This window comes from Nothobranchius furzeri, chromosome 1 (assembly GCF_043380555.1).
Source record: "Nothobranchius furzeri strain GRZ-AD chromosome 1, NfurGRZ-RIMD1, whole genome shotgun sequence".
Taxonomy (NCBI): domain Eukaryota; kingdom Metazoa; phylum Chordata; class Actinopteri; order Cyprinodontiformes; family Nothobranchiidae; genus Nothobranchius; species Nothobranchius furzeri.
This window is the reverse complement of record NC_091741.1, coordinates 5,237,176-5,309,264: the sequence shown is the minus strand read 5'-3', so window position 1 is coordinate 5,309,264 and position 72,089 is coordinate 5,237,176. Positions and strand designations below refer to the sequence as shown.

The following is a 72,089-nucleotide window of genomic DNA, read 5'->3' as shown; positions in this document are numbered from 1 at the left end:
TTGATTGCAGTACACTAAAACAAATCTAACCTCTCTAGGAAATTCAGAAGCCAAGTTATAAGCCCACAAAGGTGTAACTGGACTACTTCTTTAAAGTGACTCCAGGCCCGGTGACCTTTGGGAAATGGTTTTACCCCCTATAGGAATGTGCGATCATCATGAAACGTTCAGATCACTTACAACTCACTAGATTCTACCTTCTTGTAGCGTTTCAGCCTGATTGGACCTTGTTTTCACACAAATGGACCCAGAATGATGTGAAATTGTGCTTCGTGCAACATAATTCTGGGTGCCATTTACAAACCATAAGTGCTAATGACTCCATTCCTTTTTGTGGTTGTAGGGGCTGTTGATTGGAGTACACTAAAACAAACCTAACCTCTCTAGGACATTCAGAAGCCAAGTTATAAGCCCATAAATGTGTAACTGGACTACTTCTCTAAATTGACACCAGATCCTGTGACCTTTGGGACATGGTTTTACCCCCTATAGGAAAGTGCTATCATCATGAAACGTTCAGATCACTTACAACTCAATAGATTCTACCTTCCTGTAACGTTTCAGCCTGATTGGACCTTGTTTTCACACAAATGAACCCAGAATGATGTGAAATTGTGCTTCGTGCAACATAATTCTGGGTGCCATTTAAAAACCATAAGTGCTAATGACTCCATTCCTTTTTTTGGTTTTAGGGGCTGTTGATTGGAGTACACTAAAACAAACCTAACCTCTCTAGGACATTCAGAAGCCAAGTTATAAGCCCACAAAGGTGTAACTGGACTACTTCTTTAAAGTGACACCAGGCCCGGTGACCTTTGGGACATGGTTTTACCCCCTATAGGAATGAGCGATCATCTTGAAACGTTCAGATCACTTACAACTCAATAGATTCTACCTTCTTGTAGCGTTTCAGCCTGATTGGACCTTGTTTTCACACAAATGGACCCAGAATGATGTGAAATTGTGCTTCGTGCAAAATAATTCTGGGTGCCATTTACAAACCATAAGTGCTAATGACTCCATTCCTTTTTGTGGTTGTAGGGGCTGTTGATTGGAGTACACTAAAACAAACCTGACCTCTCTAGGACATTCAGAAGCCAAGTTATAAGCCCACAAATGTGTAACTGGACTACTTCTTTAAAGTGACACCAGATCCGGTGACCTTTGGGACATGGTTTGACCCCCTTAGGAAAGTGCTATCATCATGAAACGTTCAGATCACTTACAACTCAAAAGATTCTACCTTCCTGTAACGTTTCAGCCTGATTGGACCTTGTTTTCACACAAATGAACCCAGAATGATGTGAAATTGTGCTTCGTGCAACATAATTCTGGGTACCATTTACAAACCATAAGTGCTAATGACTCCAGTCCTTTTTGTGGTTGTAGGGGCTGTTGATTGGAGTACATTAAAACAAACCTGATCTCTCTAGGACATTCAGAAGCCAAGTTATAAGCCCACAAATGTGTAACTGGACTGCTTCTTTGACACCAGATCCGGTGACCTTTGGGACATGGTTTGACCCCCTTAGGAAAGTGCTATCATCATGAAACGTTCAGATCACTTACAACTCAATAGATTCTACCTTTCTGTAAAGTTTCAGCCTGATTGGACCTTGTTTTCACACAAATGAACCCAGAATGATGTGAAATTGTGCTTCGTGCAACATAATTCTGGGTGCCATTTAAAAACCATAAGTGCTAATGACTCCATTCCTTTTTGTGGTTGTAGGGGCTGTTGATTGGAGTACATTAAAACAAACCTGAACTCTCTTGGACATTCAGAAGCCAAGTTATAAGCCCACAAATGTGTAACTGGACTACTTCTTTAAATTGACACCAGATCCAGTGACCTTTGGGACATGGTTTGACCCCCTTAGGAAAGTGCTATCATCATGAAACGTTCAGATCACTTACAACTCAATAGATTCTACCTTCCTGTAACGTTTCAGCCTGATTGGACCTTGTTGTCACACAAATGAACCCAGAATGATGTGAAATTGTGCTTCGTGCAACATAATTCTGGGTGCCATTTACAAACCATAAGTGCTAATGACTCCATTCCTTTTTGTGGTTGTAGGGGCTTTTGATTGCAGTACACTAAAACAAATCTAACCTCTCTAGGAATTTCAGAAGCCAAGTTATAAGCCCACAAAGGTGTAACTGGACTACTTCTTTAAAGTGACTCCAGGCCCGGTGACCTTTGGGAAATGGTTTTACCCCCTATAGGAATGTGCGATCATCTTGAAACGTTCAGATCACTTACAACTCAATAGATTCTACATTCTTGTAGCGTTTCAGCATGATTGGACCTTGTTTTCACACAAATGGACCCAGAATGATGTGAAATTGTGCTTCGTGCAACATAATTCTGGGTGCCATTTACAAACCATAAGTGCTAATGACTCCATTCCTTTTTGTGGTTGTAGGGGCTGTTGATTGGAGTACACTAAAACAAACCTAACCTCTCTAGGACATTCAGAAGCCAAGTTATAAGCCCACAAATGTGTAACTGGACTACTTCTCTAAATTGACACCAGATCCTGTGACCTTTGGGACATGGTTTGACCCCCTTAGGAAAGTGCTATCATCATGAAACGTTCAGATCACTTACAACTCAATAGATTCTACCTTCCTGTAACGTTTCAGCCTGATTGGACCTTGTTTTCACACAAATGAACCCAGAATGATGTGAAATTGTGCTTCGTGCAACATAATTCTGGGTGCCATTTAAAAACCATAAGTGTTAATGACTCCATTCCTTTTTTTGGTTTTAGGGGCTGTTGATTGGAGTACACTAAAACAAACCTAACCTCTCTAGGACATTCAGAAGCCAAGTTATAAGCCCACAAAGGTGTAACTGGACTACTTCTTTAAAGTGACACCAGGCCCGGTGACCTTTGGGACATGGTTTTACCCCCTATAGGAATGAGCGATCATCTTGAAACGTTCAGATCACTTACAACTCAATAGATTCTACCTTCTTGTAGCGTTTCAGCCTGATTGGACCTTGTTTTCACACAAATGGACCCAGAATGATGTGAAATTGTGCTTCGTGCAAAATAATTCTGGGTGCCATTTACAAACCATAAGTGCTAATGACTCCAGTCCTTTTTGTGGTTGTAGGGGCTGTTGATTGGAGTACATTAAAACAAACCTGATCTCTCTAGGCCATTCAGAAGCCAAGTTATAAGCCCACAAATGTGTAACTGGACTGCTTCTTTAAATTGACACCAGATCCGGTGACCTTTGGGACATGGTTTGACCCCCTTAGGAAAGTGCTATCATCATGAAACGTTCAGATCACTTACACCTCAATAGATTCTACCTTTCTGTAAAGTTTCAGCCTGATTGGACCTTGTTTTCACACAAATGAACCCAGAATGATGTGAAATTGTGCTTCGTGCAACATAATTCTGGGTGCCATTTAAAAACAATAAGTGCTAATGACTCCATTCCTTTTTGTGGTTGTAGGGGCTGTTGATTGGAGTACATTAAAACAAACCTGAACTCTCTTGGACATTCAGAAGCCAAGTTATAAGCCCACAAATGTGTAACTGGACTACTTCTTTAAATTGACACCAGATCCAGTGACCTTTGGGACATGGTTTGACCCCCTTAGGAAAGTGCTATCATCATGAAACGTTCAGATCACTTACAACTCAATAGATTCTACCTTCCTGTAACGTTTCAGCCTGATTGGACCTTGTTTTCACACAAATGAACCCAGAATGATGTGAAATTGTGCTTCGTGCAACATAATTCTGGGTGCCATTTACAAACCATAAGTGCTAATGACTCCATTCCTTTTTGTGGTTGTAGGGGCTTTTGATTGCAGTACACTAAAACAAATCTAACCTCTCTAGGAAATTCAGAAGCCAAGTTATAAGCCCACAAAGGTGTAACAGGACTACTTCTTTAAAGTGACTCCAGGCCCGGTGACCTTTGGGAAATGGTTTTACCCCCTATAGGAATGTGCGATCATCTTGAAACGTTCAGATCACTTACAACTCAATAGATTCTACCTTCTTGTAGCGTTTCAGCCTGATTGGACCTTGTTTTCACACAAATGGACCCAGAATGATGTGAAATTGTGCTTCGTGCAACATAATTCTGGGTGCCATTTACAAACCATAAGTGCTAATGACTCCATTCCTTTTTGTGGTTGTAGGTGCTGTTGATTGGAGTACACTAAAACAAACCTAACCTCTCTAGGACATTCAGAAGCCAAGTTATAAGCCCACAAATGTGTAACTGGACTACTTCTCTAAATTGACACCAGATCCTGTGACCTTTGGGACATGGTTTGACCCCCTTAGGAAAGTGCTATCATCATGAAACGTTCAGATCACTTACAACTCAATAGATTCTACCTTCCTGTAACGTTTCAGCCTGATTGGACCTTGTTTTCACACAAATGAACCCAGAATGATGTGAAATTGTGCTTCGTGCAACATAATTCTGGGTGCCATTTAAAAACCATAAGTGCTAATGACTCCATTCATTTTTTTGGTTTTAGGGGCTGTTGATTGGAGTACACTAAAACAAACCTAACCTCTCTAGGACATTCAGAAGCCAAGTTATAAGCCCACAAAGGTGTAACTGGACTACTTCTTTAAAGTGACACCACGCCCGGTGACCTTTGGGACATGGTTTTACCCCCTATAGGAATGAGCGATCATCTTGAAACGTTCAGATCACTTACAACTCAATAGATTCTACCTTCCTGTAACGTTTCAGCCTGATTGGACCTTGTTTTCACACAAATGAACCCAGAATGATGTGAAATTGTGCTTCGTGCAACATAATTCTGGGTGCCATTTACAAACCATAAGTGCTAATGACTCCATTCCTTTTTGTGGTTGTAGGGGCTTTTGATTGCAGTACACTAAAACAAATCTAACCTCTCTAGGAAATTCAGAAGCCAAGTTATAAGCCCACAAAGGTGTAACTGGACTACTTCTTTAAAGTGACTCCAGGCCCGGTGACCTTTGGGAAATGGTTTTACCCCCTATAGGAATGTGCGATCATCTTGAAACGTTCAGATCACTTACAACTCAATAGATTCTACCTTCTTGTAGCGTTTCAGCCTGATTGGACCTTGTTTTCACACAAATGGACCCAGAATGATGTGAAATTGTGCTTCGTGCAACATAATTCTGGGTGCCATTTACAAACCATAAGTGCTAATGACTCCATTCCTTTTTGTGGTTGTAGGGGCTGTTGATTGGAGTACACTTAAACAAACCTAACCTCTCTAGGACATTCAGAAGCTGTTGAGGGTCTGACCTCATGAGGAAATTACTATGCAGTGATTTTCTCCAAAATGACTGTGCTTAAATTGCTCTGAAAAGCAAATAATCACATCAGCGCCAAGAAACTTCATTTCCCATGATGCTTTGCACACGGAAGCATTGTGATGACGTCACCGCCTAGTACCAGAAACACGTTCTGCGCATGTGCGGGAAGCCGTGGAGCTTTTCCCGCGAACTAAGACCATAAATCTTCAGCAGAGACAAAGAATCCTCGTTCTTTTGCCCAGGATACCTGGCGGTAAGGACACGCTTGTCAACGCTCCGACAAATTGAGCACGCGGAAGCTCTTAAGTGCCCAAGTTGAGCCCACGGAACTGCTGGAAACTAAACTGCAAGCCCATCAGATCTGCTCGTTTCTGCTCCCCTCCAGCTGATGTTTGAGGACACAGAACTGCGGAGGAAAGCAACAACTCCATCAAGCACGCTGTAAGTTGTCAAACTCAGCACAAAAGAAACTTCGTTCTCTTTGTGTCCAGCCCGTGGAGAAACACTCGTGGAGGTAAACAACGGAGAAAGCATCAAACCGACGGACGACGCCAAACTGCGGAGAAACACGGAGAACCGTCAAATCAAAACAGTGAGGGACGCTTCACTGTTCTGGTGATCAGAAACTCATCTCTTTCTCTCATTCTTTCCTTCTCCCGTTTCCTCTATAGTCTCGAATAAGCAATAAACCGCGTCTATTGCTTAAAAAGTAGCTTCGTGCTTTCCTCTTTCGTCCCAAACACGTCAGTCGGGTCATTTTGAAAGAATAAACTGCTTATTGATCATTGTTTGGTATCTTTAAATGTTTTCTGCTTGGCCACGTGGTTAAACTAAAAGATATTATTCGTGATTAATCTTTTGTGTTGTTTCATGATCTTTTGAAATGTTTTGAGTGATTTAAGGTTAAGTTACTACTGATTCTAAGTGCTTTGGAAGTTAAAGTGCAAGTTGCCACCCACACTTTAGCCAGACAAAGGGGTCAGCCATCTTGTATTCAAGACTCCATTTTGAATCCATACACACACACACACACACACACACACACACACACTACTCCTTTGTGAGAACAAAGGACCCCATTCATACATCCTCCATCACATGCAAACACATCCATCTTCAATCATATCACACGGTTATTATTCATCTATTCCACTGTTTATTCATTTGACAAATTGTTAATTAAATGTTATAAAATTCAGATTTTTGTGTCCAGTAGCTTTGTTGTGTCGAAGAGAAGTCTCTGCTCCGAGGATTCTACGAACTTCAAGAAAGACTGATAAGAGTTTTGGATTCATTTCCCTTTCTAATTAAAGGGTGGTGCCCCGAAGATATCTAAGAATATCTTAATTAATTAATAAATCAGTAAATAGTTCCATATTTACAGAATTTATTGAAGAATCCAAAAGTAAGTTAAAGCTTACGAATTGTTCGCTCCTAATAACCCCAACATTTTATTGGTGCGGCCGTGTGAGGCTTGGATACACAGAGATTTCTATCCGGCACAAACAAACAAATAAATCCAAAGAGCTTGAATTAAAAATAATCCGTTGTTCAGCCTTGAACCAGCAACAGAGTGGTGCTGATTTCGCTGAGCAGGAAGCTGCATCGAACTCTCACCAGTAACTCAGTGCTTCTTTAAAGGTGCAACGTGTAAATTAATTCTGGTTGACCTTTTAGGTTAAAAATTCAGTTTTTCCTTAAAGGTGCAACGTGTAATTAATTCTGGCTAACCTTTTAGGTTAAAATTCAGCTTTTCCTTAAAGGTGCAACGTGTAATTAATTCTGGCTAACCTTTTAGGTTAAAATTCAGTTCCTCATTAAAGGTGCAGCGTGTAAGTAATTCTGACTAACCCTTTTAGGCTAAAATTAACTGCTAATTTAGCGACTTTAACTCACAGTGGCTATTGTAACTAACTGAAACCTTCACTCAAAGACTGATAACACCTTGTTTGCTAATATTCTGAAGGAATAACTAGCATATTTAACACTGCAAGTGTTGTAAGACGTTGCTACGGCAACGCACCAGCTTTTGCTAAAATACTGAAAGGAATAGTATTTTAGGCGTTAGTCACGGCATTCCGTGCAATCTTAAAACGCTAAAACCTGTGCGCACAAAGGTTAATTTAGTGTTTTTCTGCTACAAAGCTAACAGTTGCTGCCCAAAAGGTGCAGTTTGAGCTATCTGCGGAAGCTCTACTAGGCTATTTTGGTTCGGTTGTTAAAATGGAGGGACAGAGTAGTGAACTGACCAACTCCCAGCAACCAGGTGGCGCTGCGGCCCACGACTATGAACCTGGCCTACTTTCTGGACAATTTTTGTCCAAACTGGTCGCGGTTGCTCGAGAACCCGACTACCCTTCTAGGGATGTCACTGAAGAACAGCTTGACGCTGTACTTGATCAAATAGAAAACCCGGATGGTACTAAACCAATCCAGGTTCACTTGGCTAAGTTAGCCCTGATCCTCTATCAGAGAGGACTCCAACATGATCGAGAGATCTTGAACCTCCAGAGTATGCTAGCTGAAAAACAGCGAAATGGAAGTCTGAAGGATGAGAAGGACGACGACACCCGCACCGATTCTGGGGAAGATGGGGAGAAGACCCCGCCCCCTTCTGCTAATGACAACAGACAGTGGGAAGGGGGGAAACACCTTGACTCTCTGGACGGACGCATGCCGCAGGGGAGAGACGAAGCTTATCTGTCCCAACCTTCGGCCCCGTTCCCTACACACACTCTAGGGCATTCAGGACCACCTAGGGGCCGAGAGCAGTTCGCCCTCGAATCCCAGGTTGGACCACCACCCTCATCTTCACGGCCTTCTCAATCAGTGAGAAGTCGACCAGCTGAGCGGCACCTCTATTTAGACCGCTCCCCCAGTCCACGAAGGGTGCAAGGTGCCGATTGGGGTTATGCACAAGCCCAAGCTGCACCTCAACCATCCACCCATCCTAGCTACTCCGGTATTCGGCATGCCGATAACCAGCTGCATGACCAAGCATCATACGCCAGTCCGTACCCGGACAGAGCGTATTACGCAGATGCCCCAGTTGAAAGACGCAGGCTGCACTACGCAGACGTGCTCCGGGAGGAGGACCTCCCAAGACACCCACGTGACGTGCCAGCAGCCCGCCACAGCATGCCGGACCCCGATTTGGGCCCCAGGAGTCAACATTGGGAGCCCAGAGCACACCAGCGATATCCAGCGCCCTCTGAGACAGACCGTGGGTCAGAGTCAGAGGATGACGCGCCGTACCGTGAGTCAGGGCTCCGTGTACGTCAAATTGAATCGCTAGCTAAAGACATAGAACGCTTTGATCCTAACACCAATGAATCCAATGTCGACGATTATCTCAGGGAGATAGAACGTTGTCTGCTTGATCTTCCAGCACCCTCTTCAAGGGAAAAGCTCAAGCTAATTTGGAAAACCACATCTAGAACGGTGCACGGTTTCATGGAAACTCTACCACCTGACATTCGAGATCGGTACTCCTCGCTCTGCCGAGCGTTGAGAGATGAATACGCCACGTATGCAGACTCTGTGTCAGCTACAATGGGGGCTTTCTCCATCAAACACGGGAGGAACGAACCCCCCAGAGAGTATTATCGCCGACTCAAAAGTGCTTACTTCCAAGGTCGAAATGGCCCTGGGCTCGAGGAAGACCCTGCCTTCAGATCCCTGTTCATTCACAACCTGCACGAGTGTGTTCGCTCCGAAGTCTCAATGTATTGTCGGATGAAAAAACTGACAACTCAGGAGGTTAGGAGATACGCCCAACAGGCTTGGGAAGCTGGCGGAAAGCCCCAAAAGCCTGACGCACATCACCGCGTCATGCACCTAACTCCCGACACCGAGCCGCGTTTGGAGCTTGAAGGCACAGAAGCTCCACCCACTAAGCCAAAATCTGCTAAACCTAGACCTGTTAAACCGCGAGAGCAGTCCCAATCTCCTCAACAGGGGAAGGGGGGTGCTGATTGGCCGCCTAGGTCTGGACAATCAGACAGGAAGTGGCCCAACCAAAACCAACGGCAGGCAGGTCGGAACAGTGGAAGGTTTAAGGAGCGCCGCTCACAGGTAGGTCCCGAACACAAGTCCGCAGGTGAGTACTTGACCAAAGCCGACCTCCAGGAGATGTTTCAGCAGTTCCTAGCTAAACAGAAGGAACAGCTGAGATCTGCAGATGAGACCCCTGCACCAAAGTCTGCTTCTAAGAAGCCAGACCCAGAGCCAACGTCCACATGACTAGGCGTGGCTCAACCTCCCAGCGTGGCCAGGACCTACCTGATCAGCTGGGGGAACACTACTGGTAGATCACAGGAGTCTCCTGAAATCTACCCCCCAGAGAAACCTGATACTAAATTTCTGAAGTTCCTTGGTGACTTAACAAACCATGATCATGCTCACCGTTTGTACTGTAGCACCAAGGTAGGTGGATGCATACAGGTTGATGCTCTGCTGGATACCGGCTCAGAAATCACCCTGATGTGCTCCACACTGTTCCATCGCGTGTCTGACACCATGCGGTCGCTCGGGAAACCAGTCCAGGTAGAACCCTGTGACCTGAAAATCACCAGCTACACCCAGACCCGGGAGTGTATCACTCACCGGGCGTGGCTGGACATCACCTTCCAAGACATGACTCTGGTTCACCCGTTTTATGTCTGCCAGCTAGACACTGAACCACTTCTCATTGGTCAGGACCTGCTTGAACGTCTAGCTCCCCTCATCGACTGCCAGAAGGGTCAACTGTGGGCCCAGGTGGAAACACCTAAGCCCTGGAACCCGGATAGCAGCCGACCATCCTCCATTCTTGAAGTCAGCCTAAGTGAGCCGCAAAACCCTTGTTCCAAGGTCATGCCCCTCCCTACGGCTCCCACAGACGATGTCCGCCTGCAAAGGCATGAAACCGCTCCTGGAACTCCGTTCTGCACACATTCATCTTTTCTCTGCTCGCTGAAGAACGTCAGCCTGCAGCCATATGCACCACACATAGTTGGTGGTCTTACCATCAACTGCACCCACATCTCAGATGCTCGCCTTGCTCTTTGGTCTGAAAAGTCAGCCATCAGCCAGCAGACGTTTGAACACCTGCGTCAGAAGGACCCCCTTTTGGTCAGCGTGACACGTAGCCATCGGCTCTTGTCACCTACTTGGCCGCAGAGGCTCCTGAAAGCGCCAGAGGTCTGCTCTCTGACTATCCAACTTGGAGCAAGACAGCTCACACATACATTCAGCATCATACCACAGCTTGATCCACCTGCACTCATCGGAGCAGATCTGCTGGTTCGACTCGGTGCCCAGCTGGACACTTGCAATCAAGTCCTTTGGGCCCGAGCCACACCATCCTCTGAGCCTCGCTCAGAAGGCCCTGAACACTTGCTGTCCGGTCAGACCATTCCACAGGCCTGCCGTGCAGTGGTTGAGGCCAGCACGGTTCTGCCCCCACAGGTCAAAGGAGTGCCTGTTCGTCTGACTCTGATGAAGCATCAGAAGCTGCCAGGCACACAGGCCTTCTTCCAGCCATCACCACACTTCTTGGAGCTCAACTTAGCCGTCTGTGGCACGCCACTCTTGGAGCTGAACAATCGTTCTGCCTACTTGTTGGTCGAAAATCCGACCCGGAGTCCTATCCACATGCCGGCAGGAAAGCCCTTGGGCATGCTGATAGATAGCTCATTCCATGACTTCGAACTGTCAGTCCCCGTGATCGGACAACTTCCGTTGTTCTTGAACGACAGACAGGTTGGTGCAGACACATTCAGTACTTTCCCTTCACAAATGATTACCATCAAGCGGCATGAAGCCCTTCCTGAGGAACCCATTTGCAGTGCAACCTTAGATACTGACGGCGGTCAGTGTCTAACGGTTTTTGCAATAAATACTCAACCCTCTGAGTCACCGGTTGAAAGCCCGGAACACCAGAGACCCTCCTCTTCTGAACCTTATGACGGCTTCGAGGCCGAAGTCAGCCAGCAGCTTGACAAAGCGGATGCGCTGGAGTCAGAGGAGCAGAGAGCAGAGCTTAGAAGCCTGTTCTATGAGTTTCAGTCCATCTTATCCAGGGACTCCCTGGACTGTGGACTCACAAACCTGCATACGGTTCGCATTCCAACGAACCCGAATGCCCCTCCTACTTTTGTACGTCAGTACAAGATTCCCCTCGCTGCTTATGAGTCGATCCAAGAGATCCTCGATCAGCTGAAGGAGAAAAACATCATCAGAGAGTGTAACTCCACTTACAACTCTCCCATCTGGCCGGTTCTGAAACCGACTGGGAAATGGCGTCTCACCATAGACTATCGTGCACTGAACAAACAAGTACCTCTCTCCAGGTGGCCTATGATCCATTTAGATCAGGAGCTAGCCAGAGTCAGAGATGCTCGTTTCTTCTCTACGGTTGACGTAGCCAACGGCTTCTGGACCATGAAGGTTGAGCCGGCGGACCAGTATAAGCTGGCTTTCTCCTTTGGAAATCGCCAATATACTTGGATTCGCTGCCCCTTTGGCTACTCTAACTCACCTGCCGAGTTCAACATCTTCCTCCACAAAGCCATGTCAGATGCTGCTTCCAGAGGGAACCTCATATATGTCGATGACATCTTGATGAGGAGTCGAACCTTCGAGGAGCACCTGGCCGAACTCCGTCACGTGCTGCGACAGCTCGCTGACGCCGGAGCTAAATTGGCGATTCTCAAGGGACAGTGGTGTCGAACCAAAGTGGAGTATGTTGGACTGCTGGTTGGCCCTAATGGAGTCGAGCCCCAAGCGGGATGCATTAGAGCCATTCAGGACATCAAAGCCCCAGCTAATCTGACTGAACTCAGGAGCTTCCTCGGAGTCTGCAACTACTCCAGACAGTTCATTGAGGAGTACGCTGAAACAGCGAGGCCCCTCACTGAGCTGCTTCGGAACGACACACCTTTCGTGTGGGACAGACCCCAAGAACTCTCCTTCCAGTTCCTAAAACAGAAGTTGGCGTCCACACCCTGTCTGGCTTACCCAGACAAGGATAAAGAGTTCTACATAGAGGCTACTTTCTCCTCTCACTGCCTGAGCGCTGCTTTGAAGCAGAAACACGATCAGGACATGAGAGTTGTGGCATACGCCAGCAAGCCTCTGAGCAAGGTGGAACTCCAGTTCTCAGACTGCGAGAGAGCTCTCCTCTCTACAGTCTGGGCTGTCGAACACTTTCGTAGTTACATCGGTGGACAGAAAGTGATCATTGAAACGTGTCATCAGCCTGTCACCTTCCTAAACAGCCAGCGTCTGCGCGAAGGAAGAGTGTCAAACAGCCGCATTGCGACGTGGATGATGGTGCTCCAAGGATACAACATTGAGGTCAAGTATGGTCAGAACACCAAGCTAGCGCTAGGACAAGGGCTAGCAGGCTGCCAGCACTGTGACTCTGACTCCGTCATGGGCCCCCTGGACACACCTGCCGCAGTCTACCCAACCGCATCCAATCATCGCTACTTTGATGAGAATGTTTGCCAAGGGCTTCCGAAAGTTTACACTGACGGATGCGCCTACCTTCACGAAGGCCAGCTCCGTGCCGGGGTTGGAGTCGTTTGGGTGGACTGTGACACTAAGCAACCAAATCACTACTGGTTGGGCCAAAAGTCTAGTCAGTACGCCGAAATTGCTGCAGTGTTGATAACCCTCCAACAGGCAGCAGCCTTGGACATCACTCAAATCGTCCTTTGCTCAGATTCAAACTACGCTAGACACAGCTTCATATCTCACTTCTCCATGTGGAAGGAGAACAACATGAAAAATGCCAGGAACAGAGACGTGAAACACTCTGAGTTATTCCTAGCGTGTGATCTGCTCACCACCGAGAAAGGCATAATGGTCTACTGGAAAAAGGTCAAAGGTCACTCCAGGACCCTAGGTCCAGAGAAAGATGGTAATGACGAAGCTGACCGCCTTGCTAAGCTCGGTGCTGACCAGGGAACCTGCTGGGAATTCAAAGACGAGTGGCTTCCACCCAAGGCCGTTCACAAGGTCTGCGCGATTACTCGTCGCCATGCTAAACAAGCAGACGAACCTCAGAACATTGGGGTACCCGTGTTTCTAGGCAGACAACCACATGACGCGGACCTAGTCACCATGCAGGAACAAGATCCTGACCTGAAATTCATCCGCGAGCTTCTCCAAAAGGGCCCGATGTCTAAACAACCGTCACCACCTACTGGCGCAAGCCGAGATTTGGTAACCCTGCATCGTCAACTCGCGCATCTGAAACTACAAAACGATTTGTTAGTTTACATACGTGACGATCACAGCCCGCCGCGCTGGGTTGTTCCACTCGACCACAGAGGAGTGATGCTTGCCTACGCCCACGACACTCCGGTTGGAGGTCACCGCGGAACAAAAGCTACCCTCGCGTCACTGACAGAAGTAGCATATTGGCCATCGATGTCCAAGGATGTACACAGCTATGTCCAAGGCTGCCTCATTTGTGCCCATTTTCAACCCTCCCAGCCGCTTGCTAGAGCACCACTGCAACGCAGGGGAATAACCTTCCCTTGGTCCCACCTGCAGATCGACTGGGTTGGACCGGTTCCCAAATCGGCAAGAGGAAACAAATATATGCTAACTGTAACTTGCAGTTTCACAAAGTGGGTGGAATGCCTTCCAGCGCCAAACGATACAGCCGTCACAACCGCTGTACTGCTGATTAACCACGTTTTCAGTCGATGGGGACTTCCACTCTGCATTGACTCTGACCGGGGAACTCATTTCACATCCAGTGTAATGACGTCCCTGTTTGAACTTCTGGGAGTGGAAGTGAGATTCCACCTCCCCTATCACCCACAGTCATCCGGACAGGTCGAACGGATGAACCGCACGGTCGTCTCCATGCTCAAAAAGTACGTCTGCTCCACTGGGAAGGACTGGGACGTCAAGCTCCCTCTGGTCCTGATGGCCATACGGTCCACTCCACAGCGATCCACGGGGGTTACGCCCTTTGAGATGATGACCGGCAGACTGATGACTCTACCACTGCACCTCCTGTATCACCCAGAGGATGTCAGTGTTGCCACTGCCTATACCGCTCATCAGTATGTGGCAGACTTGAAAACACACCTCAGAGCTACGTTCGCGCACGCTCAGAAGAAACTGGAGACCAACGTAGAAGGCGCTAAAGCCTACTACGACCAAAAGACAACCAGCCGCGAATACGAGGTGGGTGACAAAGTATTCTACTTTCGGTTCGCCCAACCGGCACACAAAGCTAAGAAGTTCCTGCCCTGCTGGTCAGGACCATTTGAGATCGTGGCAAAACTCTCTCCAGTTGCATACAGGTTACGCATCACCAAAGCAAGACAGGAGCCTGTCTACAAATGGGTGCATGCAAACCAAATCAAACCCTACGTCAAACCGTCCCCGCGGGTACAGAGACCAGACTCCCCGCAGGAGGTAGACGTAGTCTCTACATAGTTCTATGCATGGAAATGGAAAGGGGGGAAAGTGCACGTTTAACCCACTAACATGTACTAACCGACAAAGAACAAGCCCCCCCCCCCCCCGCCGTCCCTTTCACTAACCAAGAGAAACTTCTCCTAGACCTCTAACAGGAAGTACTTACTAAAACCTTACAGGGTACTCTTGTAACTGTCAACCTACATTCTGCTCTGATTAATGAATCTCCACGTGCAATCAAGACTTTGTCTGAAACCATACATCAGGATATTGTGTACACATGAGTGGTGAGAGATTTGATGCAGGACCTGCTCAGGGAAGTAAGTTCCACGCTGGACAGCTTGGTTGAAAGTCGTATTTCCCCGTACTTGGTACCACTGGACCTGCTCAAAGATAGCTTGACAGCTGCTACCCCTCTACTGTGCACCTGTCACAAATCCACCTAGCGTACAGCCTAGGCAGTGCAATTCCCATTCACGTTGAAAAAAATTAGAACTCGGTTTCCTGTTAAACGTTCCCATAATTGTGACACCTCACATCTATAAGTTAGGTCGATGCTGAACATTGGTATTTGAAAGGACGGTAGGCATTTCCACTTTGAACTAGAAACCTGACACTCCATCACCTCAACCTCGAACAGCATGACTCAGAGATTGAGATCATGGACGCTTTCCGGGGTTGTAACTTTGCCTTCGATTTAGAAATTGACCAACAATTACTGATTGAAGGAACCAAATTTGCTAAGTTCACACAAAACCCGCGTGAACTTACTTTGACGCCCAAGACGCTACATTGACACAGATTATACGACTTTAATCTGCACATTGGTCGCCCTGGGGATGGAATGGCTCATCACGGCCGTGATTGCTTATTCCGCCTACAAGCGTGTTAAGAAACTCCAAGATAAGATGCACTTGCTCACCTACGGTGTGCCTCGTAACTGCGTTCTGGGAGACTCCAAGCGTGAATGTACCACACCTGTCTAAAGGGGGTGAGCAACATTTTCTTTGTTATTCTGTAAACCTAAGAGTAGTTCTCATTTTAGTCTACCTCACATATTTATCTGAGTGTTGCAGTATGTCACATTCTTTATAAGCTACACACTGAATGTATGACCTAAGAATGTATTTTATGAGACCTCAAGGTTGCTATGAATTTTCTTGGATGTTATATGTTACATGTTTTTTTTTTTGGGTTTTCTGTATTTTTGTTTATTACTTGGTCACATATTAACTAGTGGTTATGTGCCGGCCCAGCTCAGTCTGTCAATGACTCTGTCTGACGCACCAGCACATTGTAGTACCTCTTAGTTTTATGGTCCTTGTTTTAGCCCAAAGACTGTCCTGATCCACCCTTTGGACCAAAAAGGGGGGAATCTTGGGACCACATAGGTCAATGCGCGTTTGCGAACTATGGACCTCGTACATCACCGCGTGCTCCATAAACTGAACTGTATGGCCGGCGGTGAGATGCCTTTGTGTCCACTCGTGGAGTTAACCGCCCACCGACCTTCCTCCTTCTACACTACTACCTCTCGCATGGACGACATCATCATTGCGTACCACCTGCGTGAGTGGCTTCTTCTCGTTATGCGCGTTGGGGACTATCCCGTTTCCTATCCTCTTTGTGCCTGACAAAGACAAAGACCAAAGGCGCCAGGATCCAAGACAAAGACCAAAGACAAAGGCGTCCAAGGAGACCAACGTCCTAAGGGACAAACCCACCTGTGCTTCCGACAATCAAGTCGACCTACGTTCATGAGGAACAAACCCATCTGTGCTTCCGACGATCGAGCTTTGGGCGCGATCCCCGAAACCAAAAGGGGGAAGGTTGAGGGTCTGACCTCATGAGGAAATTACTATGCAGTGATTTTCTCCAAAATGACTGTGCTTAAATTGCTCTGAAAAGCAAATAATCACATCAGCGCCAAGAAACTTCATTTCCCATGATGCTTTGCACACGGAAGCATTGTGATGACGTCACCGCCTAGTACCAGAAACACGTTCTGCGCATGTGCGGGAAGCCGTGGAGCTTTTCCCGCGAACTAAGACCATAAATCTTCAGCAGAGACAAAGAATCCTCGTTCTTTTGCCCAGGATACCTGGCGGTAAGGACACGCTTGTCAACGCTCCGACAAATTGAGCACGCGGAAGCTCTTAAGTGCCCAAGTTGAGCCCACGGAACTGCTGGAAACTAAACTGCAAGCCCATCAGATCTGCTCGTTTCTGCTCCCCTCCAGCTGATGTTTGAGGACACAGAACTGCGGAGGAAAGCAACAACTCCATCAAGCACGCTGTAAGTTGTCAAACTCAGCACAAAAGAAACTTCGTTCTCTTTGTGTCCAGCCCGTGGAGAAACACTCGTGGAGGTAAACAACGGAGAAAGCATCAAACCGACGGACGACGCCAAACTGCGGAGAAACACGGAGAACCGTCAAATCAAAACAGTGAGGGACGCTTCACTGTTCTGGTGATCAGAAACTCATCTCTTTCTCTCATTCTTTCCTTCTCCCGTTTCCTCTATAGTCTCGAATAAGCAATAAACCGCGTCTATTGCTTAAAAAGTAGCTTCGTGCTTTCCTCTTTCGTCCCAAACACGTCAGTCGGGTCATTTTGAAAGAATAAACTGCTTATTGATCATTGTTTGGTATCGTTAAATGTTTTCTGCTTGGCCACGTGGTTAAACTAAAAGATATTATTCGTGATCAATCTTTTGTGTTGTTTCATGATCTTTTGAAATGTTTTGAGTGATTTAAGGTTAAGTTACTACTGATTCTAAGTGCTTTGGAAGTTAAAGTGCAAGTTGCCACCCACACTTTAGCCAGACAAAGGGGTCAGCCATCTTGTATTCAAGACTCCATTTTGAATCCATACACACACACCCACACACACACACACACACACTACTCCTTTGTGAGAACAAAGGACCCCATTCATACATCCTCCATCACATGCAAACACATCCATCTTCAATCATATCACACGGTTATTATTCATCTATTCCACTGTTTATTCATTTGACAAATTGTTAATTAAATGTTATAAAATTCAGATTTTTGTGTCCAGTAGCTTTGTTGTGTCGAAGAGAAGTCTCTGCTCCGAGGATTCTACGAACTTCAAGAAAGACTGATAAGAGTTTTGGATTCGTTTCCCTTTCTAATTAAAGGGTGGTGCCCCGAAGATATCTAAGAATATCTTAATTAATTAATAAATCAGTAAATAGTTCCATATTTACAGAATTTATTGAAGAATCCAAAAGTAAGTTAAAGCTTACGAATTGTTCGCTCCTAATAACCCCAACAGAAGCCAAGTTATAAGCCCACAAATGTGTAACTGGACTACTTCTCTAAATTGACACCAGATCCTGTGACCTTTGGGACATGGTTTGACCCCCTTAGGAAAGTGCTATCATCATGAAACGTTCAGATCACTTACAACTCAATAGATTCTACCTTCCTGTAACGTTTCAGCCTGATTGGACCTTGTTTTCACACAAATGAACCCAGAATGATGTGAAATTGTGCTTCGTGCAACATAATTCTGGGTGCCATTTAAAAACCACAAGTGCTAATGACTCCATTCCTTTTTGTGGTTGTAGGGGCTGTTGATTGGAGTACCCTAAAACAAACCTGATCTCTCTAGGACATTCAGAAGCCAAGTTATAAGCCCACAAATGTGTAACTGGACTACTTCTTTAAATTGACACCAGATCCGGTGACCTTGGGGACATGGTTTGACCCCCTTAGGAAAGTGCTATCATCATGAAACGTTCAGATCACTTACAACTCAATAGATTCTACCTTCCTGTAACGTTTCAGCCTGATTGGACCTTGTTTTCACACAAATGGACCCAGAATGATGTGAAATAGTGCTTCGTGCAACGTAATACTGGGTACCATTTAATATCCATAAGTGCTAATGACTCCATTCCTTTTTGTGGTTGTAGGGGCTGTTGATTGGAGTACACTAAAACAAACCTGATCTCTCTAGGACATTCAGAAGCCAAGTTATAAGCCCACAAATGTGTAACTGGACTACTTCTTTAAATTGACACCAGATCCGGTGACCTTTGGGACATGGTTTGACCCCCTTAGGAAAGTGCTATCATCATGAAACGTTCAGATCACTTACAACTCAATAGATTCTACCTTCCTGTAACGTTTCAGCCTGATTGGACATTGTTTTCACACAAATGAACCCAGAATGATGTGAAATTGTGCTTCGTGCAACATAATTCTGGGTGCCATTTACAAACCATAAGTGCTAATGACTCCATTCCTGTTTGTGGTTGTAGGGGCTTTTGATTGGAGTACACTAAAACAAACCTAACCTCTCTAGGGCATTTAGAAGCCAAGTTATAAGCCCACAAAGGTGTAACTGGACTACATCTTTAAAGTGACACCAGGCCCGGTGACCTTTGGGACATTGTTTTACCCCCTATAGGAATGTGCGATCATCTTGAAACGTTCAGATCACTTACAACTCAATAGATTCTACCTTCCTGTAGCGTTTCAGCCTGATTGGACCTTGTTTTCACACAAATGGACCCAGAATGATGTGAAATTGTGCTTCGTGCAACATAATTCTGGGTGCCATTTACAAACCATAAGTGCTAATGACTCCATTCCTTTTTGTGGTTGTAGGGGCTGTTGATTGGAGTACACTAAAACAAACCTAACCTCTCTAGGACATTCAGAAGCCAAGTTATAAGCCCACAAATGTGTAACTGGACTACTTCTCTAAATTGACACCAGATCCTGTGACCTTTGGGACATGGTTTGACCCCCTTAGGAAAGTGCTATCATCATGAAACGTTCAGATCACTTACAACTCAATAGATTCTACCTTCCTGTAACGTTTCAGCCTGATTGGACCTTGTTTTCACACAAATGAACCCAGAATGATGTGAAATTGTGCTTCGTGCAACATAATTCTGGGTGCCATTTAAAAACCATAAGTGCTAATTACTCCATTCCTTTTTTTGGTTTTAGGGGCTGTTGATTGGAGTACACTAAAACAAACCTAACCTCTCTAGGACATTCAGAAGCCAAGTTATAAGCCCACAAAGGTGTAACTGGACTACTTCTTTAAAGTGACACCAGGCCCGGTGACCTTTGGGACATGGTTTTACCCCCTATAGGAATGAGCGATCATCTTGAAACGTTCAGATCACTTACAACTCAATAGATTCTACCTTCTTGTAGCGTTTCAGCCTGATTGGACCTTGTTTTCACACAAATGGACACAGAATGATGTGAAATTGTGCTTCGTGCAAAATAATTCTGGGTGCCATTTACAAACCATAAGTGCTAATGACTCCATTCCTTTTTGTGGTTGTAGGGGCTGTTGATTGGAGTACACTAAAACAAACCTGACCTCTCTAGGACATTCAGAAGCCAAGTTATAAGCCCACAAATGTGTAACTGGACAACTTCTTTAAAGTGACACCAGATCCGGTGACCTTTGGGACATGGTTTGACCCCCTTAGGAAAGTGCTATCATCATGAAACGTTCAGATCACTTACAACTCAAAAGATTCTACCTTCCTGTAACGTTTCAGCCTGATTGGACCTTGTTTTCACACAAATGAACCCAGAATGATGTGAAATTGTGCTTCGTGCAACATAATTCTGGGTACCATTTACAAACCATAAGTGCTAATGACTCCAGTCCTTTTTGTGGTTGTAGGGGCTGTTGATTGGAGTACATTAAAACAAACCTGATCTCTCTAGGACATTCAGAAGCCAAGTTATAAGCCCACAAATGTATAACTGGACTGCTTCTTTAAATTGACACCAGATCCTGTGACCTTTGGGACATGGTTTGACCCCCTTAGGAAAGTGCTATCATCATGAAACGTTCAGATCACTTACAACTCAATAGATTCTACCTTTCTGTAAAGTTTCAGCCTGATTGGACCTTGTTTTCACACAAATGAACCCAGAATGATGTGAAATTGTGCTTCGTGCAACATAATTCTGGGTGCCATTTAAAAACCATAAGTGCTAATGACTCCATTCCTTTTTGTGGTTGTAGGGGCTGTTGATTGGAGTACATTAAAACAAACCTGAACTCTCTTGGACATTCAGAAGCCAAGTTATAAGCCCTCAAATGTGTAACTGGACTACTTCTTTAAATTGACACCAGATCCAGTGACCTTTGGGACATGGTTTGACCCCCTTAGGGAAGTGCTATCATCATGAAACGTTCAGATCACTTACAACTCAATAGATTCTACCTTCCTGTAACGTTTCAGCCTGATTGGACCTTGTTTTCACACAAATGAACCCAGAATGATGTGAAATTGTGCTTCGTGCAACATAATTCTGGGTGCCATTTACAAACCATAAGTGCTAATGACTCCATTCCTTTTTGTGGTTGTAGGGGCTTTTGATTGCAGTACACTAAAACAAATCTAACCTCTCTAGGAAATTCAGAAGCCAAGTTATAAGCCCACAAAGGTGTAACTGGACTACTTCTTTAAAGTGACTCCAGGCCCGGTGACCTTTGGGAAATGGTTTTACCCCCTATAGGAATGTGAGATCATCTTGAAACGTTCAGATCACTTACAACTCAATAGATTCTACCTTCTTGTAGCGTTTCAGCCTGATTGGACCTTGTTTTCACACAAATGGACCCAGAATGATGTGAAATTGTGCTTCGTGCAACATAATTCTGGGTGCCATTTACAAACCATAAGTGCTAATGACTCCATTCCTTTTTGTGGTTGTAGGGGCTGTTGATTGGAGTACACTTAAACAAACCTAACCTCTCTACGACATTCAGAAGCCAAGTTATAAGCCCACAAATGTGTAACTGGACTACTTCTCTAAATTGACACCAGATCCTTTGACCTTTGGGACATAGTTTGACCCCCTTAGGAAAGTGCTATCATCATGAAACGTTCAGATCACTTACAACTCAATAGATTCTACCTTCCTGTAACGTTTCAGCCTGATTGGACCTTGTTTTCACACAAATGAACCCAGAATGATGTGAAATTGTGCTTCGTGCAACATAATTCTGGGTGCCATTTAAAAACCATAAGTGCTAATGACTCCATTCCGTTTTGTGGTTGTAGGGGCTGTTGATTGGAGTATACTAAAACAAACCTGATCTCTCTAGGACATTCAGAAGCAAAGTTATAAGCCCACAAATGTGTAACTGGACTACTTCTTTAAATTGACACCAGATCCGGTGACCTTTGGGACATGGTTTGACCCCCTTAGGAAAGTGCTATCATCATGAAACGTTCAGATCACTTACAACTCAATAGATTCTACCTTCCTGTAACGTTTCAGCCTGATTGGACCTTGTTTTCACACAAATGAACCCAGAATGATGTGAAATTGTGCTTCGTGCAACATAATTCTGGGTGCCATTTAAAAACCACAAGTGCTAATGACTCCATTCCTTTTTGTGGTTGTAGGGGCTGTTGATTGGAGTACCCTAAAACAAACCTGATCTCTCTAGGACATTCAGAAGCCAAGTTATAAGCCCACAAATGTGTAACTGGACTACTTCTTTAAATTGACACCAGATCCGGTGACCTTTGGGACATGGTTTGACCCCCTTAGGAAAGTGCTATCATCATGAAACGTTCAGATCACTTACAACTCAATAGATTCTACCTTCCTGTAACGTTTCAGCCTGATTGGACCTTGTTTTCACACAAATGAACCCAGAATGATGTGAAATTGTGCTTCGTGCAACATAATTCTGGGTGCCATTTACAAACCATAAGTGCTAATGACTCCATTCCTGTTTGTGGTTGTAGGGGCTTTTGATTGGAGTACACTAAAACAAATCTAACCTCTCTAGGGCATTTAGAAGCCAAGTTATAAGCCCACAAAGGTGTAACTGGACTACATCTTTAAAGTGACACCAGGCCCGGTGACCTTTGGGACATTGTTTTACCCCCTATAGGAATGTGCGATCATCTTGAAACGTTCAGATCACTTACAACTCAATAGATTCTACCTTCTTGTAGCGTTTCAGCCTGATTGGACCTTGTTTTCACACAAATGGACCCAGAATGATGTGAAATTGTGCTTCGTGCAACATAATTCTGGGTGCCATTTACAAACCATAAGTGCTAATGACTCTATTCCTTTTTGTGGTTGTAGGGGCTGTTGATTGGAGTACACTAAAACAAACCTGATCTCTCTAGGACATTCAGAAGCAAAGTTATAAGCCCACAAATGTGTAACTGGACTACTTCTTTAAATTGACACCAGATCCGGTGACTTTTGGGACATGGTTTGACCCCCTTAGGAAAGTGCTATCATCATGAAACGTTCAGATAACTTACAACTCAATAGATTCTACCTTCCTGTAACGTTTCAGCCTGATTGGACCTTGTTTTGACACAAATGAAGCCAGAATGATGTGAAATTGTGCTTCGTGCAACATAATTCTGGGTGCCATTTACAAACCATAAGTGCTAATGACTCCATTCCTTTTTGTGGTTGTAGGGGCTGCTGATTGGAGTACATTAAAACAAACCTGGTCTCTCTAAGACATTCAGAAGCCAAGTTATAAGCCCACAAATGTGTAACTGGACTACTTCTTTAAATTGACACCAGATCCGGTGACCTTTGGGACATGGTTTGACCCCCTTAGGAAAGTGCTATCATCATGAAACGTTCAGATCACTTACGACTCAATAGATTCTACCTTCCTGTAACGTTTCAGCCTGATTGGAGCTTGTTTTCACACAAATGAACCCAGAATGATGTGAAATTGTGCTTCGTGCAACATAATTCTGGGTGCCATTTAAAAACCATAAGTGCTAATGACTCCATTCCTTTTTGTGGTTGTAGGGGCTGTTGATTGGAGTATATTAAAACAAGCCTGATCTCTCTAGGTCATTCAGAAGCCACGTTATAAGCCCACAAATGTGTAACTGGACTACTTCTTTAAATTGACACCAGATCCGGTGACCTTTGGGACATGGTTTGACCCCCTTAGGAAAGTGCTATCATCATGAAACGTTCAGATCACTTACAACTCAATAGATTCTACCTTCCTGTAACGTTTCAGCCTGATTGGACCTTGTTTTCACACAAATGAACCCAGAATGATGTGAAATTGTGCTTCGTGCAACATAATTCTGGGTGCCATTTACAAACCATAAGTGCTAATGACTCCATTCCTGTTTGTGGTTGTAGGGGCTTTTGATTGGAGTACACTAAAACAAACCTAACCTCTCTAGGACATTTAGAAGCCAAGTTATAAGCCCACAAAGGTGTAACTGGACTACATCTTTAAAGTGACACCAGGCCCGGTGACCTTTGGGACATGGTTTTACCCCCTATAGGAATGTGCGATCATCTCGAAACGTTCAGATCTCTTACAACTCAATAGATTCTACCTTCTTGTAGCGTTTCAGCCTGATTGTACCTTGTTTTCACAGAAATGGACCCAGAATGTTGTGAAATTGTGCTTCGTGCAACATAATTCTGGGTGCCATTTACAAACCATAAGTGCTAATGACTCCATTCCTTTTTGTGGTTGTAGGGGCCGTTGATTGGAGTACATTAAAACAAACCTGGTCTCTCTAGGACATTCAGAAGCCAAGTTATAAGCCCACAAATGTGTAACTGGACTACTTCTTTAAATTGACACCAGATCCGGTGACCTTTGGGACATGGTTTGACCCCCTTAGGAAAGTGCTATCATCATGAAACGTTCAGATCACTTACAACTCAATAGATTCTACCTTCCTGTAACGTTTCAGCCTGATTGGACCTTGTTTTCACACAAATGAACCCAGAATGATGTGAAATTGTGCTTAGTGCAACATAATTCTGGGTGCCATTTAAAAACCATAAGTGCTAATGACTCCATTCCTTTTTGTGGTTGTAGGGGCTGTTGATTGGAGTATATTAAAACAAGCCTGATCTCTCTAGGTCATTCAGAAGCCACGTTATAAGCCCACAAATGTGTAACTGGACTACTTCTTTAAATTGACACCAGATCCGGTGACCTTTGGGACATGGTTTGACCCCCTTAGGAAAGTGCTATCATCATGAAACGTTCAGATCACTTACAACTCAATAGATTCTACCTTCCTGTAACGTTTCAGCCTGATTGGACCTTGTTTTCACACAAATGAACCCAGAATGATGTGAAATTGTGCTTCGTGCAACATAATTCTGGGTGCCATTTACAAACCATAAGTGCTAATGACTCCATTCCTGTTTGTGGTTGTAGGGGCTTTTGATTGGAGTACACTAAAACAAACCTAACCTCTCTAGGACATTTAGAAGCCAAGTTATAAGCCCACAAAGGTGTAACTGGACTACATCTTTAAAGTGACACCAGGCCCGGTGACCTTTGGGACATGGTTTTACCCCCTATAGGAATGTGCGATCATCTCGAAACGTTCAGATCACTTACAACTCAATAGATTCTACCTTCTTGTAGCGTTTCAGCCTGATTGGACCTTGTTTTCACAGAAATGGACCCAGAATGATGTGAAATTGTGCTTCGTGCAACATAATTCTGGGTGCCATTTACAAACCATAAGTGCTAATGACTCCATTCCTTTTTGTGGTTGTAGGGGCCGTTGATTGGAGTACATTAAAACAAACCTGATCTCTCTAGGACATTCAGAAGCCAAGTTATAAGCCCACAAATGTGTAACTGGACTACTTCTTTAAATTGACACCAGATCCGGTGACCTTTGGGACATGGTTTGACCCCCTTAGGAAAGTGCTATCATCATGAAACGTTCAGATCACTTACAACTCAATAGATTCTACCTTCCTGTAACGTTTCAGCCTGATTGGACCTTGTTTTCACACAAATGAACCCAGAATGATGTGAAATTGTGCTTCGTGCAACATAATTCTGGGTGCCATTTAAAAACCATAAGTGCTAATGACTCCATTCCTTTTTGTGGTTGTAGGTGCTGTTGATTGGAGTACACTAAAACAAACCTGATCTCTCTAGGACATTCAGAAGCCAAGTTATAAGCCCACAAATGTGTAACTGGACTACTTCTTTAAATTGACAACAGATCCAGTGACCTTTGGGAAATGGTTTTACCCCCTATAGGAATGTGCGATCATCTTGAAACGTTCAGATCACTTACAACTCAATAGATTCTACCTTCTTGTAGCGTTTCAGCCTGATTGGACCTTGTTTTCACACAAATGGACCCAGAATGATGTGAAATTGTGCTTCGTGCAACATAATTCTGGGTGCCATTTACAAACCATAAGTGCTAATGACTCCATTCCTTTTTGTGGTTGTAGGGGCTGTTGATTGGAGTACACTTAAACAAACCTAACCTCTCTAGGACATTCAGAAGCCAAGTTATAAGCCCACAAATGTGTAACTGCACTACTTCTCTAAATTGACACCAGATCCTGTGACCTTTGGGACATAGTTTGACCCCCTTAGGAAAGTGCTATCATCATGAAACGTTCAGATCACTTACAACTCAATAGATTCTACCTTCCTGTAACGTTTCAGCCTGATTGGACCTTGTTTTCACACAAATGAACCCAGAATGATGTGAAATTGTGCTTCGTGCAACATAATTCTGGGTGCCATTTAAAAACCATAAGTGCTAATGACTCCATTCCTTTTTGTGGTTGTAGGGGCTGTTGATTGGAGTATACTAAAACAAACCTGATCTCTCTAGGACATTCAGAAGCAAAGTTATAAGCCCACAAATGTGTAACTGGACTACTTCTTTAAATTGACACCAGATCCGGTGACCTTTGGGACATGGTTTGACCCCCTTAGGAAAGTGCTATCATCATGAAACGTTCAGATCACTTACAACTCAATAGATTCTACCTTCCTGTAACATTTCAGCCTGATTGGACCTTGTTTTCACACAAATGAACCCAGAATGATGTGAAATTGTGCTTCGTGCAACATAATTCTGGGTGCCATTTAAAAACCATAAGTGCTAATGACTCCATTCCTTTTTGTGGTTGTAGGGGCTGTTGATTGGAGTACCCTAAAACAAAACTGATCTCTCTAGGACATTCAGAAGCCAAGTTATAAGCCCACAAATGTGTAACTGGACTACTTCTTTAAATTGACACCAGATCCGGTGACCTTTGGGACATGGTTTGACCCCCTTAGGAAAGTGCTATCATCATGAAACGTTCAGATCACTTACAACTCAATAGATTCTACCTTCCTGTAACGTTTCAGCCTGATTGGACCTTGTTTTCACACAAATGAACCCAGAATGATGTGAAATTGTGCTTCGTGCAACATAATTCTGGGTGCCATTTACAAACCATAAGTGCTAATGACTCCATTCCTGTTTGTGGTTGTAGGGGCTTTTGATTGGAGTATATTAAAACAAGCCTGATCTCTCTAGGTCATTCAGAAGCCACGTTATAAGCCCACTAATGTGCAACTGGACTACTTCTTTAAATTGACACCAGATCCGGTGACCTTTGGGACATGGTTTGACCCCCTTAGGAAAGTGCTATCATCATGAAACGTTCAGATCACTTACAACTCAATAGATTCTACCTTCCTGTAACGTTTCAGCCTGATTGGACCTTGTTTTCACACAAATGAACCCAGAATGATGTGAAATTGTGCTTCGTGCAACATAATTCTGGGTGCCATTTACAAACCATAAGTGCTAATGACTCCATTCCTGTTTGTGGTTGTAGGGGCTTTCGATTGGAGTACACTAAAACAAACCTAACCTCTCTAGGACATTTAGAAGCCAAGTTATAAGCCCACAAAGGTGTAACTGGACTACATCTTTAAAGTGACACCAGGCCCGGTGACCTTTGGGACATGGTTTTACCCCCTATAGGAATGTGCGATCATCTCGAAACGTTCAGATCACTTACAACTCAATAGATTCTACCTTCTTGTAGCGTGTCAGCCTGATTGGACCTTGCTTTCACACAAATGGACCCAGAATGATGTGAAATTGTGCTTCGTGCAACATAATTCTGGGTGCCATTTACAAACCATAAGTGCTAATGACTCCATTCCTTTTTGTGGTTGTAGGGGCCGTTGATTGGAGTACATTAAAACAAACCTGATCTCTCTAGGACATTCAGAAGCCAAGTTATAAGCCCACAAATGTGTAACTGGACTACTTCTTTAAATTGACACCAGATCCGGTGACCTTTGGGACATGGTTTGACCCCCTTAGGAAAGTGCTATCATCATGAAACGTTCAGATCACTTACAACTCAATAGATTCTACCTTCCTGTAACGTTTCAGCCTGATTGGACCTTGTTTTCACACAAATGAACCCAGAATGATGTGAAATTGTGCTTCGTGCAACATAATTCTGGGTGCCATTTAAAAACCATAAGTGCTAATGACTCCATTCCTTTTTGTGGTTGTAGGTGCTGTTGATTGGAGTACACTAAAACAAACCTGATCTCTCTAGGACATTCAGAAGCCAAGTTATAAGCCCACAAATGTGTAACTGGACTACTTCTTTAAATTGACAACAGATCCGGTGACCTTTGGGACATGGTTTGACCCCCTTAGGAAAGTGCTATCATCATGAAACGTTCAGATCACTTACAACTCAATAGATTCTACCTTCCTGTAACGTTTCAGCCTGACTGGACCTTGTTTTCACACAAATGGACCCAGAATGAAGTGAAATTGTGCTTCGTGCAACATAATTCTGGGTGCCATTTACAAACCAAAAAAGCTAATGACTCCATTCCTTTTTGTGGTTGTAGGGGCTGTTGATTGGAGTACATTAAAACAAACCTAACCTCTCTAGGACATTCAGAAGCCAAGTTATAAGCCCACAAAGGTGTAACTGGACTACTTCTTTAAAGTCACACCAGGCCCGGTGACCTTTGGGACATGGTTTTACCCCCTATAGGAATGTGCGATCATCTTGAAACGTTCAGATCACTTACAGCTCAATAGATTCTACCTTCTTGTAGCGTTTCAGCCTGATTGGACCTTGTTTTCACACAAATGAACCCAGAATGATGTGAAATTGTGCTTCGTGCAACATAATTCTGGGTGCCATTTAAAAACCATAAGGGCTAATGACTCCATTCCTTTTTGTGGTTGTAGGGGCTGTTGATTGGAGTACACTAAAACAAACCTGATCTCTCTAGGACATTCAGAAGCCAAGTTATAAGCCCACAAATGTGTAACTGGACTACTTCTTTAAATTTACACCAGATCCGGTGACCTTTGGGACATGGTTTGACCCCCTTAGGAAAGTGCTATCATCATGAAACGTTCAGATCACTTACAACTCAGTAGATTCTACCTTCCTGTAACGTTTCAGCCTGATTGGACCTTGTTTTCACACAAATGAACCCAGAATGATGTGAAATTGTGCTTCGTGCAACATAATTCTGGGTGCCATTTACAAACCATAAGTGCTAATGTCTCCATTCCTTTTTGTGGTTGTAGGGGCTGTTGATTGGAGTACACTAAAACAAACCTGATCGCTCTAGGACATTCAGAAGCCAAGTTATAAGCCCACTAATGTGTAACTGGACTACTTCTTTAAATTGACACCAGATCCGGTGACCTTTGGGACATGGTTTGACCCCCTTAGGAAAGTGCTATCATCATGAAACGTTCAGATCACTTACAACTCAATAGATTCTACCTTCCTGTAACGTTTCAGCCTGATTGGACCTTGTTTTCACACAAATGAACCCAGAATGATGTGAAATTGTGCTTAGTGCAACATAATTCTGGGTGCCATTTACAAACCATAAGTGCTAATGTCTCCATTCCTTTTTGTGGTTGTAGGGGCTGTTGATTGGAGTACACTAAAACAAACCTGACCTCTCCAGGACATTCAGAAGCCAAGTTATAAGCCCACAAATGTGTAACTGGACTACTTCTTTAAAGTGACACCAGATCCGGTGAACTTTGGGACATGGTTTGACCTCCTATAGGAAAGTTCTATCATCATGAAACGTTCAGATCACTTACAACTCAATAGATTCTACCTTCCTGTAACGTTTCAGCCTGATTGGACCTTGTTTTCACACAAATGGACCCAGAATGTTGTGAAATTGTGCTTCGTGCAGCATAATTCTGGGTGCCATTTACAAACCATAAGTGCTAATGACTCCATTCCTTTTTGTGGTTGTAGGGGCTGTTGATTGGAGTACACTAAAACAAACCTGATCTCTCTAGGACATTCAGAAACCAAGTTATAAGCCCACAAATGTGTAACTGGACTACTTCTTTAAATTGACACCAGATCCGGTGACCTTTGGGACATGGTTTGATCCCCTTAGGAAAGTGCTATCATCATGAAACGTTCAGATCACTTACAACTCAATAGATTCTACCTTCCTGTAACGTTTCAGCCTGACTGGACCTTGTTTTCACACAAATGGACCCAGAATGAAGTGAAATTGTGCTTCGTGCAACATAATTCTGGGTGCCATTTACAAACCAAAAAAGCTAATGACTCCATTCCTTTTTGTGGTTGTAGGGGCTGTTGATTGGAGTACACTAAAACAAACCTAACCTCTCTAGGACATTCAGAAGCCAAGTTATAAGCCCACAAAGGTGTAACTGGACTACTTCTTTAAAGTCACACCAGGCCCGGTGACCTTTGGGACATGGTTTTACCCCCTATAGGAATGTGCGATCATCTTGAAACGTTCAGATCACTTACAGCTCAATAGATTCTACCTTCTTGTAGCGTTTCAGCCTGATTGGACCTTGTTTTCACACAAATGAACCCAGAATGATGTGAAATTGTGCTTCGTGCAACATAATTCTGGGTGCCATTTAAAAACCATAAGGGCTAATGACTCCATTCCTTTTTGTGGTTGTAGGGGCTGTTGATTGGAGTACACTAAAACAAACCTGATCTCTCTAGGACATTCAGAAGCCAAGTTATAAGCCCACAAATGTGTAACTGGACTACTTCTTTAAATTTACACCAGATCCGGTGACCTTTGGGACATGGTTTGACCCCCTTAGGAAAGTGCTATCATCATGAAACGTTCAGATCACTTACAACTCAGTAGATTCTACCTTCCTGTAACGTTTCAGCCTGATTGGACCTTGTTTTCACACAAATGAACCCAGAATGATGTGAAATTGTGCTTCGTGCAACATAATTCTGGGTGCCATTTACAAACCATAAGTGCTAATGTCTCCATTCCTTTTTGTGGTTGTAGGGGCTGTTGATTGGAGTACACTAAAACAAACCTGATCGCTCTAGGACATTCAGAAGCCAAGTTATAAGCCCACTAATGTGTAACTGGACTACTTCTTTAAATTGACACCAGATCCGGTGACCTTTGGGACATGGTTTGACCCCCTTAGGAAAGTGCTATCATCATGAAACGTTCAGATCACTTACAACTCAATAGATTCTACCTTCCTGTAACGTTTCAGCCTGATTGGACCTTGTTTTCACACAAATGAACCCAGAATGATGTGAAATTGTGCTTCGTGCAACATAATTCTGGGTGCCATTTATAAACCATAAGTGCTAATGTCTCCATTCCTTTTTGTGGTTGTAGGTGCTGTTGATTGGAGTACACTAAAACAAACCTGACCTCTCCAGGACATTCAGAAGCCAAGTTATAAGCCCACAAATGTGTAACTGGACTACTTCTTTAAAGTGACACCAGATCCGGTGACCTTTGGGACATGGTTTGACCTCCTATAGGAAAGTTCTATCATCATGAAACGTTCAGATCACTTACAACTCAATAGATTCTACCTTCCTGTAACGTTTCAGCCTGATTGGACCTTGTTTTCACACAAATGGACCCAGAATGTTGTGAAATTGTGCTTCGTGCAGCATAATTCTGGGTGCCATTTACAAACCATAAGTGCTAATGACTCCATTCCTTTTTGTGGTTGTAGGGGCTGTTGATTGGAGTACACTAAAACAAACCTGATCTCTCTAGGACATTCAGAAGCCAAGTTATAAGCCCACAAATGTGTAACTGGACTACTTCTTTAAATTGACACCAGATCCGGTGACCTTTGGGACATGGTTTGATCCCCTTAGGAAAGTGCTATCATCATGAAACGTTCAGATCACTTACAACTCAATAGATTCTACCTTCCTGTAACGTTTCAGCCTGACTGGACCTTGTTTTCACACAAATGGACCCAGAATGAAGTGAAATTGTGCTTCGTGCAACATAATTCTGGGTGCCATTTACAAACCAAAAAAGCTAATGACTCCATTCCTTTTTGTGGTTGTATGGGCTGTTGATTGGAGTACACTAAAACAAACCTAACCTCTCTAGGACATTCAGAAGCCAAGTTATAAGCCCACAAAGGTGTAACTGGACTACTTCTTTAAAGTCACACCAGGCCCGGTGACCTTTGGGACATGGTTTTATCCCCTATAGGAATGTGCGATCATCTTGAAACGTTCAGATCACTTACAGCTCAATAGATTCTACCTTCTTGTAGCGTTTCAGCCTGATTGGACCTTGTTTTCACACAAATGAACCCAGAATGATGTGAAATTGTGCTTCGTGCAACATAATTCTGGGTGCCATTTAAAAACCATAAGGGCTAATGACTCCATTCCTTTTTGTGGTTGTAGGGGCTGTTGATTGGAGTACACTAAAACAAACCTGATCTCTCTAGGACATTCAGAAGCCAAGTTATAAGCCCACAAATGTGTAACTGGACTACTTCTTTAAATTTACACCAGATCCGGTGACCTTTGGGACATGGTTTGACCCCCTTAGGAAAGTGCTATCATCATGAAACGTTCAGATCACTTACAACTCAGTAGATTCTACATTCCTGTAACGTTTCAGCCTGATTGGACCTTGTTTTCACACAAATGAACCCAGAATGATGTGAAATTGTGCTTCGTGCAACATAATTCTGGGTGCCATTTACAAACCATAAGTGCTAATGTCTCCATTCCTTTTTGTGGTTGTAGGGGCTGTTGATTGGAGTACACTAAAACAAACCTGATCGCTCTAGGACATTCAGAAGCCAAGTTATAAGCCCACTAATGTGTAACTGGACTACTTCTTTAAATTGACACCAGATCCGGTGACCTTTGGGACATGGTTTGACCCCCTTAGGAAAGTGCTATCATCATGAAACGTTCAGATCACTTACAACTCAATAGATTCTACCTTCCTGTAACGTTTCAGCCTGATTGGACCTTGTTTTCACACAAATGAACCCAGAATGATGTGAAATTGTGCTTCGTGCAACATAATTCTGGGTGCCATTTATAAACCATAAGTGCTAATGTCTCCATTCCTTTTTGTGGTTGTAGGTGCTGTTGATTGGAGTACACTAAAACAAACCTGACCTCTCCAGGACATTCAGAAGCCAAGTTATAAGCCCACAAATGTGTAACTGGACTACTTCTTTAAAGTGACACCAGATCCGGTGACCTTTGGGACATGGTTTGACCCCCTATAGGAAAGTTCTATCATCATGAAACGTTCAGATCACTTACAACTCAATAGATTCTACCTTCCTGTAACGTTTCAGCCTGATTGGACCTTGTTTTCACACAAATGAACCCAGAATGATGTGAAATTGTGCTTCGTGCAACATAATTCTGGGTGCCATTTAAAAACCATAAGTGCTAATGTCTCCATTCCTTTTTGTGGTTGTAGGGGCTGTTGATTGTAGTACACTAAAACTAACCTGATCGCTCTAGGACATTCAGAAGCCAAGTTATAAGCCCACAAATGTGTAACTGGACTACTTCTTTAAATTGACACCAGATCCGGTGACCTTTGGGACATGGTTTGACCCCCTTAGGAAAGTGCTATCATCATGAAACGTTCAGATCACTTACAACTCAATAGATTCTACCTTCCTGTAACGTTTCAGCCTGATTGGACCTTGTTTTCACACAAATGAACCCAGAATGATGTGAAATAATGCTTCGTGCAACATAATTCTGGGTGCCATTTAAAAACCATAAGTGCTAATGACTCCATTCATTTTTGTGGTTGTAGGGGCTGTTGATTGGAGTATACTAAAACAAATCTGATCTCTCTAGGACATTCAGAAGCCAAGTTATAAGCCCACAAATGTGTAACTGGACTACTTCTTTAAATTGACACCAGATCCGGTGACCTTTGGGACATGGTTTGACCCCCTTAGGAAGGTGCTATCATCATGAAACGTTCAGATCACTTACAACTCAATAGATTCTACCTTCCTGTAACGTTTCAGCCTGATTGGACCTTGTTTTCACACAAATGAACCCAGAATGATGTGAAATTGTGCTTCGTGCAACATAATTCTGGGTGCCATTTAAAAACCATAAGTGCTAATGACTCCGTTCCTTTTAGTGGTAATGGGGGCTGCTAATTGGAGTACTCTAAAACAAACCTGACCTCTCTAGGATATTCAGAAGCCAAGTTATAATCCCACAAAGGTGTAACAAGACTACTTCTTTAAAGTTACACCAGGCCCGGTGACCTTTGGGACAATGTTTGACCCCCAATAGGAATGTGCGATCATCTTGAAACGTTCAGATCACTTACAGCTCAATAGATTCTACCTTCTTGTAGCGTTTCAGCCTGATTGGACCTTGTTTTCACACAAATGAACCCAGAATGATGTGAAATTGTGCTTCGTGCAACATAATTCTGGGTGCCATTTAAAAACCATAAGGGCTAATGACTCCATTCCTTTTTGTGGTTGTAGGGGCTGTTGATTGGAGTACACTAAAACCAACCTGATCTCTCTAGGACATTCAGAAGCCAAGTTATAAGCCCACAAATGTGTAACTGGACTACTTCTTTAAATTTACACCAGATCCGGTGACCTTTGGGACATGGTTTGACCCCCTTAGGAAAGTGCTATCATCATGAAACGTTCAGATCACTTACAACTCAGTAGATTCTACCTTCCTGTAACATTTCAGCCTGATTGGACCTTGTTTTCACACAAATGAACCCAGAATGATGTGAAATTGTGCTTCGTGCAACATAATTCTGGGTGCCATTTACAAACCATAAGTGCTAATGTCTCCATTCCTTTTTGTGGTTGTAGGGGCTGTTGATTGGAGTACACTAAAACAAACCTGATCGCTCTAGGACATTCAGAAGCCAAGTTATAAGCCCACTAATGTGTAACTGGACTACTTCTTTAAATTGACACCAGATCCGGTGACCTTTGGGACATGGTTTGACCCCCTTAGGAAAGTGCTATCATCATGAAACGTTCAGATCACTTACAACTCAATAGATTCTACCTTCCTGTAACGTTTCAGCCTGATTGGACCTTGTTTTCACACAAATGAACCCAGAATGATGTGAAATTGTGCTTCGTGCAACATAATTCTGGGTGCCATTTACAAACCATAAGTGCTAATGTCTCCATTCCTTTTTGTGGTTGTAGGGGCTGTTGATTGGAGTACACTAAAACAAACCTGACCTCTCCAGGACATTCAGAAGCCAAGTTATAAGCCCACAAATGTGTAACTGGACTACTTCTTTAAATTGACACCAGATCCGGTGACCTTTGGGACATGGTTTGACCCCCTTAAGAAAGTGCTATCATCATGAAACGTTCAGATCACTTACAACTCAATAGATTCTACCTTCCTGTAACGTTTCAGCCTGATTGGACCTTGTTTTCACACAAATGAACCCAGAATGATGTGAAATAATGCTTCGTGCAACATAATTCTGGGTGCAATTTAAAAACCATAAGTGCTAATGACTCCATTCATTTTTGTGGTTGTAGGGGCTGTTGATTGGAGTATAATAAAACAAATCTGATCTCTCTAGGACATTCAGAAGCCAAGTTATAAGCCCACAAATGTGTAACTGGACTACTTCTTTAAATTGACACCAGATCCGGTGACCTTTGGGACATGGTTTGACCCCCTTAGGAAGGTGCTATCATCATGAAACATTCAGATCACTTACAACTCAATAGATTCTACCTTCCTGTAACGTTTCAGCCTGATTGGACCTTGTTTTCACACAAATGAACCCAGAATGATGTGAAATTGTGCTTCGTGCAACATAATTCTGGGTGCCATTTAAAAACCATAAGTGCTAATGACTCCGTTCCTTTTAGTGGTAATGGGGGCTGCTAATTGGAGTACTCTAAAACAAACCTGACCTCTCTAGGATATTCAGAAGCCAAGTTATAATCCCACAAAGGTGTAACAAGACTACTTCTTTAAAGTTACACCAGGCCCGGTGACCTTTGGGACAATGTTTGACCCCCAATAGGAATGTGCGATCATCATGAAACGTTCAGATCACTTACAACTCAATAGATTCTACCGTCTTGTAAAGTTTCAGCCTGATTGGACCTTGTTTTCACACAAATGGACCCAGAATGATATGAAATTGTGCTTCGTGCAACATAATTCTGGGTGCCATTTAAAAACCATAAGTGCTAATGACTCCATTCCTTTTTGAGGTTGTAGGGGCTGTTGATTGGAGTACACTAAAACAAACCTGATCTCTCTAGGACATTCAGAAACCAAGTTATAAGCCCTCAAAGGTGTAATTGGACTACTTCTTTAAAGTGACACCAGGCCCGGTGACCTTTGGGACATGGTTTGACCCCCTATAGGAATGTGCGATCATCATGAAACGTTCAGATCACTTACAACTCAATAGATTCTACCTTCTTGTAACGTTTCAGCCTGATTGGACCTTGTTTTCACACAAATGGACCCAGAATGATGTGAAATTGTGCTTCGTGCAACATAATCTTGGGTGCCATCTACAAACCATAAGTGCTAATGACTCCATTCCTTTTTTGTGGTTGTAGGGGCTGTTGATTGGAGTACATTAAAACAAACCTGATCTCTCTAGGACATTCAGAAGCCAAGTTATAAGCCCACAAATGTGTAACTGGACTACTTCTTTAAAGTGACACCAGATCCGGTGACATTTGGGACATGGTTTGATCCCCTTAGGAAAGTACTATCATCATGAAACGTTCAGATAACTTACAACTCAATAGATTCTACCTTCCTGTAACGTTTCAGCTTGATTGGACCTTGTTTTCACACAAATGAACCCATAATGATGTGAAATTGTGCTTCGTACCACATGATTCTGGGTGCCATTTAAAAACCACAAGTGCTAATGACTCCATTCCTTTTTGTGGTTGTAGGGGTTGTTGATTGGAGTATACTAAAACAAACCTGATCTCTCTAGGACATTCAGAAGCCAAGTTATAAGCCCACAAATGTGTAACTGGACTACTTCTTTAAATTGACACCAGATCCGGTGACCTTTGGGACATGGTTTGACCCCCTTAGGAAAGTGCTATCATCATGAAACGTTCAGATCACTTACAACTCAATAGATTCTACGTTCCTGTAACGTTACAGCCTGATTGTACCTTGTTTTCACACAAATGAACCCAGAATGATGTGAAATTGTGCTTCGTGCAATATAATTCAGGGTGCCATTTACAAACCATAAGTGCTAATGACTCCATTTCTTTTTGTGGTTGTAGGGGCTGTTGGTTGGAGTACATTAAAACAAACCTGATCTCTCTAGGACATTCAGAAGCCAAGTTATAAGCCCACAAATGTGTAACTGGACTACTTCTTTAAATTGACACCAGATCCGGTGACCTTTGGGACATAGTTTGACCCCCTATAGGAATGTGCTATCATCATGAAACGTTCAGATCACTTACAACTCAATAGATTCTACCTTCCTGTAACGTTTCAGCCTGATTGGACCTTGTTTTGACACAAATGGACCCAGAATGATGTGAAATTGTGCTTCGTGCAACATAATTCTGGGTGCCATTTACAAACCATAAGTGCTAATGACTCCATTCCTTTTTGTGGTTGTAGAGGCTGTTGATTGGAGTACACTAAAACAAACCTGGCCTCTTCAGGATATTCAGAAGCCAAGTTATTAGCTCACAAAGGTGTAACTGGACTACTTCTTTAAAGTGACACCAGGCCCGGTGACCTTTGGGACATGGTTTGACCCCCTATAGGAACGTGCGATCATCATGAAACGTTCAGATCACTTACAACTCAATAGATTCTACGTTCCTGTAACGTTTCAGCCTGATTGGACCTTGTTTTCACACAAATGGACCCAGAATGTTGTGAAATTGTGCTTCGTGCAGCATAATTCTGGGTGCCATTTACAAACCATAAGTGCTAATGACTCCATTCCTTTTTGTGGTTGTAGGGGCTGTTGATTGGAGTACACTAAAACAAACCTGATCTCTCTAGGACATTCAGAAGCCAAGTTATAAGCCCACAAATGTGTAACTGGACTACTTCTTTAAATTGACACCAGATCCGGTGACCTTTGGGACATGGTTTGATCCCCTTAGGAAAGTACTATCATCATGAAACGTTCAGATAACTTACAACTCAATAGATACTACCTTCCTGTAACGTTTCAGCTTGATTGGACCTTGTTTTCACACAAATGAACCCAGAATGATGTGAAATTGTGGTTCGTACCACATAATTCTGGGTGCCATTTAAAAACAACAAGTGCTAATGACTCCATTCCTTTTTGTGGTTGTAGGGGCTGTTGATTGGAGTATACTAAAACAAACCTGATCTCTCTAGGACATTCAGAAGCCAAGTTATAAGCCCACAAATGTGTAACTGGACTACTTCTTTAAATTGACACAAGATCCGGTGACCTTTGGGACATGGTTTGACCCCCTTAGGAAAGTGCTATCATCATGAAACGTTCAGATCACTTACAACTCAATAGATTCTACCTTCCTGTAACGTTTCAGCCTGATTGTACCTTGTTTTCACACAAATGAACCCAGAATGTTGTGAAATTGTGCTTCGAGAAGCATAATTCTGGGTGCCATTTACAAACCATAAGTGCTAATGACTCCATTCCTTTTTGTGGTTGTAGGGGCTGTTGATTGGAGTACACTAAAACAAACCTGATCTCTCTAGGACATTCAGAAGCCAAGTTATAAGCCCACAAATGTGTAACTGGACTACTTCTTTAAATTGACACCAGATCCGGTGACCTTTGGGACATGGTTTGCTCCCCTTAGGAAAGTACCATCATCATGAAACGTTCAGATAACTTACAACTCAATAGATTCTACCTTCCTGTAACGTTTCAGCTTGATTGGACCTTGTTTTCACACAAATGAACCCAGAATGATGTGAAATTGTGCTTCGTGCAACATAATTCTGGGTGCCATTTAAAAACCATAAGTGCTAATGACTCCATTCCTTTTTGTGGTTGTAGGGGCTGTTGATTGGAGTATACTAAAACAAACCTGATCTCTCTAGGACATTCAGAAACCAAGTTATAAGCCCTCAAAGGTGTAATTGGACTACTTCTTTAAAGTGACACCAGGCCCGGTGACCTTTGGGACATGGTTTGACCCCCTATAGGAATGTGCGATCATCATGAAACGTTCAGATCACTTACAACTCAATAGATTCTACCTTCTTGTAACGTTTCAGCCTGATTGTACCTTGTTTTCACACAAATGGACCCAGAATGATGTGAAATTGTGCTTCGTGCAATATAATTCTGGGTGCCATTTACAAACCATAAGTGCTAATGACTCCATTTCTTTTTGTGGTTGTAGGGGCTGTTGGTTGGAGTACATTAAAACAAACCTGATCTCTCTAGGACATTCAGAAGCCAAGTTATAAGCCCACAAATATGTAACTGGACTACTTCTTTAAATTGACACCAGATCCGGTGACCTTTGGGACATAGTTTGACCCCCTATAGGAATGTGCTATCATCATGAAACGTTCAGATCACTTACAACTCAATAGATTCTACCTTCCTGTAACGTTTCAGCCTGATTGGACCTTGTTTTGACACAAATGGACCCAGAATGATGTGAAATTGTGCTTCGTGCAACATAATTCTGGGTGCCATTTACAAACCATAAGTGCTAATGACTCCATTCCTTTTTGTGGTTGTAGAGGCTGTTGATTGGAGTACGCTAAAACAAACCTGGCCTCTTTAGGATATTCAGAAGCCAAGTTATTAGCTCACAAAGGTGTAACTGGACTACTTCTTTAAAGTGACACCAGGCCCGGTGACCTTTGGGACATGGTTTGACCCCCTATAGGAATGTGCGATCATCATGAAACGTTCAGATCACTTACAACTCAATAGATTCTACGTTCCTGTAACGTTTCAGCCTGATTGGACCTTGTTTTCACACAAATGGACCCAGAATGATGTGAAATTGTGCTTCGTGCAACATAATTCTGGGTGCCATTTAAAAACCATAAGTGCTAATGACTTCAGTCCTTTTTGTGGTTGTAGGGGCTGTTGATTGGAGTACACTAAAACAAACCTGACCTCTTTAGGATATTCAGAAGCCAAGTTATAAGCCCACAAAGTTGTAACTGGACTACTTCTTTAAAGTGACACCAGGCCCGGTGACCTTTGGGACATGGTTTGACCCCCTATAGGAATGTGCGATCATCATGAAACGTTCAGATCACTTACAACTCAATAGATTCTACCTTCTTGTAACGTTTCAGCCTGATTGGACCTTGTTTTCACACAAATGGACCCAGAATGATGTGAAATTGTGCTTCGTGCAACATAATTCTGGGTGCCATTTAAAAACCATAAGTGCTAATGACTCCATTCCTTTTTGTAGTTGTAGGGGCTGTTGACTGGAGTACAAATAAAGATAAATATAGCTAGTGCGGCCACGAGCGGTCGTGCAGGGTAGAGGCTGCGCGAAAACGCCTCTAAAACAAGCGCGTGCCCACGCCCGATCCGTGGCAGCACTTAGAACTAGCAAACGTACTAGCAGAAATCAACGATCGCACACGGGTCATTGAGTGTGTACAGGGTTCGTCTGCGTGTGTGGCATTGGGCAATCTAGCGGCAACCGAGTGGCCTGAAGGCGGAACCGGCCAACCCGTCGCCCTCACCATCGTTGTGCTTCGAGATGAACTATTGCTAAAGATGATCGTCCTCGTCAACCACGGCGCTACCAGAGTTACCACGACATGCGCCTTAAAAGCGTTCTCGTTTGGGTCAGCGCCACCAGAATTGAATTGGCAAGTCAGCGGATATTACACAACTCGTAACGAAGACCCTCTCCGCGACCTCGCGGCCAGTGTGCGCAGTGTACAGCAAATGACAAACGATGTTGCGAGCGATATATCGGAAAAACTTTGCACTGACGCGACGGTCGCCACTGCAGGTTGTGCGAGTCTCGCGCAAAGTGCCATATCAAACGTGCGCAAGCTAGTGACAAGCAACTTCACCAGATCCGTAGATTCTGCATACGCTCGGATACGAATGAAAGTATCGAGAGATAACACCGACACAAGTTGCGCGACGGCGCTGGCTGCAGTCGCTACAACACTGGATTTATTAATCAACGTAATTGTGATCGTAATGGCGTTTCGAGTGTGCACCAGAAACTACAACCAGTACTACAGAAAACTGGCATGAGGGTCGCGGTCTAACGTTATGTTGGTGTCTCGCATCGACCGTCGACGGCCGTTTGCCAGCGGCTGAAAATGACAGTTGACGAAATGGAAACGCCGACCGTCGATAGTGCACTCTCGCAAGTTCCAACCGCACCATCTCAGGAGACAGACCACAGAGTCATATTAGCGGAGGGTAGATAGAAAATGCGCAAACCGCCGCAACCGCCCATATACATACTATACGAGTTCAACATAGAGTGGAGTAAGAAGTTACTACCGATTGTATTTCCAACGTGCAAGCAGCTGGTGTTTGACGCTTTACTTGAGTATCACAGAGGTTGCGATGTCCTGTGTTCCACGAGCGCATGGAAACAAGTGAACAAACTTCTACGGACCGTACTGTTGGGGTATGAGCGAGCTGTAAAATCAATACACGCTAGACACGCGGACTTTGCCGCGTTACTGGACACGCATATCGCCACAACAAAACCGGGTCAAGTGTTCGGGGCGTCACCGCGCTCGACTATACACGTCTTGGCCTACCACGAGTACATGAGCCCACAGATCCTAAGCGAGGTAGAAGCCGTTGTGTCTACCCAACGCAAATTCAGCACAGCCGTGCGCGCTAAGACAAGTCCCTCTAGACTGCTGGAATTTTTGGAAACGTGGAAGGCTGGCGTGTACGCGCTTTCTACACATCTCAACGGTATGATCGCGATACTCTCGGCCGCACAACAACTAATGGTCATGTGTTCGGAAGGTCTGATCAGGTCTGACATGACCGGTTGTCAATCGACGTCGAGCGTGCACTCACACACGGATATCCTGGCGTACAGTAAAGCGACGTCGACCTCAAAGCTCACGTTGATCGCCGATGTTTCGAAGGGCAATCGAGTGTGTTGGCTGATGAAAGCTATGGTGACCGACGGTCGCGTCGACTACAATGTGCCTCATTGCGACTGGAGAGGCGTATGTGATCCTTTGCAAATCGATAACACCACCGCGGTCGAGTGCGAAGTCACGGTCGGCGGCGTGTTGTCCTTACTGTGCCCCATACAATGTGACGGTCCGTTTCACGGACCGGTGTGTTACGACCCGACTAACGAAACGTACCAGGTGATAACATTGCATCCGCCCATTACAGCGGAGCGAGCATTTTGCCACACTCCCAAACCAAGGTTAATAGTTGTAGCGCACGCCCTTTCGGACCTCAGTGCACGTGAAAAACTGGCGTACACTCACAACATCACGCTCGAGACAGCTCAAGCGTTACGCGAAACAAAGGACGTGTTCAAATCCATAGAGAATATACGGTCTTTAGCGTATGCGTATATAAAGGAGGGCGATGACATTTACAGACCTGGCGGCGTGGGCACCACAGTAGAACAACAAGGTGCTCTCAAGCGCACACAGATACTGGCCGCATTATCACTTGCGATGTCTATCCTGACATGCCCGTTTCTGATTTCTATGTATATTAAATTATGACAAGAGCTACGGTGGTTATGATTACACTCTGACCACGTGCCTTAGTTTCTGCTAGTGACCTATAAATACATTTGCCCACTTGCTCTCACTGCCATTAAAGCGGCTGTACCCACACGTACAACACCCAAGAAAAAAAAAGATCTCGCTGTCTGTACTGGGTGTACTCTCAGTAGTCGCAGTTGCTCAGGCCATGGTGGTACGCTCACATAACGCCTCTGAGATACGTCCCATCACACCACCTCCTACACTACTCGCGAAGGAGTATTCAACACCCCCTTTGTACGAAGACAACCATTATAACGAGCACAGCACAACGCTTGCCGCACGTGAAGACAACATGCAGGAGACAACGCTACCACCTGTCGTGAGAACAACGGATTCGAGTGACAACGATCGCGACTATGACGAGCACATTACAGCACCCTCTGTGCACGAAGACCAGGTGCAGGAGACAACGCTACCACCTGTCGTGAGAAACAAGAGTTTGGTTAACAATGATCATCGTCGTGTCCCATTGTAAACTGGGCGTGCCATCGCACACATCGTACATGTGTGTTAACCCACCTGTATGCGACAGACTTTGTGTGTTGCATGACATCGAGATGTATTGACGTCTGTGTCAATACAGGACTCTCTATAAGCCGGGAGCTGGACGCTAACGACCCGTGCATGCGCCACACAAAAGGTATCGTACATGTGCTAACCCACCTGTATGCGACAGACTTTGTGTGTTGCATGACATCGAGATGTATTGACGTCTGTGTCAATACAGGACTCTCTAAGCTGGGAGCTGGACGCTAACAACCCGTGCATGCGCCACACAAAAGGTATCGTACATGTGTTAACCCACCTGTATGCGACAGACTTTGTGTGTTGCATGACATCGAGATGTATTGACGTCTGTATCAATACAGGACTCTCTAAGCTGGGAGCTGGACGATAACGACCCGTGCATGCGCCACACAAAAGGTAACTCGACTAACTACAAAACGCATATTGTGATGTAGAAAGTTGGCTCGACTGTTTGAATCAGCTGCAGCTGCGGTTTACTCACAAAGTGAATCGCACGCTTGTTAGAAGTACATTCGGAGCACTTAAAAAATACATCGCTCTCATCGAGTTCCGTCTCAGCGTTCACCGGCTGATGGGCAAGAGCGTGACATGGGATCGCCAGGAACTTACTTAAGGACTATCATCTCATTTGGCATTTACTCACGGACCCAAGAAACCAGTTCCGAAAAATGGTCGAGAATTATAACTTGTCTAATAGCAACTGGAAGATATGTTGCGTCATAAGCCTCTGATGGTTCACAAGGTGCACGGTCCACTCGAAATCCTAATGCTGTATTTGTAGTACATACACTAAGTCTTCTCTGTTGATGTCGGACTAGAGTTTTATTAGAGTTTTACTTTGCAACAATGGGATTCGAGCAATTGATGTGTATATTTTTAATAGTGCACAATGCTACTATTCCTAGGCTGAATGTACGACATGGCTCTTATGTATCATTATGTATCGTTTCCATTAAGTACTAATGGCATTTACTCACGGACCCAAGAAACCAGTTCCGAAAAATGGTCGAGAATTATAACTTGTCTAATAGCAACTGGAAGATATGTTGCGTCATAAGCCTCTGATGGTTCACAAGGTGCACGGTCCACTCTAAATCCTAATGCTGTATTTGTAGTACATACACTAAGTCTTCTCTGTTGATGTCAGACTAGAGTTTTATTAGAGTTTTACTTTGCAACAATGGGATTCGAGCAATTGATGTGTATATTTTTAATAGTGCACAATGCTACTATTCCTAGGCTGAATGTGTGACATGGCTCTTATGTATCATTATGTATCGTTTCCATTAAGTACTAATTTAAATAAAGTCCCTCTGTCCTCAGTGCTAGGTTGTGGGTTTAAGTGGCAAGACGCTCCTCGGGGCGCATATTGCTTGGGCCTCTCTCCTGGATGCCCTCTGTCAGACCGAGTGTTGACATGTGGCAAGACTCTCCTCGGGGCGCGTCTTGCTTGGGCTTCTCTCATGGAGGCCGTCAGTCAGACCCAGTGTTGACATGCGTCAAGACGCTCCTTGGGGCGTGTCTTGCTTGGGCCTCTCTCCTGGAGGCGCTCAGTCAGACCCAGTGTTGACATGTGGCAAGACGCTCCTCGGGGCGCGTCTTGCTTGGGCATCTCTCCTGGAGGCCCTCAGTCAGACCCATTGTTGACATGTGGCAAGACGCTCCTCGGGGCACGTCTTGCTTGGGCCTCTCTCCTGGAGGCGCTCAAACAGACCGAGTAGTGACATGTGGCAAGACGCTCCTCTGGGCGCGTCTTGCTGGGGCTTCTCTCATGGAGGCACTCAGTCAGACCCAGTGTTGACATGTGTCAAGACGCTCCTCGGGGGGCGTCTTGCTTTGGCCTCTCTCCTGGAGGCACTCAGTCAGACCGAGTGCTGACATGTGGCAAGAAGCTCCTCGGGGCGCGTCTTGCTTGGACTTCTCTCCCGGAGGCCCTCAGTAAGAACCATTGTTGACATGTGGCAAGAGGCTCCTCGGGACGCGTCTTGCTTGGGCCTCTCTCCAGAAGGCCCTCAATCAGACCCAGTGTTGACACGTGGCAAGACGCTCCTCGGGGCGCGTCTTGCTTGGGCCTCTCTCCTGGAGGCGCTCAGTCAGACTGAGTAGTGACATGTGGCCTGACGCTCCTCGGGGCGTGTGTTGCTTGGGCCTCTCTCCTGGAGGCGCTCAGTCAGACCAAGTGGTGACATGTGGCAAGACAATCCTCGGGGCGCATCTTGCTTGGGCCTCTCTCCTGGAGGCTCTCTGTCAGACCCAGTGTTGACATGTGGCAAGACACTCCTCGGGGCGCGTCTTGCTTGGGCCTCTCTCATGGAGGCCCTCTGTCAGACCCAGTGTTGACATGTGTCAAGACGCTCCTCGGGGCGCGTCTTGCTTTGGCCTCTCTCCTGGAGGCGCTCAGTCAGACCGAGTGCTGACATGTGGCAAGAAGCTCCTCGGGGCGCGTCTTGCTTGGGCTTCTCTCCTGGAGGCCCTCAGTAAGACCCATTGTTGACATGTGGCAAGACGCTCCTCGGGGCGCGTCCTGCTTGGGCCTCTCTCCTGGAGGCGCTCAGTCAGACTGAGTAGTGACATGTGGCCTGACGCTCCTCGGGGCGCGTGTTGCTTGGGCCTCTCTCCTGCAGGCGCTCAGTCAGACCAAGTGGTGACATGTGGCAAGACACTCCTCGGGGCGCTTCTTGCTTGGGCCTCTCTCCTGGAGGCCCTCTGTCATACCCAGTGTTGACATGTGTCAAGACGCTCCTCGGGGCGCGTCTTGCTTGGGCTTCTCTCCTGGAGGCCCTCAGTCAGACCCATTGTTGGCATGTGGCAAGACGCTCCTCGGGGCGCGTCTTGCTTGGGCCTCTCTCCTGGAGGCGCTCAGTCAGACCGAGTGCTGACATGTGGCAAGACGCTCCTCGGGCCGCGTGTTGCTTGGGCTTCTCTCCTGGAGGCCCTCAGTCAGACCCATTGTTGACATGTGGCCTGACGCTCCTCGGGGCGCGTGTTGCTTGGGCCTCTCTCCTGGAGGCGCTCAGTCAGACCAAGTGGTGACATGTGGCAAGACACTCCTCGAGGCGCGTCTTGCTTGGGCCTCTCTCCTGGAGGCCCTCTGTCATACCCAGTGTTGACATGTGTCAAGACGCTCCTCGGGGCGCGTCTTGCTTGGGCTTCTCTCCTGGAGGCCCTCAGTCAGACCCATTGTTGGCATGTGGCAAGACGCTCCTCGGGGCGCGTCTTGCTTGGGCCTCTCTCCTGGAGGCGCTCAGTCAGACCGAGTGCTGACATGTGGCAAGACGCTCCTCGGGCCGCGTGTTGCTTGGGCTTCTCTCCTGGAGGCCCTCAGTCAGACCCATTGTTGACATGTGGCAAGACGCTCCTCGGGGCGCGTCTTGCTTGGGCCTCTCTCCTGGAGGCGCTCAGTCAGACCGAGTGCTGACATGTGGCAAGACGCTCCTCGGGGCGCATCTTGATTGGGCCTCTCTCCTGGAGGCGCTCAGTCAGACTGAGTAGTGACATGTGGCCTGACGATCCTCGGGGCACGTCTTGCTTGGGCCTCTCTCCTGGAGGCGCTCAGTCAGACCCAGTGGTGACATGTGGCAAGACACTCCTCGGGGCGCGTCTTGCTTGGGCTTCTCTCCTGGAGGCCCTCAGTCATACCCATTGTTGACATGTGGCAAGACGCTCCTCGGGGCGCGTCTTGCTTGGGCTTCTCTCCTGGAGGCGCTCAGACAGACCCAGTGTTGACATGTGACAAGACGCTCCTCGGGGCGCGTCTTGCTTGGGCCTCTCTCCTGGAGGCGCTTAGTCAGAACCAGAGGTGACATGTGGCAAGACGCTCCTCGGGGCGCGTCTTGCTTGGTCCTCTCTCCTGGAGGCCCTCTGTCAGACCCAGTGTTGACATGTGGCAAGACGCTCCTTCGGGCGCATCTTGCTTGGGCCTCTCTCCTGGAGGCCCTCAGTCAGACCCATTGTTGACATGTGGCAAGACGCTCCTCGGGGCGCGTCTTGCTTGGGCCTCTCTCCTGGAGGCGCTCAGTCAGACCGAGTGTTGACATGTGGCAAGACGCTCCTCGGGGCGCGTCTTGCTTGGGCCCCTCTCCTGGAGGCGCTCAGTCAGACCCAGTGTTGACATGTGGCAAGACGCTCCTCGGGGCGCGTCTTGCTTGGGCCTCTCTCCTGGAGGCGCTCAGTCAGACCCAGTGGTGACACGTGGAATGATGCTCCTCGGGGCACGTCTTGCTTGGGCCTCTCTCCTGGAGGCGCTCAGTCAGACCCAGTGGTGACACGTGGAAAGATGCTCCTCGGGGCACGTCTTGCTTGGGCCTCTCTCCTGGAGGCGCTCAGTCAGACCCAGTGTTGACACGTGGCAAGACGCTCCTCGGGGCGCGTCTTGCTTGGGCCTCTCTCCTGGAGGCGCTCAGTCAGACCCAGTGTTGGCATGTGGAAAGACACTCCTCGGGGCGCGTCTTGGTTGGGCCTCTCTCCTGGAGGCGCTCATTCAGACCCAGTGGTGACATGTGGCAAGACGCTCCTCGGGGCGCGTATTGCTTGGGCCTCTCTCCTGAATGCCCTCTGTCAGACTGAGTGTTGACATGTGGCAAGACTCTCCTCGGGGCGCATCTTGCTTAGGCTTCTCTCATGGAGGCCCTCAGTCCGACCCAGTGTTGACATGTGTCAAGACGCTCCTCGGGGCGTCTCTTGCTTGGGCCTCTCTCCTGGAGGCGCTCAGTCAGACCCAGTGTTGACATGTGGCAAGACGCTCCTCTGGGCGCGTCTTGCTTGGGCTTCTCTCCTGGAGGCTGTAACGTGAGGAAATATGGGTTTTCTGTCACAATGGTGGTGTTGGACTCAGCTGTGTCAAAGCTGGGTCGCTGAGAACTTTCACCCACAGATTAAGACCTGAACGCCAGCGAGTCTGGGAGGAAACCATAACATCTGCCACCTGCAGTCTACCAGAAGATGTGTTTACATGAGTTGTACCCAGACCAAGTCAAAACATAAAGTTTAAACTTCTTTTTCTTGATTTTAATGTTAAAATAACCATTATCATTTTGCTCATTATAAATGTGTTTAATCAAATGAATGGTTCTTATGCTTTGGGGTAATTATAATGGATTAATGAATCCACACTTAAGTAGATAATGTTGAATGTTTGGTACTGACCTTCACACTCAAGCACAAACATTCACACACATCCACACACACCTGCTCACAGTAAACTCCAGACACATTTGATGACGCACGTTTGCTTTGAGAAGAGAAAGGTTTTTGGTAAGTTTTCAGTCTTTTGGCGGTTCGTGTTGGACAACGAGAGAGAACAGACCTGAAAACCAAAGGGGGGGCAGAGCCTGTTGGCTCGTTCTTCCCCCCTTTCACGCTGTTTCTGCCAAGCCAGGCAGAATAGCTGAATCGCGACTTCTAACGAAGACTCATTACCGAGTCTTTTGATTTCTGAGTGAATTAACTTAAGAAAGCGCATCGATAAAACGCTCTACCATCCACGTGTACCGAGGGCAACTCTGGACCGGTTCCGTTCGACACCTATGTCTCCTGTCAGCCGCCGGTGTCATCTGGATGAACCACAACATCCTCCACGGCCCGGATCCGAAAGAGGGTCCACAAGAGTTCGGTGAGACAGAGCACGGTTTTAGCGTTTGATGCAGTTCTCTGATAAGACCTAAGTTTATCCAAACCATCACTTCACTCAGACACCTGTTTCTTCTTGAAGCAAAATCAGACTCACACACGCATTCATGTCACAACATTCTCAATCTTCATAAATTCACCAGAAGGTCTATTTGAGCAAGAACAGCATATAAACTGTTAAAAGATTGTCCCACAAAGTTGCCAATGTGATTGTTATTTCCTGTTTGTCAATTTTCAAAATCATTAGTTTAACTTGAAGAATTAAAACTTTTAATCCTTCAAACTTGTTTCCTCATTGAACTGAAACACAGACACTCAGATATTATCGGCAGTTTATGGATGAAAACAACCTTTGAGTCTTCTGAACAATATAAAATTTGGTTATTGATTTATTAAAATTAATATTCCGAATTAATACGTAGCATGGTTTCTCTTTCATAAAAGCGCATAAATCCATAACGCTACATTTAATGGCGAGCGTATCCAGTCTTCTATATCTGCGATATGTCTGCTTTCTTACATCTAAAAGCTACAAACAACGCTTTTCTCTGTGTTTCACTTTGATGTCTTATTTTGAAATTAACCGGAAATTGTTCCGTTGAAGTCACTCTTCCGGGAGGCGTCCTGGTGGAAACTTGACGGCGGAAGATCTCCGATCTCAAATTGACCGCAAATTACAGACCTAACTTTGATTTATCCCATCTTCGCCTTCGGAGCGAACGTGTGAGTTGTGCTTTTGACTAAATTCTGTCCATTTTGACGCGCCGCCGCGTCTCTAATCTAACCTCAGGTCGGACAGCTCCGTTTCCGCTCTGATCATTGCTGGGTGAGCTACCGTGCAGCTTATCCTCAGTTCCTAAAATTATCACTAAATTCTCCGAACCTCAGAACCGAGACTAACTTCTCGGACACCTTTCGTCTCAGTGTGTTGACACTGTGGGCGAGCTATTGTGAAAGAAGTTTCTACTGCATTCAGATTGCGTGCGTTTTTTTAAACGGAATGCTCGGTGACACCTGCCGGAGCTTGACTGCTCGGTAAACGTCGTAAAGCGAGGCACAGCCGTTACGCGTTACTGCATTCAGATTGCGTACGTTTTTTTAAAGTCCGTATTAAAAGTGGAGCGAGATGCCTACTTGTTAATCGGGGAAATTTCAGTCTGGCCGCTACAGACAAAGAACGCTAGGCCTGGCCGGGGAGCTAAGCTAGCGCCACAGTTAGACAAATAGGGCACGCGTCCCGTTAAATTGTCATCATTTCTGGCACAGTCAGTCTGTGTCCTCACAAAACCCGCATTGGCGGTGATTCTTGTAAATCGCTACGGTGTGTAGAATCTACATTTTGCTACGTTTGTCCGTCTGATACCAACACGGCAGCGTAGGGTTTGTTATTTTTTTTATTATTTTTATTTTGGACCGGTGAGCGGGTCGGCTTTCACAGCCTCCGTTGCTCGGTTCCATGCCTTTTTCTTCCATCTTGTGAAGTTGTGTGTATTCATTTCTCTATCAACAATTCCTTGTTTTACCCTGTGTCATAAAGTTAAGTAGGCTACGGACAGTCCTTGTTTGTGTGAGACATATTAAGGAATCTGCCCGGAGTTTTACGTCGGCTCAGAAGGTAAAAACGCGAGTTGCTCTGAACTTAATGGGAGATGGACGAGACACGACAAAATCTTTCTTGCACTGTTACACCTGGTGTAAGGTTCTCTGACGTTCTGCTTCCAGAACATGCCATGACGCAGGAGACTGTTCACCGGCCGAGCATCGCTGGTCCCTCCGCCCGCCCGAACGGGCCCGTTTTAGGCGGGTGCCGCCGGTCGGGAGCAGTGGGGACTAGTGGCTGCGGTTCGGTGCCAGCTGCACTGGGTCGGAGGTGGTTCTGGTCTGCACTTCATGTCGTGAATTCGAGCAGCATGCTGTTTACAGTCATAACGCTTTTTCTTTACCTTTGTTTCTTCCAGGGGGTCAAAAAACCCACCATCAACATCAAGGTTTGAAATAAACAACACTTTCTCTGCTGCTTTTAAGCTGAATAAATCTCTTGAGCCTATGGTTAACCTCTCTGGCAAACAGGTTGTGCTTAATCCTTTGGTTCCTAATGCTTCTCCTCTGTCATCCATGTTAAAGGCTGAACATCCCTCCAGCATGGGTGTGAAATCTTCAGGCTGTGATCCACCGCTTCAGTCAGAGGTCTGTTTTACTCGTCAGTCCGCCTCATGCACAAACCAGCTTCTTTATCGGGGCGTGATGGAAACGTCAGCCGCCGTGAAACACTTGTGGTCTCCGGACGGAGCTACCATGCCATTTAAGGGGTTTGTGCCCGGACATCTTGACCTTTATGTGAATGACCTTGTCACTTTTCAGTTTGTGACCTCTGCTAATATGGTGGCCAATTCTTTTCTCCTTTCACAGGGGTGTGACTTAGTCTCGGGCCTCTGTGCTCTCTTTCCTGTGATTTCTCTTACAGGTGACCGCGACGACACAGAAAACCCTGCGGTTTCCAGCAGTCCTGTGGTCAGTGGCGATATTAAAGGTGGCTCGGTGGTTGCTGTGCACACCTCTCTCACGGGCTCGGGAAGGCAACCCGGCCCGGGAGGTGTAGGTGCGTGCAGTGATGCTATGCTCGGGGCCCCTCCTGACAAAGGGGGGGTGCTGAGTGGCTCTGAGTTTTCCGTTGCGGACTTCAACCGGTTCGGGGGAACGCCTCCTCCGAGCGGGCGGGTCATTGCAGAAATCGACACTGACCTTCCACCAATTCAGCTGACAACATTGACCTCCGACCCGGAGTTAGGTGCTGCACCTTCTACGGGGCGGAGTTCTAGTCAGTCTGTAAATACTCTGGTTAAACCGGGTTTTTCTGATTCAGTGTGGGAACCTCCATCATTCTTGGGAATAAAGTATTCTTGGCTTCAGTTTTCAGGACAGACCATGTTCCTAAAGCTAGCATCATGTCTGTATCTGATTCTAAACATAGCTAGGTTTGCTTTGACACCCGTGACACAACCATCCTTGGATCACTCCTTTTCAGAACCTCCAAGTCCAACACCTCCAGGTCTTTGGACATCTGAACACCTACTCTTTCAGCACGATTCAGGTGACAATGTGCATCTTCTTGGTATAGGGCTTTTAAGAGCTTAAGAACTGTTCTTTGTTATGCTTCTCCTGTCTCACAGACACGGCATAAGTTTGAGAAACAAAAGGGGGGTGGGGAGCCTCCTCCTGCTTTGCGAGCATCATTTTCGCATTTCCAGTTCACTACTATTTCTGATCACAACAAAGTCGCCTCCGTAAAGCTGCAACACAACTTTGAGCAGGTAAAATCAGGTTCTGATCTAACAGCTAAACCATCAGCTTCGCTCCAGTTCCAAACGGGACCCTCAGGTAAATTCAAACAAGTTTCCCTGTGGGTTCGTAACACAAGATACAAACAGTTTGATAACCAAATCGCTTATGAGCCTGCTCCCACTGATACGTCCAAACTCGTGTCTCTGTGGGTCCGCAATACCAGATTCAAAACTCTATTCTGACCGACTATTCTGACCGGATTCTTTTCCACTGACTGGTGGACCGTTACAAATTCTCTCGTTTGTGGGATGAATTTTTAACAAATGTGATATCCTTTGGTTTTTTTTTTTCAGGTTACCTGCCTCCAGCCAGGGTCCTGTTACTAACTCACATCTTTAGGGATTACTAACCTACTGATTTACATTTTTAGAACTGATTTACATCTCTATCTTTTTATTAGTGCTTTGTGTAGCATGATTATATTTGATTACAAAGTTAATTTTATTTTGTTACTATTTCCCTTAAAGGGCCAGAAGCCAATTTGCCCTTCATTTTCATGATTATTTCCTTTATATATATGCCTTTAATTAATGCAGCCTGCTGAGTTTCACATATCAGTTAGGATTTACTTTCTTTTATTTGTGTTTTCCCTGCATCACATTTTTACATGACACGTAGAACAGGGTGCAGTACATTTCTTCTTTAGATAATTCACAAAAGGCACCCACATTTTCCCAGAGGCACCCATAGATAGGTTTTGATTGATTTCTTTGTTTTGCATCAAGTGCTATCTATCGTGTGGGCTGTCTCACTTTGTCTCCTTCTCCGAGCTCGTATGGACTACATCCCATCAGAGGGGTCGTCTTCACCATCCTTCAACTGGTTTCCTGTCGCATGGGGCTTCGGTCGTGGTTCGAGATGGGTCGAGGTCTGCGCTGGACTTCGCCTGGACTACGCCTGGGGAATACATCACCTGCCCAGCTCCGTGTGGCACACGAGCTGCTTATCCTTTGCATTATTGCTGATGAAAATTAACTGCTATTGAAATAGCTCTGCTTTCAAGATTCCCTAAGTGGATTACTTTACAATGATTGCAACGATTTTGGCCTTAATCATCTGATCAGGATAGACTCCCTTCTACACGAGACCTGTGGTGACGCTTCATCGTTCCTGCCTTCATCTGGGATGTCTACCTTCACGAGTACATCACGTTATTGTGGTTGTGACGTCAGGTGGCCTCTGCTTGACCTCCATGTCGTCACAAAAGGGGGGAATGTAACGTGAGGAAATATGGGTTTTCTGTCACAATGGTGGTGTTGGACTCAGCTGTGTCAAAGCTGGGTCGCTGAGAACTTTCACCCACAGATTAAGACCTGAACGCCAGCGAGTCTGGGAGGAAACCATAACATCTGCCACCTGCAGTCTACCAGAAGATGTGTTTACATGAGTTGTACCCAGACCAAGTCAAAACATAAAGTTTAAACTTCTTTTTCTTGATTTTAATGTTAAAATAACCATTATCATTTTGCTCATTATAAATGTGTTTAATCAAATGAATGGTTCTTATGCTTTGGGGTAATTATAATGGATTAATGAATCCACACTTAAGTAGATAATGTTGAATGTTTGGTACTGACCTTCACACTCAAGCACAAACATTCACACACATCCACACACACCTGCTCACAGTAAACTCCAGACACATTTGATGACGCACGTTTGCTTTGAGAAGAGAAAGGTTTTTGGTAAGTTTTCAGTCTTTTGGCAGTTCGTGTTGGACAACGAGAGAGAACAGACCTGAAAACCAAAGGGGGGGCAGAGCCTGTTGGCTCGTTCTTCCCCCCTTTCACGCTGTTTCTGCCAAGCCAGGCAGAATAGCTGAATCGCGACTTCTAACGAAGACTCATTACCGAGTCTTTTGATTTCTGAGTGAATTAACTTAAGAAAGCGCATCGATAAAACGCTCTACCATCCACGTGTACCGAGGGCAACTCTGGACCGGTTCCGTTCGACACCTATGTCTCCTGTCAGCCGCCGGTGTCATCTGGATGAACCACAACATCCTCCACGGCCCGGATCCGAAAGAGGGTCCACAAGAGTTCGGTGAGACAGAGCACGGTTTTAGCGTTTGATGCAGTTCTCTGATAAGACCTAAGTTTATCCAAACCATCACTTCACTCAGACACCTGTTTCTTCTTGAAGCAAAATCAGACTCACACACGCATTCATGTCACAACATTCTCAATCTTCATAAATTCACCAGAAGGTCTATTTGAGCAAGAACAGCATATAAACTGTTAAAAGATTGTCCCACAAAGTTGCCAATGTGATTGTTATTTCCTGTTTGTCAATTTTCAAAATCATTAGTTTAATTTGAAGAATTAAAACTTTTAATCCTTCAAACTTGTTTCCTCATTGAACTGAAACACAGACACTCAGATATTATCGGCAGTTTATGGATGAAAACAACCTTTGAGTCTTCTGAACAATATAAAATTTGGTTATTGATTTATTAAAATTAATATTCCGAATTAATACGTAGCATGGTTTCTCTTTCATAAAAGCGCATAAATCCATAACGCTACAAGGCCCTCAGTCAGACCCATTGTTGACATGTGGCAAGACGCTCCTCGGGGCATGTCTTGCTTGGGCCTCTCTCCTGGAGGCGCTCAGTCAGACAGAGTAGTGACATGTGGCAAGACGCTCCTCGGGGCGCGTCTTGCTTGGACCTCCCTCCTGGAGGCGCTCAGTCAGACCGAGTAGAGACATTTGGCAAGACGCTCCTCGGGGCGCATCTTGCTTGGACCTCTCTCCTGGAGGCGCTCAGTTAGACCGAGTAGTGACATGTGGCAAGACGCTCCTCGGGGCGCGTCTTGCTTGGGACTCTCTCCTGGAGGCGCTCAGTCAGACCGAGTGCTGACATAAGGCAAGACGCTCCTCGGGGCGCGTCTTGCTGGGGCCTCTCTCCTGGAGGTGCTCAATCAGACCCAGTGGTGACACGTGGCAAGACGCTCCTCTGGGCGCGTCTTGCTTGGGCCTCTCTCCTGGAGGAGCTCAGTCAGACCCAGTGGTGACACGTGGCAAGACGCTCCTCGGGGCGCATCTTGCTTGGGCCTCTCTCCTGGAGGCGCTAAGTCAGACCCAGTGTTGACACGTGGCAAGACGCTCCTCGGGGCGCGTCTTGCTTGGGCCTCTCTCCTGGAGGCGCTCAGTCAGACACAGTGTTGACATGTGGCAAGACACTCCTCGGGGCGTGTCTTGCTTGGGCTTCTCTAATGGAGGCCCACAGTAAGACCCATTGTTGTCATCTGGAAAGAAGCTCCTCGGGGCGCGTCTTGCTTTGGCCCCTCTCCTGGAGGCCCTCAGTCAGACCCATTGTTGACATGTGGCAAGACGCTCCTCCTGGCGCGTATTGCTTGGGCCTCTCTCATGGAGGCCCTCAGTCAGACCCAGTGTTGACATGTGTCAAGACGCCCCTCGGGGCATGTCTTGCTTGGGCCTGTCTCCTGGAGGCGCTCAGTCAGACCCAGTGTTGACATGTGGCAAGACGCTCCTCGGGGCGCTTCTTGCTAGGGCTTCTCTCCTGGAGGCCCTCAGTAAGACCCATTGTTGACATGTGGCAAGACGCTCCTCGGGGCACGTCTTGTTTGGGCCTCTCTCCTGGAGGCGCTCAGTCAGACCGAGTAGTGACATGTGGCAAGACGCTCCTCGGGGCGCGTCTTGCTGGGGCTTCTCTCATGGAGGCTCTCAGTCAGACCCAGTGTTGACATGTGGCAAGACGCTCCTCGGGGCGCGTGTTGCTTGGACCTCTCTCCTGGAGGCGCTCAGTCAGACCGAGTAGTGACATGTGGCAAGACGCTCCTCGGGGCGCGTCTTGCTGGGGCCTCTCTCCTGGAGGCGCTCAGTCAGACCCAGTGTTGACATGTGTCAAGACGCTCCTCGGGCGTTTCTTGCTTGCGCCTCTCTCCTGGAGGCGCTCAGTCAGACCCAGAGGTGACATGTGGCAAGACGCTCCTCGGGCCTCTCTCCTGGAGGCGCTCAGTCAGACCCAGTGTTGACATGTGGCAAGACGCTCCTCGGGGCGCGTCTTGCTTGGGCCTCTCTCCTTGAGGTGCTCAGTCCGACCCAGTGTTGACATGTGGCAAGACGCTCCTCGGGGCGCGTCTTGCTGGGGCTTCTCTCATGGAGGCACTCAGTCAGACCCAGTGTTGACATGTGGCAAGATGCTCCTCGGGGCACGTCTTGCTTGGGCCTCTCTCCTGGAGGCGCTCAGTCAGACCCAGAGGAGACATGTGTCAAGACGCTCCTCGGGGAGCGTCTTGCTTGGGCCTCTCTCCTGAAGGCGCTCAGTCAGACCGAGTGCTGACATTGCTAACGTGTGGACCGTCGACGGCCGTTTGCCAGCGGCTGAAAATGACAGTTGACGAAATGGAAACGCCGACCGTCGATAGTGCACTCTCGCAAGTTCCAACCGCACCATCTCAGGAGACAGACCACAGAGTCATATTAGCGGAGGGTAGATAGAAAATGCGCAAACCGCCGCAACCGCCCATATACATACTATACGAGTTCAACATAGAGTGGAGTAAGAAGTTACTACCGATTGTATTTCCAACGTGCAAGCAGCTGGTGTTTGACGCTTTACTTGAGTATCACAGAGGTTGCGATGTCCTGTGTTCCACGAGCGCATGGAAACAAGTGAACAAACTTCTACGGACCGTACTGTTGGGGTATGAGCGAGCTGTAAAATCAATACACGCTAGACACGCGGACTTTGCCGCGTTACTGGACACGCATATCGCCACAACAAAACCGGGTCAAGTGTTCGGGGCGTCACCGCGCTCGACTATACACGTCTTGGCCTACCACGAGTACATGAGCCCACAGATCCTAAGCGAGGTAGAAGCCGTTGTGTCTACCCAACGCAAATTCAGCACAGCCGTGCGCGCTAAGACAAGTCCCTCTAGACTGCTGGAAATTTTGGAAACGTGGAAGGCTGGCGTGTACGCGCTTTCTACACATCTCAACGGTATGATCGCGATACTCTCGGCCGCACAACAACTAATGGTCATGTGTTCGGAAGGTCTGATCAGGTCTGACATGACCGGTTGTCAATCGACGTCGAGCGTGCACTCACACACGGATATCCTGGCGTACAGTAAAGCGACGTCGACCTCTAAGCTCACGTTGATCGCCGATGTTTCGAAGGGCAATCGAGTGTGTTGGCTGATGAAAGCTATGGTGACCGACGGTCGCGTCGACTACAATGTGCCTCATTGCGACTGGAGAGGCGTATGTGATCCGTTGCAAATCGATAACACCACCGCGGTCGAGTGCGAAGTCACGGTCGGCGGCGTGTTGTCCTTACTGTGCCCCATACAATGTGACGGTCCGTTTCACGGATCGGTGTGTTACGACCCGACTAACGAAACGTACCAGGTGATAACATTGCATCCGCCCATTACAGCGGAGCGAGCGTTTTGCCACACTCCCAAACCAAGGTTAATAGTTGTAGCGCACGCCCTTTCGGACCTCGGTGCACGTGAAAAACTGGCGTACACTCACAACATCACGCTCGAGACAGCTCAAGCGTTACGCGAAACAAAGGACGTGTTCAAATCCATAGAGAATATACGGTCTTTAGCGTATGCGTATATAAAGGAGGTCGATGACATTTACAGACCTGGCGGCGTGGGCACCACAGTAGAACAACAAGGTGCTCTCAAGCGCACACAGATACTGGCCGCATTATCACTCGCGATGTCTATCCTGACATGCCCGTTTCTGATTTCTATGTATATTAAATTATGACAAGAGCTACGGTGGTTACGATTACACTCTGACCACGTGCCTTAGTTTCTGCTAGTGACCTATAAATACATTTGCCCACTTGCTCTCACTGCCATTAAAGCGGCTGTACCCACACGTACAACACCCAAGAAAAAAAAAGATCTCGCTGTCTGTACTGGGTGTACTCTCAGTAGTCGCAGTTGCTCAGGCCATGGTGGTACGCTCACATAACGCCTCTGAGATACGTCCCATCACACCACCTCCTACACTACTCGCGAAGGAGTATTCAACACCCCCTTTGTACGAAGACAACCATTATAACGAGCACAGCACAACGCTTGCCGCACGTGAAGACAACATGCAGGAGACAACGCTACCACCTGTCGTGAGAACAACGGATTCGAGTGACAACGATCGCGACTATGACGAGCACATTACAGCACCCTCTGTGCACGAAGACCAGGTGCAGGAGACAACGCTACCACCTGTCGTGAGAAACAAGAGTTTGGTTAACAATGATCATCGTCGTGTCCCATTGTAAACTGGGCGTGCCATCGCACACATCGTACATGTGTGTTAACCCACCTGTATGCGACAGACTTTGTGTGTTGCATGACATTGAGATGTATTGACGTCTGTGTCAATACAGGACTCTCTATAAGCCGGGAGCTGGACGCTAACGACCCGTGCATGCGCCACACAAAAGGTATCGTACATGTGCTAACCCACCTGTATGCGACAGACTTTGTGTGTTGCATGACATCGAGATGTATTGACGTCTGTGTCAATACAGGACTCTCTAAGCTGGGAGCTGGACGCTAACAACCCGTGCATGCGCCACACAAAAGGTATCGTACATGTGTTAACCCACCTGTATGCGACAGACTTTGTGTGTTGACTGACATCGAGATGTATTGACGTCTGTGTCAATACAGGACTCTCTAAGCTGGGAGCTGGACGATAACGACCCGTGCATGCGCCACACAAAAGGTAACTCGACTAACTACAAAACGCATATTGTGATGTAGAAAGTTGGCTCGACTGTTTGAATCAGCTGCAGCTGCGGTTTACTCACAAAGTGAATCGCACGCTTGTTAGAAGTACATTCGGAGCACTTAAAAAATACATCGCTCTCATCGAGTTCCGTCTCAGCGTTCACCGGCTGATGGGCAAGAGCGTGACATGGGATCGCCAGGAACTTACTTAAGGACTATCATCTCATTTGGCATTTACTCACGGACCCAAGAAAGCAGTTCCGAAAAATGGTCGAGAATTATAACTTGTCTAATAGCAACTGGAAGATATGTTGCGTCATAAGCCTCTGATGGTTCACAAGGTGCACGGTCCACTCGAAATCCTAATGCTGTATTTGTAGTACATACACTAAGTCTTCTCTGTTGATGTCGGACTAGAGTTTTATTAGAGTTTTACTTTGCAACAATGGGATTCGAGCAATTGATGTGTATATTTTTAATAGTGCAAAATGCTACTATTCCTAGGCTGAATGTATGACATGGCTCTTATGTATCATTATGTATCGTTTCCATTAAGTACTAATTTAAATAAAGTCCCTCTGTCCTCAGTGCTAGGTTGTGGGTTTAATACACATTATTATGATCAACCTGTTGAATAGTATAATAACAATATTCCTTTAAAAGTCATTTAGTAATGAACAACCTCAGTTCTGTGAAAGCACATCATGTCTCTGATGTGTACACTGCAGGCCTGACCGGGGTTTGCATGCAAGGGCCTGTGTGTGTGTGTGTGTGTGTGTGTGTGTGTGTGTGTGTGTGTGTGTGTGTGTGTGTGTGTGTGTGTGTGTGTGTGTGTGTGTGTGTGTGTGTGTATGAAACAAATAAAGATAAATATAGCTAGTGCGGCCACGAGCGGTCGTGCAGGGTAGAGGCTGCGCGAAAACGCCTCTAAAAACAAGCGCGTGCCCACGCCCGATCCGTGGAAGCACGTAGACCTAGCAAACGTACTAGCAGAAATCAACGATCGCACACGGGTCATTGAGTGTGTACAGGGTTCGTCTGCGTGTGTGGCATTGGGCAATCTAGCGGCACAAGAGTGGCCTGAAGGCGGAACCGGCCAACCCGTTGCCCTCACCATCGTTGCGCTTCGAGATGAACTATTGCTAAAGATGATCGTCCTCATCAACCACGGCGCTACCAGAGTAGCTCGTAACGAAGACCCTCTCCGCGACCTCGCGGCCAGTGTGCGCAATGTACAGCAAATGACTAACGATGTTGCGAGCGATATATCGGAAAAACTTTGCACTGACGCGACGGTCGCCACTGCAGGTTGTGTGAGTCTCGCGCAAAGTGCCATATCAAACGTGCGCAAGCTAGTGACAAGCAACTTCACCAGATCCGTAGATTCTGCATACGCTTGAATACCAACGAAAGTATCGAGAGATAACACCGACACGAGTTGCGCGACGGCGCTGGCTGCAGTCGCTACAACACTGGATTTATTAATCAACGTAATTGTGATCGTAATGGCGTATCGAGTGTGCACCAGAAACTACAACCAGTACTACAGAAAACTGGCATGAGGGTCGCGGTCTAACGTTATGTTGGTGTCTCGCATCGACCGTCGACGGCCGTTTGCCAGCGGCTGAAAATGGCACAGTTGACGAAATGGATACGCCGACCGTCCATAGTGCACTCTCGCAAGTTCCAACCGCACCATCTCAGGAGACAGACCACAGAGTCATATTAGCGGAGGGTAGATAGAAAATGCGCAAACCGCCGCAACCGCCCATATACATACTATACGAGTTCAACATAGAGTGGAGTAAGAAGTTACTACCGATTGTATTTACAACGTGCAAGCAGCTGGTGTGTGACGCTTTACTTGATTATCACAGAGGTTGCGATGTCCTGTGTTCCACGAGCGCATGGAAACAAGTGAACGAACTTCTACGGACCGTACTGTTGGGGTATGAGCGAGCTGTAAAATCAATACACGCTAGACACGCGGACTTTGCCGCATTACTGGACACGCATATCGCCACAACAAAACCGGGTCAAGTGTTCGGGGCGTCACCGCGCTCGACTATACACGTCTTGGCCTACCACGAGTACATGAGCCCACAAGATCCTAAGCGAGGTAGAAGCCGTTGTGTCTACCCAACGCAAATTCAGCACAGCCGTGCGCGCTAAGACAAGTCCCTCTAGATTGCTGGAAACTTTGGAAACGTGGAAGGCTGGCGTGTACGCGCTTTCTACACATCTCAACGGTATGATCGCGATACTCTCGGCCGCACAACAACTAATGGTCATGTGTTCGGAAGGTCTCATCAGGTCTGACATGACCGGTTGTCAATCGACGTCGAGCGTGCACTCACACACGGATATCCTGGCGTACAGTAAAGCGACAGCGACCTCTACGCTCACGTTGATTGCCGATGTTTCGAAGGGCAATCGAGTGTGTTGGCTGACGAAAGCTATGGTGACCGACGGTCGCGTCGACTACAATGTGCCTCATTGCGACTTTAGAGGCGTATGTGATCCTTTGCAAATCGACAACACCACCGCGGTCGAGTGCGAAGTCACGGTCGGTGGCGTGTTGTCCTTACTGTGCCCCATACAATGTGACGGTCCGTGTCACGGACCGGTGTGTTACGACCCGACTAACGAAAAGTACCAGGTGATAACATTGCATCTGCCCATTACAGCGGAGCGAGCGTTTCGCCACACTCCCAAACCAAGGTTAATAGTTGTAGCGCACACCCTTTCGGACCTCGGTGCACGCGAAACACTGGCGTACACTCACAAAATCACGCTCGAGACAGCTCAAGTGTTACGCAAAACAAAGGACGTGTTCAAATCCATAGAGAATATACGGTCTTTAGCGTATGCGTATATAAAGAAGGTCGATGACATTTACAGACCCGGCGGCGTGGGCACCACAGTAGAACAACAAGGTGCTCTCAAGCGCACACAGATACTGGCCGCATTATCACTCGCGATGTCTATCCTGACATGCCCGTTTCTGATTTCTATGTTAATTAAATTATGACAAGAGCTATGGTGGTTACGATTACACTCTGACCACGTGCCTTAGTTTCTGCTAGTGACCTATAAATACATTTGACCACTTGCTCTCACTGCCATTAAAGCGGCTGTACCCACACGTACAACACCCAAGTAAAAAAATGATCTCGCTGTCTGTACTGGGTGTACTCTCAGTAGTCGCAGTTGCTCAGGCCATGGTGGTACGCTCACATAACGCCTCTGAGATACGTCCCATCACACCACCTCCTACACTACTCGCGAAGGAGTATTCAACACCCCCTTTGTACGAAGACAACCATTATAACGAGCACAGCACAACGCTTGCCGCACGCGAAGACAACATGCAGGAGACAACGCTACCACCTGTCGTGAGAACAACAGATACGAGTGACAACGATCGCGACTATGACGAGCACATTACAGCACCCTCTGTGCACGAAGACCAGGTGCAGGAGACAACGCTACCACCTGTCGTGAGAAACAAGAGTTTGGTTAACAATGATCATCGTCGTGTCCCATTGTAAACTGGGCGTGCCATCGCACACATCGTACATGTGTGTTAACCCACCTGTATGCGACAGACTTTGTGTGTTGCATGACATCGAGATGTATTGACGTCTGTGTCAATACAGGACTCTCTATAAGCCGGGAGCTGGACGCTAACGACCCGTGCATGCGCCACACAAAAGGTATCGTACATGTGTTAACCCACCTGTATGCGACAGACTTTGTGTGTTGCATGACATCGAGATGTATTGACGTCTGTGTCAATACAGGACTCTCTAAGCTGGGAGCTGGACGCTAACGACCCGTGCATGCGCCACACAAAAGGTAACTCGACTAACTACAAAACGAATATTGTGATGTAGAAAGTTGGCTCGACTGTTTGAATCAGCTGCAGCTGCGGTTTACTCACGAAGTGAATCGCACGCTTGTTAGAAGTACATTCGGAGCACTTAAAAAATACATCGCTCTCATCGAGTTCCGTCTCAGCGTTCACCGGCTGATGGGCAAGAGCGTGACATGGGATCGCAAGGAACTTACTTAAGGACTATCATCTCATTTGGCATTTACTCACGGACCCAAGAAACCAGTTCCGAAAAATGGTCGAGAATTATAACTTGTCTAATAGCAACTGGAAGATATGTTGCGTCATAAGCCTCTGATGGTTCACAAGGTGCACGGTCCACTCGAAATCCTAATACTGTATTTGTAGTGCATACACTAAGTCTTCTCTGTTGATGTCAGACTAGAGTTTTATTAGAGTTTTACTTTGCAACAATGGGATTCGAGCAATTGATGTGTATATTTTTAATAGTGCACAATGCTACTATTCCTAGGCTGAATGTATGACATGGCTCTTGTGTATCATTATGTATCGTTTCCATTAAGTAGTAATTTAAATAAAGTCCCTCTGTCCTCAGTGCTAGGTTGTGGGTTTAATACACATTATTATGATCAACCTGTTGAATAGTATAATAACAATATTCCTGTAAAAGTCATTTAGTAATGAACAACCTCAGTTCTGTGAAAGAACATGATGTCTCTGATGTGTACACTGCAGGCCTGACCGGTCTTGCTGGGGCCTCTCTCCTGGAGGCGCTCAATCAGACCCAGTGGTGACACGTGGCAAGAAGCTCCTCGGGGCGCGTCTTGCTTGGGCCTCTCTCCTGGAGGCGCTCAGTCAGACCCAGTGGTGACACGTGGCAAGAAGCTCCTCGGGGCGCGTCTTGCTTGGACTTCTCTCCCGGAGGCCCTCAGTAAGAACCATTGTTGACATGTGGCAAGACGCTCCTCGGGACGCGTCTTGCTTGGGCCTCTCTCCAGAAGGCCCTCAATCAGACCCAGTGTTGACACGTGGCAAGACGCTCCTCGGGGCGCGTGTTGCTTGGGCCTCTCTCCTGGAGGCGCTCAGTCAGACCAAGTGGTGACATGTGGCAAGACAATCCTCGGGGCGCATCTTGCTTGGGCCTCTCTCCTGGAGGCTCTCTGTCAGACCCAGTGTTGACATGTGGCAAGACACTCCTCGGGGCGCGTCTTGCTTGGGCTTCTCTCCTGGAGGCCCTCAGTAAGACCCATTGTTGACATGTGGCAAGACGCTCCTCGGGGCGCGTCCTGCTTGGGCCTCTCTCCTGGAGGCGCTCAGTCAGACTGAGTAGTGACATGTGGTCTGACGCTCCTCGGGGCGCGTGTTGCTTGGGCCTCTCTCCTGCAGGCGCTCAGTCAGACCAAGTGGTGACATGTGGCAAGACACTCCTCGGGGCGCTTCTTGCTTGGGCCTCTCTCCTGGAGGCCCTCTGTCATACCCAGTGTTGACATGTGTCAAGACGCTCCTCGGGGCGCGTCTTGCTTGGGCTTCTATCCTGGAGGCCCTCAGTCAGACCCATTATTGGCATGTGGCAAGACGCTTCTTGGGGCGCGTCTTGCTTGGGCCTCTCTCCTGGAGGCGCTCAGTCAGACCGAGTGCTGACATGTGGCAAGATGCTCCTCGGGCCGCGTGTTGCTTGGGCTTCTCTCCTGGAGGCCCTCAGTCAGACCCATTGTTGACATGTGGCCTGACGCTCCTCGGGGCGCGTGTTGCTTGGGCCTCTCTCCTGGAGGCGCTCAGTCAGACCAAGTGGTGACATGTGGCAAGACACTCCTCGGGGCGCGTCTTGCTTGGGCCTCTCTCCTGGAGGCCCTCTGTCATACCCAGTGTTGATATGTGTCAAGACGCTCCTCGGGGCGCGTCTTGCTTGGGCTTCTCTCCTGGAGGCCCTCAGTCAGACCCATTGTTGGCATGTGGCAAGACGCTCCTCGGGGCGCGTCTTGCTTGGGCCTCTCTCCTGGAGGCGCTCAGTCAGACCGAGTGCTGACATGTGGCAAGACGCTCCTCGGGCCGCGTGTTGCTTGGGCTTCTCTCCTGGAGGCCCTCAGTCAGACCCATTGTTGACATGTGGCAAGACGCTCCTCGGGGCGCGTCTTGCTTGGGCCTCTCTCCTGGAGGCGCTCAGTCAGACCGAGTGCTGACATGTGGCAAGACGCTCCTCGGGGCGCGTCTTGATTGGGCCTCTCTCCTGGAGGCGCTCAGTCAGACTGAGTAGTGACATGTGGCCTGACGATCCTCGGGGCACATCTTGCTTGGGCCTCTCTCCTGGAGGCGCTCAGTCAGACCCATTGTTGACATGTGGCAAGACGCTCCTCGGGGCGCGTCTTGCTTGGGCTTCTCTCCTGGAGGCGCTCAGACAGACCCAGTGTTGACATGTGACAAGACGCTCCTCGGGGCGCGTCTTGCTTGGGCCTCTCTCCTGGAGGCGCTTAGTCAGAACCAGAGGTGACATGTGGCAAGACGCTCCTCGGGGCGCGTCTTGCTTGGTCCTCTCTCCTGGAGGCCCTCTGTCAGACCCAGTGTTGACATGTGGCAAGACGCTCCTTCGGGCGCATCTTGCTTGGGCCTCTCTCCTGGAGGCCCTCAGTCAGACCCATTGTTGACATGTGGCAAGACGCTCCTCGGGGCGCGTCTTGCTTGGGCCTCTCTCCTGGAGGCGCTCAGTCAGACCGAGTGTTGACATGTGGCAAGACGTTCCTCGGGGCGCGTCTTGCTTGGGCCTCTCTCCTGGAGGCGCTCAGTCAGACCCAGTGTTGACATGTGGCAAGACGCTCCTCGGGGCGCGTCTTGCTTGGGCCTCTCTCCTGGAGGCGCTCAGTCAGACCCAGTGGTGACACGTGGAAAGATGCTCCTCGCGGCACGTCTTGCTTGGGCCTCTCTCCTGGAGGCGCTCAGTCAGACCCAGTGTTGACACGTGGCAAGACGCTCCTCGGGGCGCGTCTTGCTTGGGCCTCTCTCCTGGAGGCGCTCAGTCAGACCCAGTGTTGGCATGTGGCAAGACACTCCTCGGGGCGCGTCTTGGTTGGGCCTCTCTCCTGGAGGCGCTCAGTCAGACCCAGTGGTGACATGTGGCAAGACGCTCCTCGGGGCGCGTATTGCTTGGGCCTCTCTCCTGAATGCCCTCTGTCAGACCGAGTGTTGACATGTGGCAAGACTCTCCTCGGGGCGCGTCTTGCACTCGGGCTGACTGAGCGCCTCCAGGAGAGAGGCCCAAGCAAGACGCGACCCGAGGAGCGTCTTGCGACATGTCGCTACTCGGTCTAACTGAGCGCCTCCAGGAGAGAGGTCCAAGCAAGACGCACCCCGAGGAGCGTCTTGCCACATGTCACTACTCGGTCTGACTGAGTGCCTCCAGGAGAGAGGCCCAAGCAAGACGTGCCCCGAGGAGCGTCTTGCCACATGTCAACAATGGGTCTGACTGAGGGCCTCCAGGAGAGAAGCCCAAGCAAGACGCGCCCCGAGGAGCGTCAGGCCACATGTCAACACTGGGTCTGACTGAGCGCCTCCAGGAGAGAGGCCCCAGCAAGACGCGCCCCGAGGAGCGTCTTGCCACATGTCGCTACTCGGTCTAACTGAGCGCCTCCAGGAGAGAGGTCCAAGCAAGACGCACCCCGAGGAGCGTCTTGCCACATGTCACTACTCGGTCTGACTGAGTGCCTCCAGGAGAGAGGCCCAAGCAAGACGTGCCCCGAGGAGCGTCTTGCCACATGTCAACAATGGGTCTGACTGAGGGCCTCCAGGAGAGAAGCCCAAGCAAGACGCGCCCCGAGGAGCGTCAGGCCACATGTCAACACTGGGTCTGACTGAGCGCCTCCAGGAGAGAGGCCCCAGCAAGACGCGCCCCGAGGAGCGTCTTGCCACATGTCAGCACTCGGTCTGACTGAGCGCCTCCAGGAGAGAGGCCCAAGCAAGAAGCGCCCCGAGGAGCTTCTTGCCACATGTCAACAATGGGTCTCACTGAGGGCCTCCAGGAGAGAAGCCCAAGCAAGACGCGCCCCGAGGAGCGTCTTGCCACATGTCAACACTGGGTCTAATTGAGCGCCTCCAGGAGAGAGGCCCAAGCAAGACATACCCCGAGGAGCGTCTTGCCACATGTCACTACTCGGTCTGACTGAGCGCCTCAAGGAGAGAGGTACAAGCAACACGTGCCCCGAGGAGCGTCTTGCCACATGTCAACAATGGGTCTGACTGAGGGCCTCCAGGAGAGAAGCCCAAGCAAGAAGCGCCCCGAGGAGCGTCTTGCCACATGTCAACACTGGGTCTGACTGAGCGCCTCCAGGAGAGAGGCCCAAGCAAGACACACCCGAGGAGCGTCTTGACACATGTCAACACTGGGTCTGACTGAGGGCCTCCATGAGAGAAGCCCAAGCAAGACGCGCCCCGAGGAGAGTCTTGCCACATGTCAACACTGGGTCTGACAGAGGGCATCCAGGAGAGAGGCCCAAGCAATACGCGCCCCGAGGAGCGTCTTGCCACATGTCAACAATGGGTCTGACTGAGGGCCTCCAGGAGAGAAGCCAAAGCAAGACGCGCCCCGAGGAGCTTCTTTCCACATGTCAACAATGGGTCTTACTGAGGGCCTCCATGAGAGAAGCCCAAGCAAGACGCGCCCCGAGGAGTGTCTTGCCACATGTCAACACTGTGTCTGACTGAGCGCCTCCAGGAGAGAGGCCCAAGCAAGACGCACCCCGAGGAGCGTCTTGCCACGTGTCAACACTGGGTCTGACTTAGCGCCTCCAGGAGAGAGGCCCAAGCAAGATGCGCCTCGAGGAGCGTCTTGCCACGTGTCACCACTGGGTCTGACTGAGCTCCTCCAGGAGAGAGGCCCAAGCAAGACGCGCCCAGAGGAGCGTCTTACCACTTGTCACCACTGGGTCTGATTGAGCACCTCCAGTAGAGAGGCCCCAGCAAGACACGCCCCGAGGAGCGTCTTGCCTTATGTCAGCACTCGGTCTGACTGAGCGCCTCCAGGAGAGAGGCCCAAGGAAGACGCGCCCCGAGGAGCGTCTTGCCAAATGTCACTACTCGGTCTGACTGAGCGCCTCCAGGAGGGAGGTCCAAGCAAGACGCGCCCCGAGGAGCGTCTTGCCACATGTCACTACTCGGTCTGACTGAGCGCCTCCAGGAGAGAGGCCCAAGCAATGAGCGCCCCGAGGAGCGTCTTGCCTTATGTCAGCACTCGGTCTTACTGAGCGCCTCCAGGAGAGAGGCCCAAGCAAGACGCGCCCCGAGGAGCGTCTTGCCACATGTCAACAATGAGTCTGACTGAGGGCCTCCAGGAGAGAGGCCCAAGCAAGATGCACCCGGAGGAGCGTCTTGCCACATGTCAACACTGGGTCTGACAGAGGGCCTCCAGGAGAGAGGCCCAAGCAAGACGCGCCCCGAGGAGCGTCTTGCCACATGTCACCTCTGGTTCTGACTGAGCGCCTCCAGGAGAGAGGCCCAAGCAAGACGCGCCCCGAGGAGCGTCTTGTCACATGTCAACACTGGGTCTGTCTGAGCGCCTCCAGGAGAGAAGCCCAAGCAAGACGTGCCCCGAGGAGTGTCTTGCCAAATGTCAGCACTCGGTCTGACTGAGCGCCTCCAGGAGAGAGGCCCAAGCAAGACGCGCCCCGAGGAGCGTCTTGCCACATGTCAACAATGGGTCTGACTGAGGGCCTCCAGGAGAGAAGCCCAAGCAACACGCGGCCCGAGGAGCGTCTTGCCACATGTCAGCACTCGGTCTGACTGAGCGCCTCCAGGAGAGAGGCCAAAGCAAGACGCGCCCCGAGGAGCGTCTTGCCACATGTCAACAATGGGTCTGACTGAGGGCCTCCAGGAGAGAAGCCAAAGCAAGACGCGCCCCGAGGAGCTTCTTTCCACATGTCAACAATGGGTCTTACTGAGGGCCTCCATGAGAGAAGCCCAAGCAAGACGCGCCCCGAGGAGTGTCTTGCCACATGTCAACACTGTGTCTGACTGAGCGCCTCCAGGAGAGAGGCCCAAGCAAGACGCACCCCGAGGAGCGTCTTGCCACGTGTCAACACTGGGTCTGACTTAGCGCCTCCAGGAGAGAGGCCCAAGCAAGATGCGCCTCGAGGAGCGTCTTGCCACGTGTCACCACTGGGTCTGACTGAGCTCCTCCAGGAGAGAGGCCCAAGCAAGACGCGCCCAGAGGAGCGTCTTACCACTTGTCACCACTGGGTCTGATTGAGCACCTCCAGGAGAGAGGCCCCAGCAAGACGCGCCCCGAGGAGCGTCTTGCCTTATGTCAGCACTCGGTCTGACTGAGCGCCTCCAGGAGAGAGGCCCAAGGAAGACGCGCCCCGAGGAGCGTCTTGCCAAATGTCACTACTCGGTCTGACTGAGCGCCTCCAGGAGGGAGGTCCAAGCAAGACGCGCCCCGAGGAGCGTCTTGCCACATGTCACTACTCGGTCTGACTGAGCGCCTCCAGGAGAGAGGCCCAAGCAATGAGCGCCCCGAGGAGCGTCTTGCCTTATGTCAGCACTCGGTCTTACTGAGCGCCTCCAGGAGAGAGGCCCAAGCAAGACGCGCCCCGAGGAGCGTCTTGCCACATGTCAACAATGAGTCTGACTGAGGGCCTCCAGGAGAGAGGCCCAAGCAAGATGCACCCGGAGGAGCGTCTTGCCACATGTCAACACTGGGTCTGACAGAGGGCCTCCAGGAGAGAGGCCCAAGCAAGACGCGCCCCGAGGAGCGTCTTGCCACATGTCACCTCTGGTTCTGACTGAGCGCCTCCAGGAGAGAGGCCCAAGCAAGACGCGCCCCGAGGAGCGTCTTGTCACATGTCGACACTGGGTCTGTCTGAGCGCCTCCAGGAGAGAAGCCCAAGCAAGACGTGCCCCGAGGAGTGTCTTGCCAAATGTCAGCACTCGGTCTGACTGAGCGCCTCCAGGAGAGAGGCCCAAGCAAGACGCGCCCCGAGGAGCGTCTTGCCACATGTCAACAATGGGTCTGACTGAGGGCCTCCAGGAGAGAAGCCCAAGCAATACGCGGCCCGAGGAGCGTCTTGCCACATGTCAGCACTCGGTCTGACTGAGCGCCTCCAGGAGAGAGGCCAAAGCAAGACGCGCCCCGAGGAGCGTCTTGACACATGTCAACACTGGGTCTGACAGAGGGCCTCCATGAGAGAGGCCCAAGCAAGACGCGCCCCGAGGAGTGTCTTGCCACATGTCAACACTGGGTCTGACAGAGGGCCTCCAGGAGAGAGGCCCAAGCAAGACGCGCCCCGAGGAGTGTCTTGCCACATGTCACCACTTGGTCTGACTGAGCGCCTCCAGGAGAGAGGCCCAAGCAACACGCGCCTCGAGGAGCGTCAGGCCACATGTCAACACTGGGTCTGACAGAGGGCCTCCATGAGAGAGGCCCAAGCAAGACGCGCCCCGAGGAGTGTCTTGCCAAATGTCAACAATGGGTCTGACTGAGCGCCTCAGGGAGAGAGGTCCAAACAAGACGTGCCCCGAGGAGCGTCTTACCACAGGTCACTACTCGGTCTGACTGAGCGCCTCAGGGAGAGAGGTCCAAGCAAGATGCGCCCCGAGGAGCGTCTTGCCACATGTCAACACTGGATCTGACTGAGTGCCTCCTTGAGAGAAGCCCCAGCAAGACGCGCCTCGAGGAGCGTCTTGCCACATGTCACTACTCGGTCTGTTTGAGCGCCTCCAGGAGAGAGGCCCAAGCAAGACGCGCCCCGAGGAGCGTCTTGCCACATGTCAACACTGGGTCTGACTGAGCGCCTCCAGGAGAGAGGCCCAAGCAAGACACGCCCCGAGGAGCGTCTTGACACATGTCAACACTGGGTCTGACTGAGGGCCTCCATGAGAGAAGCCCAAGCAAGACGCGCCCCGAGGAGAGTCTTGCCACATGTCAACACTCGGTCTGACTGTGCGCCTCCAGGAGAGAGGCCCAAGCAAGACGCTCCCCGAGGAGCGTCAGGCCACATGTCACTACTCAGTCTGACTGAGCGCCTCCAGGAGAGAGGCCCAAGCAAGACGCGCCCCGAGGAGCGTCTTGCCACGTGTCAACACTGGGTCTTATTGAGGGCCTTCTGGAGAGAGGCCCAAGCAAGACGCGCCCCGAGGAGCGTCTTGCCACATGTCAACAATGGGTCTTACTGAGGGCCTCCAGGAGAGAAGCCCAAGCAACACGCGCCCCGAGGAGCTTCTTGCCACATGTCAGCACCCGGTCTGACTGAGCGCCTCCAGGAGAGAGGCCAAAGCAAGACGCGCCCCGAGGAGCGTCTTGACACATGTCAACACTGGGTCTGACAGAGGGCCTCCATGAGAGAGGTCCAAGCAAGACGCGCCCCGAGGAGCGTCTTGCCACATGTCACTACTCGGTCTGACTGAGCGCCTCCAGGAGAGAGGCCCAAGCAAGACGTGCCCCGAGGAGCGTCTTGCCACATGTCAACAATGGGTCTGACTGAGGGCCTCCAGGAGAGAAGCCCAAGCAAGACGCGCCCCGTGGAGCGTCTTGCCACATGTCAACACTGGGTCTGACTGAGCGCCTCAAGGAGAGAGGCCCAAGCAAGACGCGCCCCGAGGAGCGTCTTGCCACATGTCAACAATGGGTCTGACTGTGGGCCTCCAGGAGAGAAGCCCAAGCAAGACGCGCCCCGTGGAGCGTCTTGCCACATGTCAACACTGGGTCTTATTATGGGCCTTCTGGAGAGAGGCCCAAGCAAGACGCGCCCCGAGGATCGTCTTGCCACATGTCAAAAATGGGTCTTACTGAGGGCCTCCAGGAGAGAGGCCCAAGCATGATGCGCCCGGAGGAGCGTCTTGCCACATGTCAACACTGGGTCTGACAGAGGGCCTCCAGGAGAGAGGCCCAAGCAAGACACGCCCCGAGGAGCGTCTTGCCACATGTCACCTCTGGTTCTGACTGAGCGCCTCCAGGAGAGAGGCCCAAGCAAGACACGCCCCGAGGAGTGTCTTGCCACATGTCACCACTGGGTCTGACTGAGCGCCTCCAGGAGAGAGGCCCAAGCAAGACGCGCCCCGAGGAGCGTCTTGCCACATGTCAGCACTCGGTCTGACTGAGCGCCTCCAGGAGAAAGGCCCAAGCAAGGCGCGCCCTGAGGAGCGTCTTGCCACATGTCAACATTGGGTCTGACTGAGGGCCTCCAGGAGAGAGGCCCAAGCAAGATGCGCCCGGAGGAGCGTCTTGCCACATGTCAACACTGGGTCTGACAGACGGCCTCCAGGAGAGAGGCCCAAGTAAGACGCGCCCCGAGGAGCGTCTTTCCACATGTCAGCACTCGGTCTGACTGAGCGCCTCCAGGAGAGAGGCCAAAGCAAGACGCGCCCAAAGGAGCGTCAGGCCACATGTCACTACTCAGTCTGACTGAGCGCCTCCAGGAGAGAGGCCCAAGCAAGACGCGCCC

General features: G+C 47.8%; 1 protein-coding gene across 2 annotated transcripts; it reads left to right on the top strand.

The window, feature by feature from the left end:
- Nucleotides 1-49,648: 49,648 nt before the first annotated feature.
- On the top strand, nt 49,649-52,695 carry LOC139071432 (uncharacterized). 2 transcript variants are annotated; one of them, XM_070553901.1, is made up of 3 exons: nt 49,649-50,356; nt 50,464-50,729; nt 50,866-52,695. In XM_070553901.1, the coding sequence occupies exons 2-3, from the start codon at nt 50,472-50,474 to the stop codon at nt 51,874-51,876; spliced, it is 1,269 nt and encodes a 422-aa protein (XP_070410002.1). In that variant the 5' UTR covers nt 49,649-50,356; nt 50,464-50,471; the 3' UTR covers nt 51,877-52,695. The 2 variants fall into 2 exon arrangements, with proteins under 2 accessions (XP_070410002.1, XP_070409994.1); XM_070553893.1 differs by having other exon boundaries at nt 49,649-50,729.
- The last annotated feature ends 19,394 nt before the right edge of the window (nt 52,696-72,089 follow it).

Bases quoted from the DNA above. Each gene is read 5' to 3' on its own strand.
- LOC139071432 (XM_070553893.1), top strand. From the start codon at position 50,391: ATGGACGAGACACGACAAAATCTTTCTTGCACTGTTACACCTGGTGTA. The intron at 50,730-50,865 runs GTTTGAAATAAA...TCCATGTTAAAG, and splicing joins AACCCACCATCAACATCAAG to GCTGAACATCCCTCCAGCAT.